General features: G+C 42.3%; 1 protein-coding gene across 1 annotated transcript; it reads left to right on the top strand.

Annotated features, from left to right (window-relative positions):
- Positions 1 to 33,904: 33,904 nt before the first annotated feature.
- On the top strand, positions 33,905 to 69,163 carry LOC137915050 (plectin-like). The gene is made up of 34 exons (XM_068758533.1): positions 33,905 to 34,276; positions 36,262 to 36,323; positions 39,630 to 39,719; positions 40,945 to 41,022; positions 41,121 to 41,213; positions 41,843 to 42,009; positions 42,232 to 42,347; positions 42,487 to 42,590; positions 42,932 to 43,051; positions 43,388 to 43,483; positions 43,583 to 43,710; positions 44,596 to 44,689; positions 45,251 to 45,405; positions 45,499 to 45,820; positions 45,918 to 45,995; positions 46,128 to 46,289; positions 46,431 to 46,535; positions 46,633 to 46,728; positions 46,837 to 46,962; positions 47,206 to 47,358; positions 47,453 to 47,607; positions 47,864 to 47,990; positions 48,623 to 48,806; positions 49,418 to 49,575; positions 50,152 to 50,330; positions 50,419 to 50,557; positions 51,240 to 51,596; positions 51,678 to 51,761; positions 51,885 to 51,989; positions 52,135 to 52,233; positions 53,947 to 57,300; positions 60,992 to 68,065; positions 68,220 to 68,336; positions 68,505 to 69,163. The coding sequence occupies exons 1-32, from the start codon at positions 34,159 to 34,161 to the stop codon at positions 67,190 to 67,192; spliced, it is 13,605 nt and encodes a 4,534-aa protein (XP_068614634.1). The 5' UTR covers positions 33,905 to 34,158; the 3' UTR covers positions 67,193 to 68,065; positions 68,220 to 68,336; positions 68,505 to 69,163.
- Positions 69,164 to 72,089: the final 2,926 nt, after the last annotated feature.

Genomic DNA, 72,089 nt, shown 5'->3' with positions numbered 1-72,089 from the left:
ATGAGCTACGTTGCAACTGCAGTCAGGTGGCTTCACATACACACTGGATTAACAGAAGCTTTGCAGGAAATTAGTCCATTGATTACCTCCGCCAAGGAGGTTATGTTTTTAATGGCATTTGTCTGTTTCTTATCAAGATTACAAATAAAAAAAACTGCTACATATATGGATCTTGATGGGGAAAAAATGAATAAATCTGATGGTGGGTCTTGGTCTAACTTAGATCCCATTAAAATTTGAGAGCGATCCTGATTCATGGTTGGTGTAAAAAGATGCCAAGAACAATTTAGAACATTTTGATGATCCAGATCACCATGTGGACGGTGTAAATCTAATTATGAGGGTGAATGAACTGCTTGGCGGAGGTCAGCGCTCTGAGTGGCTTTCTAGTTGATGATTGGAAATAAGAAAAAGGAAGTGAAGAATCCTGTGCAGGCAGGCTGGAACGGGTGGAGGAAAGTATCAGGTGTGCTCTGTGATAGAGTGTCAGCGAGGATGGAAGGAAAAGTCGGTGGTGAGGCCAGCCATGATGAACGGCTTAGAGACGGTGGCTCTGAGGAGTAGACAGGGGGTGGAGCTAGAAGTGGAGGAGATGAAGATGCTGAGGTTCTCCTTGGGAGTGACCAGGTTGGATAGGATTAGAAATGAGACAATAAGAGGGACAGTGAAGGTTAGACGTTTCAGAGATAAGGTCAGAGACCAGACTTTGATGGTTTGGACATGTCCAGAGGAGAGACGGGGACTATATCGGTAGAAGGATGCTGAGGATGGAACATCAAGGGAACAGGGCTAGAGGACGATCTAGGATAAGATACATGGACGTAGTGAGGGAGGACATGAGAGTGGCTGGACGATGCAAAGGACAGGGTGAAGCAGAGAAAGTTGATTTGCTGTTGCGACTTCTGATGGGACAAGCTGATTTGAGTATTTTTTGTGTTAACTACAAAGTGAATTTAGGCTTTAACCTCTGAGTGTGAGTTTTGTACCAATTTAAGTTTTGTGGTTCAAATCAAATTCAGTTTCATATTTATTCACAACTAAATGAGCACACGTCGCTACTAGCTTGCTAATTTGGAGCATTTTGACTGAGTTTTTGTTAAGGTATGCAGTCGAGAGGGAGAACTAAAATGAGTCCTTTTTGTCTTTCTGAGATAAATTGAACCTGTTTTAAGATCCATCCTTGGTCGTGTTCTTCTTAAAGGTCTTTGTAGGATTAAAAACACTACGCTTATCACTTATCAGGGACTAGAGGTGCCTATTTATTAGCTTTTTGGTTGTGGATGTGCAGCTAGTGACGGTTGGCTGGATGTGAGGTTATGTAAAAAACGTTGCTGAAAACTGTATCAGGGTCTTTATCGCAGTCTTCCAATCATTGCGTGTCATCAATGTACAAATAGCTGCAGGTCTGTGTGTCTGTTTGGTTGATGGTGGGGTTGCACTAATGTGCATAAGCTATATTCCTGTCAGCTTTTTTTTTTTTTGCGAGAGTGATTCGGCAGGGACAAAAAAAATAGAATTTCACTTATTCACTGTTGTGTTCTTGCTCAATCTGTGGAGGAGGGGCCAATAATACAAACCGCAAACAACCAATAGTACAAAATGGTACAAATTACACATTTCCTGGAATTTAAAATATCCTGCCTTTGGTCAATATCACGCCCTAAATTTAAATCCAAGTCGTTGCATACAGTCATAACATTATCATAGTTTGGTATGGGGATTCATATCATTGAGAATATGATGCACATTGTTGCAACACATGTAATAGAATAAGGTGGCATTCCATATAAGGCCACTGGTCAGGACAGCTGAAGCTTTTTTTTTACATTATGCATCTATGCCAAACATAATGCGTTATAATGCAGCTTAGTGCAATGATTTGTTGCTCCCCATGTTCATGCAGATTAGAGATGAACTACTGCAGTGCTTGACAGGTTATGAACAAACGATGTCTCGGCTTGCAATCAAAATACTATTGATTAAACCAAAGAAAAGTCATTTTGAACCACGGTATCTTTTTCCATTGCTTGTGAGGAACAGTTTCTTCTGTTTGTGTCGCTGGATGACTCTCATCTGTATTTTGCAGCCTGTTTGCCTCTTCTTGTCCTGACTTGCAGGCAACACAAGACAACATGCATTTAAATCTATTAATGATTGTTTGCCTTGGTGCAAGGAGCTCCAGTTTTATTATCCTCATAGCATACCAATCCTCAAAGCATGTTATATCCCAGGGATTGAGTCATTCTCCTGGATCTCACGATGCAGCAGATTGCAGACCTTTTCAGGTGCAACTCAATAAATGGACGCCGATAGCGGCTGTATGGTTTCTCCAGAAATGTACTGTCCTCTCTTTCAGCAGCCTGAGCTGTACATTACCCTCCATGTACGTTGCTGACAGTACGGAATTCACTTCAGAGTCCACAAAGAGGACGTGTTTCTCTTCTTCAATGGCTGCTTTGCTGTCACACTCAAAGTGAAAGATCACGCTGAGCAGCAGCACGATTCAAAGACCTCCCACAAAGTGGGAAGAAGCGGTTCACTGTGGGTTTGAGTGTTTGTCTGTCTGGCAGTGACCAGTGTTTCCATCACGGCAGCAGAGCAGTGAGGAAAGCCGAGAGGCAACATTCCGAGACTTACCGGTGGGAATCTTGTTGACGGTCAGAGGTAGACTGTAGTCTCCACCCCCCAGTGGGGCAACCAGTAAGTCTGCAGGACTGGCAACCTAATCGATTTCTCTCTCTGTGTAATATCAGTGCAAGCCCAAGATTTGTTTTTGTATGGCACTTCCCATTAACTAGAGGTAAATAAAAAATACGAGATAATTATGTCTCAGGACTGCCTGCTTCTTCTTTAAGATGCCATCAGAGTTTATTTTAATTAGACTTGAAACCTTTTCTGAAAACCTGTTACAAAATCTGGGTTGTTGTTGTTGTTGTTGGCAAGGATAAAAATGTGACTGACTTGCATCTTGGGAATCATGGGATTCAACCTTTCTGTATGGCTAATAAATAAATGATTGTCCTTCAACCTCTTATTTATTGCGTGTCACTCTGTGGCAGCAGATTGTCCATCCAGGATATGAACTCTGCGATGTTCCAGAGCAGAGTCGGACGTGCTCATCCAGGCTGCTTCCTCTCACATCCGGCTGTTCTTTGCTTGAAATGTATGACGAGCTGAAAACATGAAATGTTATTCGACCACCATCCGTTAATAAATGTCAGTTTCCTTGAGATAACATAATTTAATCTGTAGTTTGCGGCTTTGCGATGGAGATTTTCACCATCTTGTGATGTAGTTCAGCTCAAGTTAATGGATAGATTTAAGATGGTAATTGTCTGTTTAGTGGATAATCAAAGTAATTATTTTGACTTTCATCCTCTGCTGAATGATGTGAAGTTTCCTCATCATAAATATATCTTGTCGGTTTTCACCAAAGATTAATTTACTTCGCATAACATAGTCAGTCATTTTATGGAAAACATTCTCCAATAACTTTCATCCTAAATACTGGCAGCTGCTGACGACCATGCCACATGTTAGATGGGTCCTTTTTTTAGAGCGAGGTATTTCCACTGATCAGAGATGTCATAAAGTGATGATTTAACACAGTGCAGGCTACACACAAGGAACACCAGCAGGACCAGTATGTCCTGCACAGCAGTGAGCCGACGTGGGTGGCGAGGGTTCAGGGCAGAGGGAGGGGGACATCCATGGTTCAAATGACAGCTGTAACGTTTGAACCTTTCAGCTGAAATAGTCCCATCCTTCAAAGAAGTTTGGAAAGACTTGCTGACCTTGCTCTTTCTTGTTGTGGCCGTATTTAGCATTGCGGTAATACAAATATGTAACTTTTCAATGACAAAATAATAAGTAGAAAGATAGCCTGTAGTTTATTTAGATGCAAATGGACCATATGGCCATGAATTATCAGGACCCGTCTCCTTGCTGTGTTTGTGTAGTCAAAGGACTTTCAACCTTGAATGTGAATTACTATTATAAAAAGAGCAAGGCCAGATTTTATCCCTTGTGTCCAGCAGATGGCGGTATAACCCAGCTACACAGAGCTCACCTCAGGGACAGATGATTCCCCGTGGAAGGATTTTTCCATGTTTATTTGGAAAATCTAAATTTTCTTTTGCTCATAATTCCCTCTGGCTGATGAAAGTTTAAAGCCTCTTTCAGTCCAAATCCTTTAATTTCTCCTCCAGCAGTAGAATGTCTGATCTTCACTGCGTGGTTTAATAACACATGTCTGATGATCAGAATTAAAGATGAACTCACACTCATCTTTCAAATGTGGACATTTTGTCTGTGGGCATACAGCAATCAGTTGCGACATCACAAATGAGCTGGGAACCAATCCTGGTTCAAAATTCAGCCGTCAAAAGTCTGATGGTAGAAAGTTGAATCATCCACTGCACATGCAGGGAGAAAGGAGAGTCTGTTATCGCACGTGGGATCTTTAATCTGGAGGATCAATCATCATCTTTAATTGAACTATTTTCCAGTTGCTTGTTTAAACCAGAGGATAAATTCATCTATTTGAGCTCCACTTTTGCATCAGAGGTCGCCGTGCTCTGCTTCTCATGCAAAACACCTGAAGGAACAGTTTCTCCTATTCCTACGCATTTCTCTCTGTGCTGAACTGTGCTGTTGACGGTTTCACTGTGTTTATGAGAAATGTAACAGAATATAAATGTTCCTGCGGTTATTACGAGTGTTGAATTATGCTAATGACCTGTCTTTCTGTTTTGCAGGTGAGTTCCTCTTCTGTTGTTTTGCTGCCGTTGAGGATCCAGAACATCTGAAACAATAAGTACTTTGATATTGCTAACTTTTTTTTTTCTCACTTGGCTGACTGCCGTTCACTACTTGTTTTCCTCATGCATGGCTGAATGAACAAATTACAAAGCAAAAAAGGTAACACTGAGACGTTTCACTTGTCTAGGAGTTGATACCCTTTGTGCAAGTTCTGCATATCATTACTTTGAATGCATGATTGCAGTAATCGTTCACTGATAGACGGAATTATTTTGAGGCAGTTTGGAATGAGTCACAGTTCTTCGGAATCAGAAGGGTGAGGTGGAGCCCTTCCCTTGCAGGTTATAGTTTTCCTAGGAGGGGCAGATGGAATGTTGACATCCCAGTGTAATAGACCACTGGAGGGGCTGGAACAGCTGGAACTCTTCAATGTAAGCTTTACTTAAGTTGCATGGAAATAACAACCATTTTCTAATTTGGTGAACAAGTGAAGAGCTCACACTCTTTTCTGACCTCTGTCGTCAATGAGACATTTTGGTGTGCTTCTTGGGTTGATAGCTGCTGGGATGAATCCGTGGGTGTTGGAGGCAAACAATGAACTTCAGTTACTGTGAACTTTAATCATAAAGAAAATATGCCAAGAACGTGTGTGTGTGCCCTCCAATTTCAATACAGTAGCAAACTTGTGATTCCACACAGCGACTTCGCACTGGATTGTCTGAACAATGAAGTCACGTGATTCGTTCAGACAGATCTGTCCCTGTCTGCATGAGCCTTGATGCAAACTGGTTCCACCACCTTTGGCGGGGAGGAGTCGCTGAGACCGCCTCACGCTGGTGCTCCGGCAGCTTTGCAAAGGGAGGTCCTTGAGGGGCGATCCAGCTGGCATGGGTTTCCCTTCAGAGGACATCCTGCCGTTAAATCCATTTGATACTCTTGTGTCCGATCCCCTTGCCGTGCAAGGTATTGTTCAATGGCCACAATAGTGCACTGTTAACGCAGTTTCATGCCATGCAATGTTATCAGTTCATTCGCACGTAAATGATGTAAAATCAGATTAATTTTGCATGTTGAGGAGTGAAAACCCAAAGTGATCCTCCGTTAACAAGGCAGATCGGTAGCCCTGCTTTTTTGTCCTGACAGAACCACCGAGCCTTCCAGGCAAACTAGGAACAAACTCAAATGACTGCTTCTGTGGGCTCTTATATAAGAGTTGCTTTTGGTGTTTTTGTGTGTTCAGCTGTTTTTCTGCCAACAGAAGTAAAGGACTCCACTGTATTGTTCAGGACTGGAGGAGCTCCAGAACACCGTTTTTTTCCAGGAATGGAAAGCTGCCCATTGTTCAGACTCTTATGTCATCTTTATGGCAGGAGTTTTAGCTATAGGTGTGAGAGCCGAAAACAGGATGTGAAGCCAATCCTGGCATGGCGATGAGAAAGAGCCAACGAGAAAGTGAAATGCAGTCAACACCAGTACAGGGGCATGAAGACCCCCCCCCCCCCACACACACACACACACACACAATGAAGCTGCCCCATTTCAGAAGCTCTTTCAACTGACGCTTGAACATTTAGCCTACTTGGGCCCATCCCATCCAAAGATTTAGTGTGTGCTGGGATGTATAGAGCTTTATTTCCAAAATTTCCAAAATTCGGACACTCTTTCAGCAGCTGAAGCCCAATTTCAAATATTTGCCTCCTTTTCTGTTACCGGTGTATCCTGTTTCTTGTTGTATTAGTTACATGCACAGACTTGGAGCAGGCCGCATGAATTATTCTTCTCACATTGGGGCCAGTTTGTTGCAAGACGGGACATGTTGGGCAGATTATTTTTGCATTCTCCTTAATTATAGGGCCTGTGACTCATACAACCAGTGCATTCCTGAAGTTCTTGAAGAAAACAACTGAAAGAGCAAAGAAGGGATAGTAATTGAGGACATGCTCTTCTCACCCATTACATTCTGTTCAGGTCCCATTCATTTCTCTTTTCCCTTTCTTGACGGCGCCTGTGGTTCACATGCGTACCTGCCAGCCATGCTGCCGGGATGGAGCGCTGGTTTATGCTGAAGCTCTGGAATGACAAGTATTTTCTGCATCAGATAAAACCCTTCAGACTGCACAAGGGCACATTGAGGCTTGTTCATTTTCTCACATAAACACATTCAAAAGAGCGTCATTAGGAATATAAAATGCTGTGTTTTTCCTTTTGTTTTCGTCCCCCCAGATTTTTTTTTTCTTGAAGTGATGGCGCTTACAAGGGTTCTGTTTCACCTCAGTGAAAACCACTTCATGGATGTGACATAGATAATTATGAGGGTGAGTCACTGCTGTCTGTGACTCTGTTGCAGCTGTGGAAGAATCTGCCTTTTCTCTCCTGGGACACTCAGTCTTATTGTGAGAGGAGTGACTTCTGCAGTCATTTTTACTATTTCTTTACAATGAAAAACAGAATACATCTGATTCATTCCTTTCAGGTGGAGGGCTTTAATGGGAGGGGGGGGGGGGGGTAATAAATCACCTGCATGTGTGCCTGTGATCATTCACAGCACATACTGTATGTGTTGAGGAGCAGCCTGGCCAGTCTTCAGGATGCCTGTCCAAAAATAAAGCTCGGCCTCTTCAGGTTACAATGCAAATCCATAAATTGTGGCAGCAAATCAGGAAGAGTCGGTATCCTGTGTCCTGTGTTTGTTAGTCTGTTGCCCCTGGCAGCGGCGAGCCAGCCCACGTTCCACGGGTCCTTGACCGTGGACAGCACATGGTATTTGCTTAACTCGTGGGCTGTTTCCACGGCAACATAGCCCAGAATTACCACACCCATGTGTGGTTTGCTGAGTCATCCTGTAAATATTCACATTTCTTTTTTCTTTATTCCTCAGAACGTGACTTTGGTAAATTGTTTTTCAATACACACTCACAAAAAAAAAAAAATACATTCAAACACAGCATAACACGGGAGTGCATAAGCTTAGACACACATAACATTGGTGCGTGTGTGTGTGTGTGTGTGTTTCTCTGTGGCACCGACAGGCTGGTCTCTCTTGGCATCGCTTGACCTTGAGCTATAGAGCCATTTTATAACTTCCTCACCGATCATTCTGCAGCTCCATTTTGTGAGAGCCTGCTTCTGTTATCTCACCAGTTTTTAAAAATACAATTGGAATTGAAACATTGTGTTATGGATAATCCTTTTATCCCCAGTTATATTATTATCCTGTCTTCTTTAATGACTTACAGAAAACGTAATTGCTCCCGTAAGATGGAAAAGTATGCAAGCAAACAAGCCAAAGTTTCTGTTGGGTTGCGCTTTCCAAACCTCCCTGCTCTTTCTTTTTTTGTCTTTCCTAGTTTCCATCTCTCTTGATCTATTGGGCTGTAATTTGTGAGGTTCTGTGAACAAGGCAACCAGTGTTAATCGGCCAGTTAGCTCTTGCTGGAATAAAGCGTGGGGTGCCTTCGGATAAATGCGACGTGGTGCAGGGTATCCGGGGCAGCAGAGAGGAAGTGTTAGGCCCTCTGCATTTATGGGACAGAGATAAAAAAGATTCCCTTGTTCCTTTCACACTAACACCCTCCCTACCCAGAATGTAGCCCCTGCACTTCCCGTCCGTCTCTTTTTTAGACACATTGTGCGTGCCCATGTTGGTCCGGGCATTGGGTGAAGGAGTAGCACTCTTTGTTTTTTACTGCGTGGTAAAATCAGTAAGAAACTGCATGCTATGTCAAATCAAAGCAGCATGGATGGAGATCTTCTTGGCGATCGGTTCTGGCTGAGCCCAAAGAAAGGTAAGTGCAAAACTTGATTCATCGCGGCGTGCTTGACAAGGAGGCAGGACGCATTGAGAGCGGGTGTCAGCATTGGTTGGGTGAAAGTTTGTCATGAAGAGGTGTGGCCACATAAAGACAACAACTCTGGATCATCTGGATTTTATGGAATCTAGAGGATTAAATTCCAAGCTGAAGACATCATCGGTTTTATGCAACAATGGTGCAGCCCTTTCTTGCTCTTGCATGCTGACTCTGATCCCTGGCTGTCGTTGAGCTCTGCTAGCATGAACAAGTTCTGTCTGGAGAAAGAACAACAGAATCGAGGGCTGTTGCAAATTTACTGTCCACATCTCGCTGCTTGAACTTGTTGACATTGTAGGGAATTCCCGTATTAGATGGGATTCCATGACGTGATTCCACGCCGACATCACAACAGTATTATTATCACTGATAACACTTGAACGTCTCATTGGTGACGACACATAATGACGCTGAATAACAGGGGGTAAGATTGGCTGGGGCGGGCCCCACCCGCTCAGGGGTTGGGCCCATGGATATGTACACACGGAAACAGAGGGCGGCCCTTTGTTCGGACTTAAGACGCACACAAGGAACATGATCGAACCTCAGCGCTGATAATCTAAACCAATCTGTACTGATCTGTTTGTTATATAAATATTTTAATCTTTACCTACGTCCTCCTCATTTACTACGTGCCCACGAAGGAGAACAAAGAACCGGAAGAGGGTTTGGGAAAACCCTACAACATGAAGCATTTTCTTTTTTTTTTTTATCATCACTGGGTGCAGAACTTTCCCCCAAGAGCCAATTTCTTATTGATCAAATTGAACAGGATATGATGAAGGTACCAAGCTTTATATAACACCTCAAAGCACTTTACTAAATGAATCAGCATTCACTCATTCACACCCATTTGGTAAAGGGCCCTCATTCACAATGGCAATAAGATGATTCTGATTCTGAAAGGTGCCATCTGTTCATTTGAGCATTGGAATTGAATGAGCATTGAGTTTGGGTGCTTGGCAGACGTTTGTCAAACATAATTCGTTCTGTGATAGTGTTCGAAAATCAATACGTTCGAAAACCGAAACTCCACTGCTTGTCAATTACAATGAAAGGAACTTGACTTTTCGGGTGCTCTCACTTCTTTTCGCTCATTAGGGAGGGTGGAGGTGGAGGTGGAGGGTGGAGTCGCATTATAATTTGTGACTTCATTTCTTTCCACTCTGGAAAAGCAGAAGTCTGTGACTCGTGGAGTTGAGCACATAAGCAAACCCAGTTATTTTTTACCTCAAGCAGCACACATGAGGTTAAAGACTTTCCATGTGTAGTTTTGTGTATAATAGCACAACAAAAGCCAAGATTTTTTTTTCTCCTGCTCACACAGTAGGCTATTCTTTGTGACTTCAGCATGGCTGCTGACCTAAAAAGAAACACTCTTTACTCACACTTTCTTTCACTTTAACACATTTGCAAACGCCCGACACAACACTTTCTTTGTTTGTTTTAACAAGTTATTCCGAAGATATTTACAAGGCAGGCACATTTCAATTTGGTTAAAGCAACATGATCCTGATCAGATCAGATCCTGCAGTGTCTTGATTGTTTCAGAAATCAGGTTGTCTCTTGTTATTCACCCGCTGAAAAGAGAAAAGAAAGTTATCCAAGAGCAAAGGAATATTTTTTCATGCACTTATGTGAGAAATGCCAAATACACCATTAACTAGAAAACGACAATCAGAGATTGCAGACCCTCGCCTCCAAAAGACTATTCGATCTTGTGAGATAGTAAACAGGGCTTCCGGATCAGAGGAGCCAAACCTGCTCTAGCTTGCTGCTCCGGAACGTACTACAAGACTCCTTCTGGACTCTTTTTCCCATCATGCCATTCGTGTCCCTCCCTCTTAAAGTGGCAGTTTACAGCACAGGCACGATTCCAGATGTAAAACTAATTCTAGAATCTGGATCCAGATCCGAATCAACGCCATTCTCGGGGAGGAGAGCTATGCGCTCGGACAGACAGACAGACAGACAGACAAACGCACCCAATTGCAATACCCTCACCTCCGCTTCGACGAGGGTAATTAACCTTCCACACAAGGGATCCTCTGTTTAAAGCTAATCTGTCATTTAACAGTGCTGTGGGGTTTTGTCTTTGGCAGTACAGTTTGGAAACCATTTTACTAGTCGCAATATCATCCAAGGTACACTCAGGGTGACCCTGGACCAGTTAGCACTGGTCTCAAGTCAGTCTGCATTCTCTGCTTGGGCATGCACTAATTGATACACGTGCTCATGCGCCCATATATCACATATCAGTCAAGGTTTTCTTTGATGATATATGAGTGCAGACCTAAGGCTTCTCATTCAGTCAGTCATGATGCTACAATAAGTCCAGTTTATATAGAGCACAAAGTCACGAACTTGTCCCAGAGAGCTTTACTTTAAAGAGGAAGAATTTTACAATTTATATGTACTGAAAATGTACTTTGCCAGCTGTTTAATGAGGAAAGAAATTAAATGTGTATACATTTCTGAATACATACTGCCGGCCCACAGAAACATTTTGTACGTGCATGCATTATATTTTATTTACCTGCAGTCCATTTCAGTATACTTTTCTATTCAGTAGCCAGCATTTCATATGCTACTTGGAATCTGCATCAAACCTCATATTCAAACAGGCATAATTCAGGTCTGCTGATATGTTGTGGCAATCGTGGCGCTTGTCTTCAATTCTAGTTCTGATAGCAAAAGTTGCAGCTGCAATGCATGTCTCAGCAGTCTCAGTCTCAGAGGCCATTCAAAAATCTCACCAGAGATAGACTAAACTGAAATAAATTCATCTTGCGTCATTCTTGTCTTTATTCCCCAGCTAACCTAACGGTGGTGCTCGAGGAATCACCAGTCCCAAGTCTGAAGAGAATATTACATTTCCACTTGATAAAAACTCAAAGCCAACGTATTGTTGCCATATTTTTTTAATGTCAGTTAAATATAAGTAATTGCTTCATAATTTGTTGTGGCTTCAACTCCATAAATTAAAACTGCCTTCATACAAAGCCTATAATTACTGTGCTGACAACCCCTCCCTCCATGCAGAGCTGCTTTGACAAATCTCTAACAATAGCAGGTTCCTAGGTTGGAGGTGTAACATGCAGCAGCTCTGTCTGAGGGCCCCCAGCTGTCCCACGGGGAGGAGGAGGGGGGGGGGGGGGTCATTCCTTTAACTATACTCTGCCATTAAATATAAACTCCTCAAATGAAAATAGCCCGGTCGTCCAGCTCAAGCTCTCAGGCATTGCCGAATGATTCATCATAGCTATAAAACTGCAAGTCATGATTTTATGTAGCCTGAGGCGCACAAATCTGTGATTAATCTATCACATTTTCTTTCACAATCGCCACCTTATTTTTCAAAATCTAATTTCAAGGGTGCACCATCACATTTAATAGTTCAACATGTGATGCAGGACTAAATTCCAGCTAGATGGTGGATGATTATTCCAACTGTGTCTTAATCCTACCAGTTTATTAAAATTACGTTCCATTCATTGACCTCATTTTAATGTGATAAGAAATGTATTCTCGTTTCCGCTGCATAACTTCCTGTAATGAAACCACACGTGCACCAGTGTGAATGGGTTGTTCTGCTGACCTTTCTCTGGAAGTGCTTGAAGTGGCTTGGATCTGATATCAAAATGGGAGGGTGCATGTGCAGGACCCAACTGCACAGCAGTCAGAGGCATTGAAAAGAGAAGTTGGATTCCACAAAGTCTTAGTGCTTCCTTTTCTGCCGTAATCGCTCACCTGATGCATCCATTCGTGGCTATATACTGCAAAGTTTGTTAATAAAATGGATAAGGTGAGGTGATATTGGTGCCACAGCGAATCACCCTTCAGAGAGTCTAGTTCTGATCATTCATAAAGTTGATAAGACCAAACCTGCACACAGTCCCTGCATGTGGAAAGCAGCTGCAGCGCACCTTGTTCATTGCCACGGTTTGTCCAGCTGGGTGATGCAGTATTTCTCTTGGGCAGATTTGAGTTTTCGATGGCTAAAATGGACTGGGCCTCAACCGAGAATAAGGATCACTGTTAGAAATTTGAAGTTCACTGCACACTTTGTGCATAAACCGTGCATGTAATCACACTGATGTGGCTTGGAGAGAAGGCCGCCATGGATTTTGAAGCACATCACCTCAAATGAGATTCAGTTTAGCACACAACTGCTTGTTCTCCTTTGAATGGTGTGTATTTATTTCAGCGCCTTTTAACTACCTTTCATGTAAGGGAATACTCCAACTTGAGTTTCAGCTTGCACATTCATGCATGTGCAGTATGCATTCACGGGCGGTGTCTCCCATCCTTCTTGTCCACTGCAAACAGCGGCAGATCAATGATCCAACATTTGTTCCGTAATATAGGGGAATGCCTTTCCTTCACGTTGCGCTGTACGATGAACCTGAGAAAACTCCTCCCAGCTTCGGGCGAGAACAAATTAAACTCATCTGCACCACCAAAGAAAAGAAAACACTTGATAAGTTAGAGCTTATTTCCTTTAGGTGGGGCAAATGGCTTAAAGCATCACCACATAGTTTCAGTAGAGTTATGTGCAATAATATTTACATACTATACCTGTGCATGACAGTTTGTCATGACCAGGTATTGTTTTCTTGTCAGTGCTGTCTTTGCTGAATTCCACGGTGATCTTTAGCTCGATTGAAGCTTGCCATTGTGATTGTAGTTTGATTGACATCCTTCTGGTGTCTTTGTGCTTCGTGTTATGGTATGTGATATGATTTAAGAACAGCTCTACTGTTTAGAAAAGCAGCTTTTTCACACCAGTGCAGTCCTGAGATTAGAGCTGCAGCATGCTGCCTCTCTTCAATATACTGCTGGCACGGTAAATAACATGGAAACGCTTCTTCCTGCCAGCATTTGGATGTGCAAGAGCATGTGTGGTTTCAAACGGGAGGATACTTAACATTTCGTTGCCACCATTAAGTCACAACTGGGGAGCACTGTGTTCTAGACCAGTTCGGCCCTCTCAACTCTGCGCGTCACAATAGCACTTTTCTGTTCAAAGGTACGAGTGCATAGTGCATATACAGACCCCCCCCCCGCGCCCCATCAATGATCGGCTTTCCTTCCACTCTCGTTTTCACGAAGCTCGTCACGAGTGGACTCTCTCTCTCTCGATGACACGGAGAGACGAGCCGGAGACAGATGTACAGACGGGAGAAATGATCCAGAGGAAGAAATTTGATATCTTGTTCCAGGGAGCTCTGAAAAGGTTAGCTATAATGCACAGCTCTTTATTTAGTTGTGAAAGGCAGACCCTGGGCTCCCATCTAAATTAAGGCACGTAGCCCTAATCTTAGCTGCCTGAAGCAGCAGCACAATTTTAGTGTGCTTTTACACCCTGTTGCATCATTTTTAAGAGCTACTGTGCCAAATAGTGTTTAGTTTAATGCCGTTTGCTTCATCTGGTGACTTGGAAACCCTCGAAACAAACAAATACGAAGACTATTCAACTTAAAATTCGTTTTATAACCACCAGTCTAAGAAATGTATTTAAATGTCATCAGTCTTCATGTTAGACATGAAAAGACTGCAACGTGATATCCGAAAAATATCCACACCTTCTTGTATAGCAGAAGTCTCTCTGGATTATAGGATGATCAGGAATTGTGCAAGATGAGACGGTGTCTACAAACTAACCTGCTCAGAAAATGTAACTTTAGGGCAGCATAAATGCACACCAACTGGTTAACTCGGTCTTCTAATCTCTGTTTCGAACAGCCCATTTATTGGGATGGTGTTGGTGAAATGCCAAGAGGTGTGTTTCAGCCAGTTGTAGAGTGTATTGTACGTGTCTGTGTAAAACCCACAGAGCTACAAGCACACGTCATCGGTGTCTGGCTCCATTCATGCTCCTTTAATTCTCTTTTATTTATTTCTAGTGAGTTTATCGAATACATTCTTTGTGAATTACTTTCTACTTCCTCCTGGGCTGTTTACTTTAGTTTTCCATGCAGTTTTTTTCTTTCCTAAGAAATAAAGAGAAGGTAGGAGGAGCTGCACAGAAAAGTGTCTCACTCTCTCGCTCTCTCACTCTCACACACGCTGCCGCTCTTCATTCTGTCATTGCCATCTCGGCAAGACGGAGACTGCTCATTCCCAGCCACGCTGGACATAAGGAGACGGCACGATTTTCATATAAAGTCGAATTTCAGAGGAGTATTCTTTTTTTCTTCACAATATCCAAAGGATCAGCAAGAACAAGAAGGAAAGAACGTAAGAAACTGATTCATGGATTCCTTCTTTAATTTTTTTTCTGCTTGAACTTAGATGCTTGTGAAAGTTGGTTTTGATGCTGGATACTTTCACACATCATGTGACAATAACCTAGTTAACCTCCTTCAATGCTTTCTTTTCAGTTTTATTTAAAGTGTGTATTGACATAAAGCACAATGGTTGCTGGAATGCTGATGCCCCTTCGGGATCTGAGGGCCATCTATGAGGTCCTGTTTCGTGATGGTGTCATGGTGGCCAAGAAGGACAAGAGGCCTCAGGCCAAGCATCCTGAGGTACAGGGTGTGAGCAACCTGCAAGTAATCCGTGCCATGGGTTCTCTTAAATCCAAAGGCTATGTGAAGGAGACATTTGCCTGGATACATTTCTACTGGTACTTGACCAATGAGGGCATTGTTTACCTACGTGACTACCTCCACCTACCCCCTGAAATTATTCCTGCTTCCCTGCAGAGGGTTAGGAAGCAAGCTGCCACCCTGGCCATTGCTCACCGGGCTTCACGGGTCCAGTCTGTGGAAGGTCCAACATCTTATGTTCCAAAGCCAGGAAGCAGGGGTGAAGCAGAGAGTCAAGAGGCCCAAGTTGAGCGCCAAGGCTACCGTCATAAGATGATGGTTCCCAGAGAAAGAGACATCTACTCTGATAGGACCCCAAGGTTTAGAGGTCGTCCACTAGCTGCAGAGCCAATCAAGCCAAAAGCATCATGGGGGGTGGAGGGCCAGCCACAGCCTCCGCTTATGAAGGGAGATGGCTTCAGACGTGATGCAGCTGTAATAGAGGAGAATAGGATCAAGAGAGTCTCTCGTCAGCAGCATGATGTGAGAAATGAAAAGCAAGTAACAGCAGTACAGGAGGAAAAATCATCTGAAGTCCAGAAGGCAAAGGTTCCCGTTTCTGGCCAGGTTCAGAAATCTGCCTTCAAACAGGATGTTTCACAGACCTCTTTTACATCAGTATCCTGCAAAACAGGTCTGCCATTAACGGCAGCTGAGACTGCAGGTGTTGCCGCATCAAAGATCCCAGCTGAATCCTCCACTCCCAAAAACAAGATTAAGATGACTGAAGGAATAACTTCTATAAAGTCTATGCAATTACCAGCAAGCAGTTCAGGCATCACAACACTTCCTGATGCAGCTGCCAGAGAGGAGAAGACCAAAAAGGCAATCATAGATCTAGTTAAATCGGCAGAGGCCATGGCTGCCACCGACATGACATTTGATAAAGTAAGATCCCAGGAAGTGATTAACATGGCTGTTGGTCAGGAGACCTCCAAACCTATGGAACCCAAGCAAATGGTTGAAGGAAGTGCTAAATCAAAAAGGAAGAAAAAGAAATCTCCAGGCATCAAAGCTGAGGAACTACCTGATTCAAAGTTGGAGAAGGAACAATGTTCCATAGACGAGCCTCTTTCAGAGCTGGGTGATATTGCTCACCATCCCACACCAGTGCTCATTACAGAACCATTGAAAGTGTGCACTGGCATAAAGATTGAGGAGACATCATCTGCACTGCTAAACAAGACTCAGATAGATACTACTCATGGAGATGGTGGGGAAAAAAAAGAAATGGCTCTTGAAATTAATGAGAAATTAATCATGAAAGTCCCTGAAAAAACCAAGCACGGGAAGATTTCTGAAGTGTCGCAACTGCCATCAGATCAGATTCCCCCACTACCCTCAGCGGAGCATGTCGGTGAGGCTGAAGCAAAAGAGATGATTGAGGGAAGCGGTGATGGTGAAAAAACACAGGGGCCATTATGCTCCAAGGAAAAATGTGTTGCTGAATCACTCACTCACATGGAACCAGTGAATCCTGAGAAAACTGCTGCCATCAAAGTGGAAACAGTAATAGCGGAGAAACCCACTCATATGGAGCTCGCTCAAGCACAGCCTCATCCTGAAGAGAAAAGCCTCAAGCCACTTTCAGAATCCGAGCAAGTCACAGCTAAAGCATCCAAAAGCGCAGATAAAGCTGCAGAGGTGCACTCAAAGGGTAAGAAGAAAGGTAAAGGGAAAAAGCAGGCGCCGTCAGCAGTATCAGGCTCTCTAAACACAAATCCTGCCCTATTGCCTGAAGCAGAAGCAGCGGCGTCTACTAACATTGCATCACCACCAAAGGTCACAGTTAAAGACGGCCCTCTCGTGGCCTCTGCACGGCCAGAAGTGAGCGTTTCTCCAAAGACGACTCCCAAAAGAATGTGGAGTGAGGAAACCGGCCAGGCAGCAGCTGTGCTCTCTGAAGCCCAGGCAGACAAAGGGGAGGAGGAGCCAGCGCTGCTCGCTGCTGAAAAAGTCAAGCGGGAGGCTCCCGAATCAAAAACATCCTCTGCTTCGAAGGAAGCGCACACAGCCAGAGGATTAGCGTCAGCAGCACCAGCGGTAACGGCCGAGGCGGCTGCGGCTCGTGCACAGGACAGCCCCCTCGCCAAGCAAGAGGAGCCTCCCCAAGTTGTACAACATTCCGCCAGTCAGGCAGCAGAGTGCTCCGCAGAGAAAAGGCTCTCTGTTTCTCAGGCCTCAAAGCGCGAGGAAGAGAAGAAGAGGGACTCCTCGGAAGACACGCCCTCTGCAACTGGCACACCTGCAGTTACGCGACACAACCGGCCTCGCCAGGGAGACGCCTGTGAGCCTGAAAGCGCTGACATAGACGAGGCCGCCATGAAGAGGAAAATTGTGGTGGTTGAAGAAACTGTTGAGGTCAAGCAGGTCCTCAGTCCTCAGTCAGATGGGGAGCAGCCTCCGCCTCCCGTGCAACCTGATCTGGAGGACGACGAGTTGGACCTGGATGTTCTGGAAGAAATTGCCATAGAGAGGGCACTTTTTTCAGGGGCGGCGGGCCCCACCTTGCTAGAAGCTGCACCTGATGAAGGCTGGGACCATTCATTAGTGGAACCTGAGGAGAAGACGTGGCCAAACTTCATTGAGGGTTTGTCAATTAACCTAATTCCTCGTCTCTCTCTGTTTGCATGTGATGTGATGACTCTTGAATGCAAGCTGTCCTCTGTACGTTGATGCGTGGGAGGTCTTAGGCAAAGTATTTGATGACTCTGCTGTTGTTCCACCACGTTGTCGTGTACCTAAAGTATGCCATGGTCTGAAATGCATCAACATCACCCTGTCATTGTCTGTAATTGGGATTTTAATCCAACGTATTATTTGGAGTGATGTAATTACAGTCGGTTTAATGTGAGACGTTGCAGAGCACAGCATTTACTTCTGGGTGCAGACTGGAGGCAGCCTCTTTTTTAGGAGTAGCTTTAGTGGGTTAGTGAGACGGGGCCCACGGAGACGTAGCTGTGACTTTGTGTGGAAATGTTGTAGGACACGCTCTAGCATTTTGAAGACATTGTCAGATTCCACACAGGCATCATGACATTTATTGCTTCTCCTCAGATAAGCGCACGTCAGCATTATGCATAGACACGCCACAGCATTCACTGCCGGCCTGCCTTTAAACCACGCTGCTAAACCCAAAGGCTGCATTGATCTGGGTGGGGAATTCCAATGTTATTTGGTGATGCATTGAATTTTGCACATGCTTTTTTGTCTCGAGTGTCTGCCAGAAGTAGATTATGCAAACCTGTAGTCACTCCAACAAGGTGGGGCTGTTTGGTGAGATTCTGCCTCGCCTAGTCCCTGCAGAGACAGTTGTGCGTGAGTTCAGGCTAAGCTGACCAGAGAGGGGGGTGTGGCGCTTTTGGGAGTATTTCTCCCCTTTGCTTCAGACAGCCAGTTCTTGGCACTGGTTTATATTATGTGGTTGTTTTCCAGGTTCAGCCTGTCTTGAGTATGATATAAACATGCTGTTGTGTGATGGTATGCGTAGGATATGGGAGGCATTTGGCTATGTGATATCTGTACTTTATCCAGTAAGTGGTGCCATGCTGTGGCTGGTTCAGGTTAAGAGGAACTTGGCCTGTCCATCTTAAATGATGACGCAACTAACAAGGGAGTAAATGTGTTAAATTAAATGGGTTTTGCTTGTTATTGCTGATGCGTGGAAAGGACTTGCACATGGGTGTTGTCTGCTGTGGGTGTGACCCAAAAAAAAGTCAGTCAGGAGGATGCTTGCTCAAAGCTCTGTGGGTGTGTTTGTTTGTTTCCACGTGTGACAGTAGATCTGGATTCAGTTAACCGCCGAGTTCCCTTTTTTTCCTTCAAACTCTAATTAAAACATGAATTTGTTGTTTAAACTGTTTGACATAGGCCTATGCAATAAATGCGGAATGCGACACATGGAACTGAATTGATTTAATTCAAGATTCAAGATACTTTATTGTCATTATGCGAACATAATAAAATCGTGAGAAGGCCCACGGCTTAAGGCACACATCATAACATAGTCAAATCAGAAACTAAATTCTCTCTCTTAAAGAAACAATATATATATACACAGAGAGAGTGAGAATCACAGGCAATGTGCAAAATAGCAACTGCAGCAACAGGGTCCCAGATCGCACTTGAATATCTAAAAAATAAAAAATAAAAAGCTCAACCTGTGTTGAGCCCTGGTGTCTCGAGTTGTGAACATTTACCAAGCTTGAAACCTTTACTTTAAAGTTCTAATCTCATGTGTCCCATAATCAGATGAGGTCACAGCAGTGCTATCAGACAGCGTTTGGTGACCCACTGCTGACATCTGCTGTCCATTAACAACTACTGACATTCTGTCACACCAATCAAATGCATCAACTCCATTTGAGTTGAGTTGTTTCCATAAATTACCAACTTGAATATTGTGCCTCAACCATTTTGTGGCACAATATTAACATTTTCTTAGCAGCATTGGGAAATTCTTATCCAAATAGTTTCCTTCTAATTTTGCCTCAACGTTATGATGAATAGCGTTAGATATGTCTTCTGTGGTTTACAGAGACAGATGTTTTAGTGCTTCTTAGCATGCTGGTTAATGAAATAACTGTCAGCAGCGGAACGTTGTATCACTCTGCAGTTGCTTCGGTCTACATTTGTCCTGCTTCTCTTTCTTTGAAGGAGAAAATATACAGTGTATATGTATATATATATATATATATATATTTTAAATCACATGTGCCACAAAAAGTTTACCTTCAAATTGTTCCTTATAAAATGGGTTAGAAGTCTGTGGTTACAGAGTGTGTTTGATTTATGCTCAATGCTAGGAGCTGCATGTGCTTCAATGGGAACTGCGCTGTGGGCTTTTTAGTATGGAATAAAAGTACATGAGAAGCGGCCTAAAGTCCACCCACTCATGACAAAAGCGGTAATTATGGTAAATCATATCCTTGACATTTTGACTATATTCTCAATGCATACTTGTGTGATCTTCAGTTAGCTACAACTCTGTGCCTTTCATTACATTGGCACACCATTGTGAAGTTATGACTCACTCAGACTCGTCGCGTCTAATCTGAGAGTCTTATTTATTATCCTTAATTTTTGAGTATGAAAAAAAAAAAGGGGTGGGGCAGGGGATTAATGGACATTTAAGATCACGCAAACTATCAATAGCATGTGTTGAACTGGTCACTCAAGTAGAATCTGCAGTTTCGTTCACCACTGTTGGTCACTGGGAATGTTTTGCTGCAGGCCAAGTCAATCACCGCCGTGCCCTATCTTTTACTGACAAAATACTGAAATGCAGTGCTGTTTCCATTGGACCATCATGAGCATCAGAATTACTCAGCCTAACATTTAGAAATGTGTATAAAAGCACCCCATTTGTACTTTCTAATGAATAGTAAATGCGTTAAAACTTTAATGATCAGTGCTATGTACAAAAAAAAATCTGAATCTGTTGAAGCAATTTAAGTTACTGGAGGCCAAGCCAGGAAACGGATCGATTGATAACATGTGGAATGTATTGAGGGTTTGGCCCGGACTGGAATGACGTTAGCCACTTCCCAGGGAACATGCTGGCCCTTATTTCATGGCCTACTAACATATCTTCACTTTTGTCACTCTCCTCTATACATTTGTATCAGTTCAAATTTCACAAGTGTTTGACCTGTTTGACCTTGACCCTGCTTTAGGAAACGTTTTCTCAAGAGAGACCCCACGTCTGCTTTAATCCAAGCTGAGCAGATGAGACTATTGTTCATAAAACCGAGCTCCTGCACTGTTCGGTATGAACTGAGACGGGGCTTAGAATATGATTCAGCTGTGTGTCCCAATATGAATGTCACGTGAATGGGGGGTTTAGTCATAAAGGTATAAGAGGAAGTTCATGGAGGAATTCCCTGTGATCTTCTGTAAAGCCCCGACATGACTTCTCAGTATAGCTGCCTTCATTTCCACATGGGGGGGGGGCATCCATCTATGGTGTCAATGAGAGAAGACAATCCCAGCTCTGCTCTCCAGGTACTGGGCTAGGATTGCTTTTAGCGCTGCAGAGAAATGGAACAAGTTGTCTGCCCTCCAATCGACAAAGCCATGTGCATGGATTTGAGCATACTATATTTAGAAAATGTTATGCATTCCCATGATCCCAAAGGCAGTATAGGATGGCCATCGAGTGTTCTGGTTATTGTTAACCCCATAACGATCTTTTCATCGCTAAAGTTTGATATTGTTTTTACCAGCAATCTTAGGTCTCAGTTTTCTTAACTACCGGTAATAGTGTCATTACTATCTCTGTGCTCTAAATGTTACTGCTAGGGCCATTCTAATAATACCCCTGAACATTACAGCGAGCTTAGGTCATGTCGTTTGCAGTACAAATTTCAGACATTGAGTAAACACTGTTATTGTGAATGTTATATCAGATGGGGAAACGCAAAAGTAGAACATCAACATGAAAGCTATATATTCTATAACTGCATGTGTTGTGTTTGAACACCAAGTTATTATTACTATCATTGCTATTATTATTATGGTTTATTATTCTCTGTTCTCTGTACTTGTTACCTTTATATTAATCCACGACAGCGCGAAATAATATTGAAACGTCTCCCAACAACTCTTATCATTTGTCTTTTCACATAACAATTCACTGCTACCATGTTTCGATGTGACGGATTCTGTTATGGCTCGTGAACACAGCAGATACAACCCCGTGTACTGTCGGTTGTAGTGAAGTTAAGCGCATCTTATTTGAGATAATTAGCACTTCAGTTGCTGCATTTTTCACTGTTCAATGCATCGATATTTGTCTCGCATGCCCCTTTTGTCCATGTCACTTGTCCACATTAATGTTTGACTCAGAGAATAACTGGTCACTTGGAATATGATCCTCTTACTTAATACCAGGATAGGTTGAAATTGAATCTGATCCATCAACATTTAGTGGTATCTTGGCAACAAGGGAAGTAGAGGTCACAGGGTGTACTTATCATTTGATTCCGTCTGTGTCACGGAGCCGTCCTGCCTTCCCCTCATCTGTCTGGTATATGGAATGAAATGGCTAAACCAAGCTGTGGCGTCAAGCAAACTGGGAAGATCAAATTCAAAACCTATGATCTTGCCTGTTTAGTAACAAGTGTGCATCATTTCATTAGCCTGGAAAGTCAACACAGCCGACAGCAAGTGATGAAGTGTGGAACATCAAAGACTTGCCACTGCTACTGTTTGTGCTAATGAGGAGCTGTGGATCAGAACACTTGGTTCTGCCTCTTACCCAACCCGGCCAGAATAGCAGCTGTCTGCATCCGAACGGCTCAGGTTTCCCACTGATAATACGTCCCATTTGCTTCCTGTCTCTCAGTAAACATTTATTGAGCATTATTGTGTGTGTGTGTGTGTGTGTGTGTTGGCCATCAGTAGGATCCAGTGAATACATTTTCAAATACCGGTACATGTTAGACTGCGGCGACTCCAAATTTTTCGTACTTTGAAACGGTGCTGTCACTGAAAGCCGAATTAGATACTTTGTTATAATTCTCAAGTTGTTAATCTTGATCTAATCTTCTTGACTCCATCCTCATGATCAAAGAGAGAAGAAGATAGAAGGCAGGGGGGGGTAGTGAGAATGTCTCTGGGGGCGTGCCCTAGTGTCCAGCCAGAGTTCTTCCATTAGTTTCTAACTATGAACTTTTGATCATCTGGCTCTGGTGGATATTTATAACCCTCAGTCTGCTCCAGTCCTCACACCCGACCCACCTATACCCCCCCCCCCCCCCCAGCCCGCTGAGCCCCTCACCCCGTCCCTCCTCCCCTGGTTATCTGAGGGCAGGGTGACAAATCTAAGCAGCAGGCACAGCCTGTCAGATTTCAACACAAGCGAGAAGCGAGCCAGTTCAGAGCAAAGAGACGGGAGCCTGTCTTGTCCTCTTTGTTCCCCTTCTGTCCAGCATTCGTTTTCTTCACCCTCTACTTCCTCTTCCTCTCTTTGCTGCCTCTTAGATGAAGATCATACCTGGTAGGTTGGGGTTGTCTGTGTCTGTCTGTTTCTAACTGCGTGTCTGGCTGCAGGCTGTCAGTGTTGTTGGCACAGTCTAGTCTTATTGTTCCGTCGGTGTCTATAACTGGCATGAACACATCAGCCACGCACGCACATACACATACACACGCACACAAACACACAATAATTCACATTTAACAAAGGGCATTCTTCAGGCACAGACAGAGAGTGTTTCCCAAATTCAAATCTGTCCACAATGTAACAAACGTAATTTATGACCAGAATTGGAAGCCGTCTGTTCTCATCTCTTTGACGTTATCCAGATCGAGGAGGATAATATCATCCCCACCTTTCACCCCCGTAACTTTAGGCGGTGTTCCTCATTTCGACCCAGCACCTGGAGAATGCCAACAAACATCAGTGATTTTTAGAATAACATTTATTCTAGAAAAAATATTTTTGTGTGTGTGTCAGAGACAGTGTGTGTGTCTGTCCCAGTTATTTCAAGATTGTCGTAAACTTACAATCGCCTCATGTCTTACTGGACAATCCCAATCCATCTGCTCTTCTCATTTTTTTGCTTTTTATTACCTTTTTTTATTGATAAAGATATAAAGATAAACAAGTTGGACTTGCGTCAGGATTTTATTGCTTCATTGGAGTCCCCTTGCCTGTTCCCCAGAAAAGAGTTATCGGCCAGCAAGGCACACGGAGGGCCCATCCTACATCATAATATGGAGCGGCTGCCACAATAAAATGGAATGAGACACAAAGCTGTATTGGCTACTGAGCAAAAGCACAGTCTTGTTGTTTTTCATCCAGCAGCAGTAGCAGTAGTGATACAGAAAGAACAGATTTCAAAATGCTAGAATCAGCTCAATTCTCTTTCTAGTTTGGAATTTAGGTGTTTTTTTGACAGCAGCCGATTACCAAGGAGAGACGGCACAGAGGAAGGGACTGACTCATAACTTCACGGTGATAAAAGCAGCAAGAATGTTTGCTCTAGGGCTACTTTTATAAATGTCTGACGCACCCACGCTGCCCCCTCCCCCAACCAATGAAGGCCCACCTGTCACAGCAGCCAGGGCTCATCCCCTCCATCCCCTCCACCGAATCTCTAGCCCAACTATTGTCTGCGATACCCCCAGGACCAAACTCACCCCACCCTGGTGGTGTTTGGGGCACTTAGTGACCCTGATTATATTCCGGTCCTTGAGAAAACAGGACAGGTAAGGTAGGAGCTTGATGCTGCAGGGTATTGTTTCAGCGGGTTTTTGTAAGTGTCGAAGCAATGTCATCAAAGTCTTCGAGTGGCCGGGTCTCTGAGGAGCGTTTACTTTGCCTCTTCGTCTTCTCTAAATGCTCCTGGTCCTAGAATTGTGTGGGCAGCTTTAATTTTTTGCATGTGCATCACTTTTCTTATGCTTTATTTATGATTTGGGTGCCTTTATTTCTAATTCTTGACACTTTGACCTATAAATGTCACACTGCTAACACCATGAGCTCACAAAGGTGCATCACACATGCACTATGTTTACCCCGTGCATTACTCGCATTCACGTGTGACCTTGGATCCCGTCAGCGGTTGTCGATCGACCGAAAGATTCCGCAAGGCCTTTCCACGGCAGGTCCACAAAGTGTCTGTTCTTTCTTGTGGCAGTAAAAAGGGATTAGCCCCATTTCACTCAGACAGTGTGAGAGGCCTTGTATTTAGCTCATGTTGCAGCGGCTCCAAAACAAGTCTGACATGCCACTGTGTAAGGATACAATTTGGGGCAGGTTCTCTTGCCATGATCTTAGTTTATTCGTCCATATGCTGTCAATAACTGCCAGCAGCTTTTGTAATTATTCTAATTAAGTCCTTCTCAATCCTGTCCTGAAGCCAAACTGAATAAAGAATGTCTTGTTTCTGCTATGGTCTATAGCCATGGGGGTGACATGGTATCGTCTTTGTCTGCTGTTCAACCCATTGACTTTTTCTCCAGTCAGGACACTGGGAATACACTGTAGGTTCCCAGATGACTAAAACAACCGACTTGGGTCATCGATGGTCACAATTGTCCAAACCTTTTCAGCAACTTTTTCTTCAACCATAGCTTTTTGATTGGCACATAATTGCAAATATATTCGTGCTTGTTATCGGTATTTGGGCACTTTTACAGTTGGGTGTTTGGTATTTTCACTGTGGGCTTGTAAGGATGAGATTAACGTGTATTTAAGAACTGCTGAATAAGCCTTCCAAATCAACAGATTATGCATGAAACAGGGCATCTTGGCGCATCTATGGCTGTGGTGATTAGGCATTTGAGGAAACTGTGGCAGATATAGTGTATGTGCAGCTTAGATTCAATTATATATTGGAATATATTGCTGTTAAATACAAACAGATTTATGATGATCAATGGTTTGATCAGCACTGGTGGGATGCTGCTATCCCCTTTTTCTCAAAGGTGAAATGGAACCAAACTTGTACAATCAAGGACGCTTTAGCCCATTTCAAGACATTCTTTTTTGAACAGGTCTTTAAGGGCTGTACACTTTGATTTGATGAATTTCACTGTAATTGTTTTTTTGGTTCCTTTCATGGTTCCTGTGAAACACTTTGTGACTCCTGCCTGTGAAAAGTGCTATATAAATAAAGATTTACTTTTACTTTTAACTCCCCAGGAGCCCAGGGTGATTTACCTATTTCAACTCAAACTCACAATGGCTTTAGCAATTATGACAGACTGAGATCTTAATATTCATACTGAAAGAGCGGCGCTTCCAAAATCTGGGATTTTCCCAGGTTGTAAAATAGGCCATTTAAGTGCTTCTTTAAGAAGGAGATGAAGCGGATGAATTCCCATCGGCTGTACTCCCTGATGAACAGTTGGCACTTTGACCCAAAGTAAGCTCACAGTCCATCTTTATCATACGGGAGCGGAGAATGTAGCATGTCATTTTTATAGCGCAAGTCGAGTATAATATCCTGTTTGACATTCTAAGAGCCTGAATGCCATTCAAAGGGATGAATGTTAGCACGACAGAGAGTTATGTTGACCGCCGTGGTTTAGTTATAGCTTTGGCTTTGGCCTGATTTGTGGATAAACTAGAATTCTCAGGGACTCCCAGAAACGCAAAGGGGGTTTGGGAGCAGTTCTCATGTCCGTGGGGAATAGTCAGTGAACTGCGATTGGAAAGACACATGGAGGACATGTGTCCGGGAGTGTTCTTTGACAGTTGACTTTATTTACGAGCAGCATCGGCACCATGGAAACACAGCCGGTCCTCTGATTATACTTGTGACCTATAACAGGGATCGTTTTCCACCTTGGTATATTGTATCGGCCAGTGGCATCGTTAGGCCTATTTTAGGGGGGCTTCAGCCCCCCTAAAATATTCTTAAGCCCCCCTAAATAATTTTGGGTTGTTTAAAAAAAAAAAAAAAAAAATTGTTTTTGTTTTTTTTGTTCAGTGACCAAAATTCTCTATTCTATTAAAGCCGCCAGAATATATGTTTAAAAACATATAACCTGTCATTATTTACTTAAAACTGATCATGAATCTGTTTCCCCTCACTTCATGACGTAAGGTAGAGAACCCGTTCCACCTGTTCCTATAGAGAATGCCCACATCACTGAAACTCCAGTCCACGTTTTCCCTTTGACCGCGCTAATTGTCGGTCCCTGCAGCATGTTTGAAGCACACAGAGCAGAATAGAAGAGCTTTAGGAGAAGAACGTGAATGGATGGATGAAGAATGGATATAAGAAAGTTTATAAAGAAAGTAAGTTTATCACTGCTGGTGGTAACATTTAAGCCCTGTGCCACGCCCACAGTCTCCCTGAATCAGAGACAGAGACCTGCAGAACCTGCAGAACCTGGAGGAACCTGCAGGTTCACGCACTGAATAGAGCTCAGACACAGTGAAAAGAGAGTTACTTTTCCCTTGCGTGGATCGGATGGCTGGCGAGCTTGAGTTTAGATTCTGCAGTAGATGCAGAGCTACTAAAAGGCATCCAGCATGCAGGCCTAAATGTGAGAACTTCTTGAGTAGTAGTTTCCCTCTCTGAAGGTTCTACCCAAGTCGCCCTAACGGTGCCCGTAAGCAGCTGCTCATGTGAAAGGTCCTTTAGTGCACAGCGTCGGTTGCACTGCGTTGGTTGCATTCCTGGCTGCGTCAAACAAGCCAGAAAAGACTTCACAGTCTTGCAGTCATTGAAAAAGACGAGCTTCAGAATCACAACAGAGCGATCGACTCTTAGACACAAACGGCGTTCTTTGATGCTTCCATCCACCGAGTAACTTGTAATTTTAGCCATTTTGTTTCTTGTTAATGCTGTAAACATCATGTTACTGTCTAAAACTGTTTGTTGTTGTGCTGTATTAAAAAACAGACAGAAATAATCATAATGTATAATTTATCAGCCCTTGTTAGCCATTTGAGGTTTTGTGCTCGTACGCTACATTTGCTCACATCCTGTAGATGTCCTGGGGGCTAAGCCCCCCCTGTCCTGAAAACCTAGTGACGCCCCTGGTATCGGCATAACGTAAACAGTGACATCATCAGTTTGCCTGAATGGTAGATCCACTTACAGCACTTTTTACACCTTCTCAGGGCCCAAAGCACTTTTCAAATCCTCACATTCACGCACACACATTCACACTCGTTGACAACTGCTCCCATGCACGCCGCTGCCTGTCCCACTGGGAACAATTTGGGGTTCAGTGCCTTGCCGAGAGATATTCGGGGACTCGAACCACTAACCGATCGGACACCTATCAGACCTATCAGATAGGTCAGCTCTACCAACTGAGCCACAGCTGCCATATCCCGATATTTCCTATGTAAGCCATCCATCTTTGCTTAGCTTAGCAGAAAGTCTGGAAACGGGGTTGAACGGAATGCCTGGCTCTGTCTAATGAAAACACAGGTTTGGATTGGCACAATTAATAAATACATGTTCAGTAACCATGAGGTTGCATGCAGCAGAAAGTGTCTTTCCTCAGCCAAGCAGTCATCGTTCACATGCTCCTATATGTTAAAATGAAAGATTGTCAAACACCATTGCTGAAGTCAAAGTCACAGTGAAGTCAAGTGAAGTCACAGCTCAGCTGTGCCCGACCATAAATTATCACATTCTATAGTAGGAGGCAGGTCATCCCCCCCAACCCAACTTTCCTACACTGATTGTTCTGAGGGTTTGTCATGCTTGTAGATTTTCAGGGTAGATCCTAGAAAGCCCAGAGGAGGTTAAACATAGTATTTATATTATTAAATATTGGTACTTCAGGGCTGTGAAACATGACACAGTTTTTTGGAAACAACTCAAGTAAAATACTTTAGCATAACCAAATACAATTACAATAAAAACTGACAAGTTCATGCTGATTGTGATTATAGAGAAACACTGAAATAAGATTATATGAGTGAATAAATGAATTTTGGTTGATTTTAGAGTGCAAAAATATATTGTTTAGAATGTATGACTGTATTTGATTTTTAAAGTTAAACAAGACTGTGGAATAAAAAAATAAAAACAATTCTTTGAAGTCTCAAAATATATGAACAAAAAGTAATAAAAAATAATACAATATTTTAGTTACTCTGTTTTGGTTACCTATAAATGATGGGGCTGGGCCAACTGTCCAGCCTTTCAGCTCTTGGAAGTGGATTCTTTTTTTAAGTTACTTCCCAGCAGCTGACACTGTGACACAGTGTGTGTGCTGCACAGGGCGTTACCCTGGATCTCACACCAGGTCCACCATGGCAACATTATGGAACCTCCATGAAGGGACCTATCTGAATATGAAGGCTTCATACGAAGCAAGGGTCAGATGTTTGCACAGTGACCGATGAGCAGGGTGGGGTGGAGTTAATCTGCTGTTCCAAAGCCATTCACTGAGACATGTGGGTCAAATATGCATTAGTATACCAGTTCCTTCACTGAAAATAAAGTAGTATGAAGTAGTACAGCTGATTTGTTGTGGAATACTTTAGATTAACATTCATATGTACATTTGTATTGTAACATGATGACAGTAATTTTAGACACTCTTCTGCTGAACCACATCACATAAAGACAGCCATGAAAATTTGCTTCTGACTGCAGCTGCAACCCTAACCCAAAAGAATCTAGCAGGAAAGTCAAATCTGAGGCATTTCAGAGCCGTGAACCTGTGCGGTGAGCCGACATTTGACTAAAGATAAAAATTAAAATATATATATCTGTAGTGTCTCCAAGACTGTGTTTCCAAGACTTTATGTTTTAAAGTCAAAGCTGTAATGTTGTTGTAAATGAATAACTTATATATATGGAATAGTCATAATGGTCTGCATTAGGCACCTTTATCTATATCAGCTAGTTTAAAAGCTACATGTCTCCCTGATAGTGTCAAGTTTTATCTAACAAAAGATAGACGTAAACTCGGGGTGGGATATGGACACATGAGAACCAAGTTCACAATCAAGTATGAGTTGTTTTTTATTGCCTGTGCATCATGCAGTCTCTTCCATCCATTTTATAAGTTACTGGAAAGAATGTCAAGACAAGTTTTTATTTCAGTCAGTAGTTGCATCACTATTGCAACTTAGTTTCAGAATCCCATTGCACATGCTTAAACCTTATGTGTTTATTTAAATACTCTGTGTTGTTTTTTTGCTCATCTGAAAAAGGATTTTTATCATATGTAAAAAAGGTTTTATTATTTGAGCGCTTCATAGTTGCCGAATGAACTGGAGAGGAAGTTGGGTGCAGTTGAATCTGGCGCCATCTAGTGTTAAGAACAAACAGTCGAGTTATCAGGAATATCTTTCCTTTTCCATGCCAAATCAATCACTGAGTAAAGACTGTCCGTGTATAAAAATGCAGCTGAAGTATGGTGTGTGTCATTCACTACCACCACTGCACGTGATGCTGTGTTTGTATCTGCTGTCATAGCAACGCCACTCAACTTCCCTTTCTTCCACATTTGTTTAAGTCTTTGAAAACTGCCATGCTTAAGAAAGTAGGTCTATATGAAAAGAACGACATACTTATATAAAACTGTTCTCCACACGGATTACATTACTAATATATTCACTCCATTCAAGCCGAAATGTGGTGATAATGTGAAATAATATTACAGAAAATGAATTTGCAGCTCCTATTCTCTGGTAATTAAACTAGCCATCATTTTTCAATCAAACATTAGTCCCCTAAAAATCGTAAAACCAGACACAGATTTAAATTCTAAGGGTGAGAATATATGAAAGGGAATTTGAAAGTGCTGACCAGACCAGCACAGACATATTTCTAAAAAATAAACAAAATCATCATTTCATGATTATGTTCATCTTATTTAGTGTTGAGAAGTCTTAAAGTAACACAATAAAATATGTTTAAATTGGTCATTCAGTAATGAATTGTTTTTACAAATTTACAATTGTCACATATCCATTGCCAATATTTAAACACCTTATGGATTAGACATATCATCGTAGTCACCTGCAGATGGAGGCACGTGCTTTAAAAAAAAAAATTGTCAATCAAAAGGCAGCTGTCTCAGTGGTCTCTCCGTGCACCTCGTCACGTTTGAATACACCAATTTTGAAATATTAACGTTTGACACAATCCCAGACATGGGGCTTTCCACACATGGTTCTCGAGCGCAACAATGAGCTATGTTAATATTCAGCTGCCATGGGTTTTCGAGGGGGTAGCTTAGACTGACTTAAAATGGGTTTGCAGCTTCATCATCAGATCTTAATCTGACAGCATTATCTACAGACAGGTGTGACAATAAATCCATGCACCATGTTTCTCGACTTTTCCTGAGCCACCCAGCTTGATCGGCCTGTATAGTTAAGTTATATTTAATAGCAGAATGTCACACAGGACAGGACACATTTAAAGCTGTATCCACTCCTTACTTTTCCTCCTCATGACAGAAACACAGCCAGGCAATCATTCGCGGCGTGTTTAGGCTGCTCCCAGTTGTATCAACATTCTTATCTGGGGTGTGACAGTCAGATCATTGCTGTAAATTCTTCCACTTTTACCCGGACTGGCTAATGTGTAAACGAGGGGGGTGAAAGGGAGGGATGAGGACAAAAGAGCAGGAGTAACCTGGTAGAGTCGGTCCTCCGGCGACTTTTCTATCCTCTGCAATTAAACGTATTGTTCAGGGTATATTCACATAAACCTTTGAATTTGCTTTACTATTCAGCTCATTCTAAAGCCATAATGACAGTCCGGGATTCTTTTGTCCCCTTTGATGCGTGTGTGTGTGTGTGTGAAGCACATATGTTTCTACAATCATTTAAACATGTGAAAGATTATTAATTATTATTAAAATTATGAGATAATTTGATTGTGATCTCTACATTCATTTTATGTAGCACGAAGTAAAAAGGGTGGTCCGTCTCGAATAGAATCAATTGTATGGTATTTCGTTTGGCAGCAAAGCAAAGAGTTCCCCGAATAGTTCTGCCTCTGATTACCTCTAATAAGCTAATAAAAACAAAGCTTGCATGCTGATGGTCAGCAGGTATAATGCTTACCACACTTATTGTATTTTACAGTGTAAACTTTAATTCATTTCCCAGTAAACACCAAGCAGCCATGGGTGACGGCGTGTCTTTTTTTTGCAGGTAATAAATGAAAATAGCTGCCAAATCCAAGTTGCGATAGCTTAGCATGGCTCATTGTAGCACCATCACACTGTTGCAGGGATCAGTAACGACAGAGGACAATTTAGCTGTCGCTTCTATCAAAAACCGCCAACCTTCAAAGGTGGAATTTGAAAAAGCAAAAATGCCTCCTTCTGATTCCACAAAAGTTCTTTTCCTGAGCGTTCCATCTGGTTTAGATGGAGCAGGCAGAGGGAGCGGCGTAATAAGCATGCTGAGACTTTAATGACAGGCCTCCTTTTGGGTGGAAAGTAGAAACATCTCATGACTAAGATGTTCCACTCCTCTGCCTCCTGGCCTGCTCCCATCTGGGTCTCCTTCTAGGGTTTCTCTTGTGTGGTAGAATCCAGCCACAGTAGCTCTTGGTGCGTATTTCAATTTACAGCATGTCACAGATCAGTTTCCATTTGCTACTGCTGCTACATCCTTTATTTTGTTAATGGAAAATGGAAAAACTGGAGTTGACCATTTTTTTTGGTCTCTTTCATTCAAATCTTGATCTGTTGCAGCGGTTTGAATGAATGTAATAATTCAAATGTTCAGGCTGTATGCATGATAACGCTTCATGGAGTCCTGCTTGTAATCTCTACACTGTTGAAGATATGGTTCTGCTTCTCTTTCTTTTAATTGCCCGGCCAGGCACCACTCCTGAATTCCTCGGCTTGCCTAGACATTGTGAGGAACTGCAAAGGTGTGGCTGCAAACGTGGCTCAAAACATGTCAAAGCGCAAACCCATGCTGACACATTAACGCTGACAAATCAAGCGGCGATCATGTTCATACAGGTGATATTCAATATGCAGCACTGTAGAAGGAAAAAAAAAAGAATTCTTTGCCTGATAAGATCTGATCATATCAGTCAAATTATCTGGGTGGGAAGAATGGGATCATTCCGAGCATCAGTCAAGAAGATGGAAAAACTGAATAAATGTAGGATTAAAGCACCAATATTTCACTTTTTAAAATAAATGTATTTCATAAGCATACCATGTACTTATGCTCAGTGTATTTTCCCAGCTAGTCTCACTTATTCCAGCACCTAGTATCTAATTTGAGCTAATATTAGGTCATTCCTTTTTCAACATTGAGTTATGTTTGAGTCCATTTCCCTCTTACTGCTGTTTCATTGTAGAATTAGTCGGTTTTCATCCTTTGAACTTGCTGACACTGATGTCACCATCAAGATCAATGTGAACAGGATCGCTGTTGTGGATATTTGGCTCATGAAACTGCCAGAAATTCCAGTCTGTGCAATTTGGATTTAATGAAATGTCCACAAAGAACACCCAGACTATTAATCCTTTTAACTATTTGCATGCCTGCAGCTATCTGAAAACATCCGTCGGTGAACAGGAGAGGATAGATTTGGTGCGCTCCAGTTTGTCTGGTCGTAATTCCACACAGCAGGAAATTGCTGACACATACTTGGGCTGGAACTTAATGAGGACTATGGATGAAGAGCCAAAGAAAGGTGCTCCAGCTGCATTAAAGCAAGCATCAAGTGAAAAGCCTAAGATTTTACAGAATCAGATGCAGAAGCTGATCTAGGGGCTTCTCTCTCATATATATATATATATCAGGGTGTGGTCATTCATCATTACTTCCTGGAATCTGTAGCAGTCCTCGTTCCCGTCTCTTCTGGGAAACTCTGACTCAATGATTAACCATGGGAGGTGTGTTTGTGGGAACCTGTACCTGGGTGTGTTACTGGGACAACTGAACCTTGTTTCTTTTATATGTATAAATCTCTGTTAATCCTGGTTATCATTTCTTACAGTATAAAATATCAGCACAGGCATTTTTTTTGTTATACCCACTGTTTCGTCTTGCGTAAATGAAGTGATTTAGTGATAGTGTGTGCAGGTTGCCACACCCCGGCTTTAATCACTCCGTCTCCCCCGCCTCATTGAAATACGGCACCCTGCGAGAGGAAGGGGTGTGTTCAGAGAACCTTCCCATCATGCCCTGCACACACTAGTGCCACAGAATACACATTTGTGCATCGCACGTGAGGACAGGCCCAGACTTTGTAGCCCACAGGCACTATTTGCTATGAAAGGAATATAGTGAGCGGGAGAAAAGGGGTAAAGGGAGAAGAAAAAAATAACAGAAGGGTAGAGCAGAGGGAGGGAGGAGGTTGAGAGTCGAGGCGAGGGAGAGGATTTGTATAGGTTTGTCAAGCGCCAAGTGGATTCTGTCTGAGGGACTGTAATCTGGAGGGACAGATAAAAATCAAGAGACGAAGAAGTCGCCATCAAGGGGGAACCCGACAATGACATTTCGTCATTAGGATTATTATTCTGTGTTCTTACACACGGTTACCATGACTTCTCAGCAGCAGAGATACAGGAATTTCTCCTCTGACGGCATGGGCAGAGAGAGGATGTCCTCAGAAGAAGGCTATTACCAAGGGAGGCTGAAGGCCACGGATGGCAGGAAAGGTACATGCATGACAGGAGATAATGGAAAATAGCTCAATTGCAATCTGAATTCTTAGGTGGCTTTCATGTCTGTAAGAGCTAGAAGATTACGAAAGAAGGTGGCATCATATTCAGTGTTTTCATAGCTACATACAAATTTACCTATGTTTTAAAAAGACAAAAAAAAGCATTCAGTAATTCTGATTGGACCATGATGGCCAGTGTTTCTCCACTTGTGACTAAAGGGTGCATCCTCCCCTCTTTAAATGCATCATCTGATTCCTTCATATCGGTCAGCCAAGCCCATTCACAGTGTTTGTTGTGCAGCATGCATGCATTTGGGGGCTTGTTCCTCAGATATATGGGTTCTACTATGGGTTCTACGGGCCTTTAAGTGAAATCTTTCACATTGTCATTCCATAGATGAATTGAGAAAATAACTAGCCATTGTAAAAACATTCTGTAGATCGGCTGGACCGGTTTAATTATCTGATTAAGGTGTTATCAGGCGATTATGTTTTTCTTGTCTTTATCCACAAAGTGCTATTGCTGTTGTATACATTTCGTGTAGTACAGATGATAACACAATTAAAAATGATATCAACTGAATACCTTCGATCTGCACTTGATGATCGGACGTAATGTAGTTACGATACGTGCAGATACTGACTTTGTATCGTTGCTCTGAACTCTTCCTTGAAACCTGTATTTAGTCTGTTGACAGTTGATGCATTACGTTCACTTAGCCCTTATACACTCGCGTAATGAAACCTGTACGATGAGTTCACACAGCAGGTTAAAAGAGAATGCACTAATGAGGTAAAAAGATGCAATAATGAGGTAACAAAATGCAGCCCGTGTGTGTGTGTGTGTGTGTGTATGTCTTCATTCACATCACCACTTTGGGTACAGATATGTTTGCCCTGTTTACAGGAGGAAAAAACACTGAGGCCAAATGGTAAAACTCAGCAATCCATTGGCTCAAATGATAACTAAGGAGCTTAAAGGCTTCTAAATGAAGTTTTCAAGAAAATGGAGCTGCAGAACATTTTCAGAGCGTGCTGCCGACTCTCTTCCAAGAAGACAAACGTGTCCTCTGGGCAACTATTTTTTTGTTTTGACACTAGATCTCAGGCCTCTGCTTTTCATTGCTGGGTGTGTGTCGCTACACACTAGAAAGATAGTCGATTCCCTGAGAGCTGGTAACACTGACGGCCCTATGATGCTGTCTGAAGTTCAACCTGGTCTAAGGTGAATCGGAATAATTGCCGTGTCAGTCACCAAAGGTGAGATCCGCAGTGAAGGCATGAAGTGGCGCAGATAAAAGAAATGGCTGACTTCAGTTTTCAATTTACCAACTGACAGTCTGTCATATTTAAACTGTTCAGTGAATGGCAGCCTTTAAATCAAAAATGGTCTTACATCAGAGAACTGGGATTCTCTGATGTGTCCATAATAAACAGTACAGCGACACACCTTGTTTTTTTTTTGTTTTTTTTATCTGAACTTCAATGGATGCACATCATTGAGTAGCTATGTGTGGGGGGGGTTGTTGGCTTAGAGGGTGTGTTCCTAACCAAGGTCTTGTTCGTTCTTGTTGGACGTTTGCAATCCCTGCTATAGTTTTGTCATGTCTTCCATTAAGCTTGCAGAGTATCTTCACACTGCAAGAAGAAAATAATCCCTTTTTACGCGCACAGCTGGCAGTGTTGTCATGGAGACGCATGCAACCTTGCAATAACAAGGCTTCTCCTGCAGCGGTGGAGCAGCTGGCTTAGCGCTGTCTGATTCCGATTTTCAGTTTGTCCACCCACCGATAAATCTCTTGGTCTTTTAAATGAAACGAGTCTGGTATCTGCGATTTCCTCTTTTGTTTCCTCTTGTGTACGTCAAGCTTTGCTGTTGATTGGGAATGTTTTCAAGACTTTGTATTGATAGAGTTGTGATTTCCTTTTACTTACTGTGTGTGTTTGGCACTTACCTGTCATTGGCTTTACTTTTTGCAGATGAACGAGATCGAGTACAGAAAAAGACCTTCACAAAATGGGTGAACAAGCACTTGATAAAGGTAAGGATGTGTTCTCTGTCATGCTCTAAACACACAACCCAGTTCATTTGTGCATGCCTACGCCGTTTTCACAGACAGTGAATGCACTCGTTAACAAATGTCTCTGTGAACTTTCTTGCATAACAACATTGTCTGGATTTCAGAGGATAGAATCCCTTGTTTGTGGTCCAGATATCAAAATCAGTTGGGAATCACACTGATTGGCCACAGGGAGCTTTTTGAAGTGTTTGATAGTTGTAAAAAAATAAAAAACAAAAAGCAGCGGTTGAGAGTTTATTGTTATCAACCATATTAGAACTGTAGAATCTACAGTGTAGATGCTAACAGTTTGACTGGGCATGACTATTTTTGTGAGATTAACGTAATTCTCCGTGATGACCGATTACCAAAATAAAAGTAATGGCTTTAATGTCTTTACAATGACAAAAATGTCAGCATAAACATTACACTTCCTCTTTTCTTATTGATTTTATTGCGGTAGGAATCAAATATCATCATCATCTTCATCATTAGCCTACGTTTAGTGGCAGGCGATCATTGTGTGAAATGTGATCCTTTTCTTTTAAATAAGCATTGTTGGCATCCGACCCCCTGCTCATTTGAAGACACATTAGCTGGTCAATATTGTCTCACGTCCGGTCTCTGACAGGTCCATCCTGTCATCAGCTCAACGCCTGTGTAAACCGTCCTTCAGCACCCGTCGCCATTCTCGGCCGCCTCACTTTCTATTCTCAAACTGCAGCCTAAAAAACCATCAATGCATCATCACATGTTCATTGAGATAAACAAGGTCAGGGTTGAGATGGAGCTGCCCGGACCCCCCCCCCCCCTATAACTCAACACTCCACCTAAAGGGTGGTAAAAACATTTCTGCCTGTGCCACTTTTTCCAGGTCACTCCCATCAGTAGCGCTGCATTTACGGCCTTATAATATTAAGTGCTTCCACATTATTCACTCCACACAGGGGCATTCGCTTTTTGTTTTTTTAAAACCAATGGAACAAGAAGGGGAAAAAAATCTGCACCAAGAGTGTGTTTTCCTTTCCCTAAATACGCAATGCCAATATATTCTATGCCATGGTTCAGTCACTCCCTCCTGTTTCGCTTGAGTGCACGCCGTAAATGTTGGAAGGTGAGTCACAGACATCTGGACTCACTTAGCTCCTTCTGAAAAGGCAAGTTCTCATCTCGGCATGGAGCCACGGCGGTTCAAGCCCCACGGGAACCCGTGTCACACAGACTAAGTACGTTCATCCCAAGCAAACGCTGAAAGGCTTTCATTGATTCATACAAAGTGCATTCACCTCGATGCTGTTGCCATGGTACTTGCACAAGAATGCCCCTGTTGGAAAATATTGTTTATTATCCAAAACTGCATAATGTGAATGAGTTTCTCATTGAGAAGTTCTCTGTCAAAGCCTTAGCATTAACAGGATTGTTGCATAGGGAGAACGTTCAATCAGTGACCATAAAACCAACCATAGACCTAAATACAATTTAAAGAGGACTCCTCTTCTGGATGACAATTAATATGTAACCAGATGTTCAAAAAGACAAACTAAGATATTGACATCATCTGCTTCGCTCATGTTAAATTGATTTAATGGTTCACTTGACAAGGGAAAACTATAGGTTAGGTGCCGCCCTGAAAAGCTCCAAATGACCGGAGAGCAGCTTCCTGTGTTCACTAAATCTTTTCACATTGAGTCAGAGTGGAATGTTGGGCCAGCTGCTGGTCTAAAATCAGTTTCCTAGTTCGGTCCGACAAACTACACTTGATTAGATTAAAAAGTATAATAACTGCAGTTTGTAGTCAGATTATCTATCGGCTCAGGAGACGGTAACCTTGGAAAGAATTGCACAAGATGACCTAAACTTTACGTGCAAACCAAGGTATGTTAAGTGTTCAGTTTCCAGACAGTGTTGCGGTCATGAGAGCGAACCAGGAAGAGGATATGCAAGCCATGTGTGCTAATGCTTTTCATCTTGAAAAGGTTACACAGCAACTGTCTGCTTCGGAGAGGCCAATCTGTCATGTGTGGCACCCACCTGTCAGCATGGCTGAGCAGGGCCTCAGAGCCCAAAGCCTCCTCTTCACGATGTAAATGAGGAGTGGCGATGGATGCCTATTGAAATTGACTACTAGATGATGACGAGCCTCATTGTTTGAATGAAGGACATGATACCAGGGATGTAGATGATTGTTCATGGTCCATCATGCAAGTTTATCTCTCTTAAAACGAATAGACTGTAAACCCCAGTGGTAGCGGTGTGTTACTACACTCAGATCTATACTGTGCGTGAGTCATGACTGTGCAGGCAAGCGGCATCAGCCACTGTCTTAACTTGCAAGGATAATAATCGTTCATTCCGTTTCAGGGCTGAGGCGCCTTCCACCCAGCCAAGCTCACTCTGATAATGGATGCTCACATTACATTTTGTTATACAGCTGAATAAATTAATGGACCGCTTCTCGTTTCATCTTTCTGTCTCTCATGCTCCATATTCATTATTAAAAATAAATGAAATCCTTTCCATCTCCATAATGAATGTTAATTGATTTCTGCTCTTATCTTTGTCTCTGTTCTTTGTTTCAATTTGCTCCATGTCTCCATCGCTTGTCTTTCATCCGTCTTCACCCAGCATCGGAGGGGGGAGGTAGGTACGAGCATGTTGGAGCAGCGTGGCAGGGAATGAGTGTCTACTTGGCATGGAGACGGACCTCTTCCTCATATTTGCTGTTTTGATCCATAACATCTTCCCTCACTCACTTGATTCTCTGTCTTTCACATCAATTGTATGGACAACGAATGGAGTTTAAACTTTTCTATTTTATTCTATTGACTGCGGTTCCCAACCTCATGATTCCGCATTGATTCTCTCCAGACCCCCCCGGGGGCCCCTAGAGCAGACTTTGATAAGTGAATTAATGCACCCTGTCACCAGTGCACCCAGTTTCTTTTCTCAAACTGATATATTTTGATATGTAATCCCATCTATCACTTGTCAAAGGAACATCTGTGGCTGGTATTTTCAGGAGTCAGGCTGGGCTGCTCGTGGCTACACATTCCTGGCGTGTGTAGATTTGCACTAGTGAAGAAAATGTTCTGACTGCTCAAGAAATCTAATACACAGTTGGCTGAAAGTTTTTAGTGTTGTTATGTGTGCTTTGTGAAAAAGAAATTCAGTCAGCAACAGCTTTTCTTTCCAGCGACAGAAACAGCTTCGTTAATTCAGGCTTCTGCTTCACTTGTGTCAGGATTGGTTATTAGTGTTGTGACATGCGCCTTTCCTTTGTGTCTGCAGTCGCAGCATCATGTGACAGACCTGTATGAAGACCTTCGAGATGGACACAACCTGATCTCTCTGTTGGAGGTCCTCTCTGGGGACACACTGGTGAGTACGACCATGGTGTAAATATTGCATGTCGTAAATCAACATGGAATGTCATCCCTGATGCAACAAATTCCAACCAAACAATAGAACCTAAGTTGAAGTTGAACTAGTTGGCAATCTAATTTTTTCATGTGTTATACTTTATTGGAATTGAGCATCTCGAGTCCCTTTATTCCCTGTGTATCATAGATTGTCGGGTTGAATACACCAGAATCACTCTAAAGGGTTAGGGGTTAGGTTGCAGCAGTGTTGTTTCTTCACATCTTGTAGTCCAGAGCCTTAGAGAAGCTTTTTTGCTGCTGAATGCCTCCATAGTCTTTAAACATTAACCTTGGCCTTTCTTTGTGAGTGTGTGTGTGTGTGCATGTGTGTGTGTGCACGTTGATCCTATCTGATCTATGGTTCTTCTGCTTTTCCTGCTACTCTTTCCCATCTTCTTCACCTCCTCTTTGGCTTCCTCTAACCTTCCTCTGTGTGTTCTGATCTTTGGCATCTGACTTCCGCCTCCTCTCTTTGCACTGCTCTTGTTGGGCCTAGCCAAGGGAGAGAGACATGGTCAGGAGCGTTCGGTTGGTGAGTGGGCTGGTAACTTACCTATCTTACTTTCTACACATTCCCAGTGATGTGGCTGTGCGTGTGGATTAACTGTTGTTGTGGTTGTTGTAACGTTAATTTTCACTCGTTGGCGGCTTGCTTAGTTTAAATACTGCAGAAACTAAGCCAAAAATATATTCATGTACCAGCAGGCGCTGCTGAATGGCTGCGGGACCCAATTATTAGTGTTGCAGCTTTGTACCACTGGCATTACTTTGTTTTGCAGAGCACCAAAATGCTTTAGAAAAATATGTTTCAGGATGTCTAATCCACTCCATCGTCTTATTTTTTCCTGATTTGTCTTTTGAATTCCAAATTTCAATCTAATGCTATCGCAACACAAGTTTATCTGAGCATGAAGCAACAAAACCAAGTTGTCTCATCGGTACTCTGAAGAATGGTTTATAGACAGATTATTTTGTCCCATGTCTGGGACAGAGATAAATTACAATATAAAAAATATACAGTTTAAATCTCGCAAGACAGAAATGTATTCAAAAAATGCATTTATTAATTTTGATGAATGTCTTTCTTCCCCTTTACATTAATTTCTTCATCATGCCCGACTGAATCCTTTACCGGGAGTATGATTACAATCTCTGAGTGCAAATTTGTTTTGCCCCCTCCTCAGCCCAGAGAGAAAGGCCGCATGCGATTCCATAAGCTGCAAAACGTACAAATTGCGCTGGACTTCCTCAGACACAGACAGGTATGACATAAGCATTTTACTTTGAAAGTTTACATCCTGAAAAGATTGATCAAACCAGGTCTTGAGATAACCTTGGTGTGTCCGTTTGGTTGTCTCAGGTCAAGCTGGTCAACATAAGAAATGATGACATAGCAGATGGGAACCCCAAGCTGACCCTGGGGTTAATATGGACCATTATCCTCCACTTCCAGGTCTCCTCCTCAGTCAGTGTTGTGTTTCATTATTATTATCGCTCCATACTTCATCTCTGGGATCTGCTGGCTGGTGTTTCCCTTCTCCCTGGAATCAATCACAATGGATTCAGCTCTTGCAAAACACCTTACTATCTAATCGAAATATGATTAATGATTGTATGATAGTTAACATAATTAAACTCTGAAGTTCAGGTAAGATAATATAAAAATAATCATACGTGTATGAATAAAGTGGAAATACACGTTGTGACTCATCCTGAAAGTCCCCAAATGAAACGTTATCTGGATTCTGTGGTGCCATTTCCTCTGACTAGGGCAGGCAGAAACGCTCCTGCTTCCTGTCAGCCAAGTTAGAAACAATTCCACTTCACGCGGCGGATAATGGAAATATAAAACATCAAAACAAAGTAGCTCATCTGTTGCATATTAATATTAAGTAAAAAAAAAACATGTTATCTGATCTTGGATATGATATTAACACTTCCTTAAAATCGGTTTCCAGCATTTCTATTCAAATTTGATCTTTTGGTTTCCACTATTGATCATTTCCTACGGATATCTAATTATTGACACATTCTAACCAAGATCATCTTCCCTAATGTTCCATTTTCATTGCATTGCCTCAGATCTCAGATATCCAGGTCAACGGCCAGTCGGAGGACATGACCGCCAAGGAGAAGCTGCTTCTCTGGTCACAGAGGATGACGGATGGCTACCAGAACATCCGCTGCGATAACTTCTCCACGAGCTGGAGAGACGGCAAGCTATTCAACGCCGTCATACACAAGCACTAGTGAGTAGATGACTTCTTATTAAGTCTTATGATTGTAGACTCCAAACAGTTACTGCACATGAAACTCATCTCAAGGAACGTTACAGATTAAATAAACAAAATTACCAGTTATGTTTTATTATGCTGAACATGCTTTATAACTGTATAGTGGCAGTTAAATATTGTAATTCTTTTTTAAGCTTTGCTGATGCAATCTTTCCTACCTTTTATTATGTCCCCCAGTCCCAGACTCATTGACATGGGTAGAGTGTACCACCAGACCAACCAGGAGAACCTGGAGCAGGCCTTTGGGGTGGCAGAGAAAGACCTGGGAGTGACACGCCTACTGGACCCCGAAGGTACAACGGGGAGCATTTAATCCGTTGTAGTCAGACATTAATATCGATCGACTTTATTGAATGTTTTTCGATGCAGTATTTCCATGTTCTTCTTCTCGCGCTTGGCTAATAACCTTTTTTTTTTTTTGTCTGCTTTCAGATGTTGATGTCCCACACCCTGATGAGAAGTCCATCATCACTTATGTCTCATCTTTGTATGATGCAATGCCACGCACCGATGCACATGATGGCTTGAGAGCTAACGTGAGTGGAGACACACAGGTGGTGAAGACTAACTGCATTGTCACACAGCATAAGCGTTAGAGCCAGGCCATTTTCATGATGAGACTGTAACTAGACTCATAGGTGAATTCTACTCTGGCAGTAAATGGGAACTCTACCCACCACTGTCTCCCTTCTCCCATTACATCCATCTGCAATCTCAAGCCTACCCTTTCACCTTGTTCGCTCACACAAGACCTGGATTGTTGAGTTTAATTGAGTTTCGTGTTTTGTGTGAGTGATCGAACGCGGCAACGCTGACGAAGAAGCGTCCACTTGTTTTTCAAACTCACAACTCCGTTTTCCTGCCGTGTTGGCTGCAGGACCTGGAGCTGCGCTGGCAGGAGTACTACGAGCGGGTGACTCTCCTGCTCCAGTGGATCCGCCACCATGTCACGATCTTCGAGGAGAGGAAGTTCCCCGCCAGCTACGAGGAGGTCGAGGTGAGAGGAGTTCTGCTATTAGATTATTATGCGTCCATCCGAGAGTCTTTGTCTTTGTTTAGGTGTGTTTGCAGTGGCTGTACTGCAAACACCCCTTAGGTATTAGAAATACATAATTAACTCATCGTATGCCAATGTTGTCTAAAGACGGGTTTTTTTATAACCCAAATGTTTACTGCCAACCCTGACATTAAAATCTGTCTCTCTTTCTTCGACGCATTCCTACACGTCCGGTTGACTTTGTTTGTGTTCCGTATGTTTCCACTAGATTTCAATATTTGAGATGTCTAACAACAAAATGACGACTATGCATGTTTGTGTATTTATTCGATATAGCTTCTTTGGCGCCAGTTCCTAAAGTTCAAAGAAACGGAGCTTCCAGTGAAAGAATCTGAGAAGAACCGGACCGAGCACATCTACCAGTCATTTGAGGCAAGCCTGCCCCCAACGTTTCACTCTTTTGTTTCCATTATACTCTGTTTTACTGACGGATGATGATGACGGATGCATTCTTCTCCCACCTGCTCACAGAGCGCTGTGCATGCTGGTCAGGTGAAGGTCCCTCCAGGCTACCATCCCATTGATGTGGAGAAAGAATGGGGTCGACTCCATGTGGCCATCCTGGAAAGGGAACGGCTGCTGAGGATAGAGTTTGAGAGGTTAGGAATATTGATAAATATTCAACAATATATTTATTATATATTTATGATTCAAATTACCTATTCACTGTGGACCTATGTAATCACATCCTGCTTCTATGAAAAACTTGCAGCACGAGCTTGTTTCAACAAGAAGCAAATGGAGACTGTCCTAAAAGTTTGGCATAGCATATTGACAATGAAGTTATTTTCTTCTTAAATGAACAAGAAAGGGCATCAAATGATGCTGAACCACAGAATCACAGATTTGAACTGCAAACTTGATGCATATTTTTCCAGCATTCCATAAAACGTGACCATTTATCGTATGTTGGTGAATCTCTATTTTCCGTTTTTAGTACTTTTTATTAGCTTTTGTCACAATGTATTTTGAAAAATTATGCAATGGAAATGCACTATGTATTTAGAGGAGTGTTTCGTCCTGCCCGAAAAAATGGGTGGCTTTATGTCACAAGATGGCTCAGCCACGTTGGCACTGACGGCCTCGCTAATAGTTCTGAGATGTGAACGACTGAATGAGCAGACAAGGAGGCCTTTGTCAGAAAATATTTGTGATTTGCACCTCGTTCCTCACTGCTATGCGGCAGCGGTTTCCTAGGATGCATTGTGAGGGTGAGACAAACACCCCGTCTCGTAGCTGCCACTGAGGAATAGCATTTGTGAGTGATCCTAACAAATTGGGCGTATTTGCTGAAATGCAGTTGGTTGTAAATTATGATCTCTGGTGTTTGCTGTTCCAGATTAAATTTGGTTGTCTAACACTGGTTGTTCCAAATGTCAGGCAGGGAGTGCGAGGCTTGGAAAATGTAGAACAATCAGTACCACAGGGATGATTTTCTGTATTGTTTGCTCTTAATTCTTCTTTTATTATTTGATCTTATTCAGACTTGAGAGGCTCCAGAGGATAGTCAATAAGGTTCAGATGGAGTCTGGGACTTGTGACGACCAACTGGGCAACCTGGAGACCTTGCTTCAGACCGTGAGTCCCATTAGAAACACTGCAATCTTAATTGTATTCCGAAAGACAGAATAATGGGCATAATGCAGGAAATGGTCAAAAATCACTTGTTCGGTATTGTGGAATATTTGTTTTATTGTCAACGATTTAAAAAAATTGAGTTCATTTTCATGCATCAGTAGTCATACGATGAATGTACAAACCTCTGCTATTAAGTAAACAACTCATAAGCAGCAATCTCAAGAGTCATTAAGTAAATATTAAAAAATTATGACAAAATGTGTTTTATTAATATGAATGTTATCTACCAGATATGTTGATTAAAAGATGCAGGGAACTAAATTACTATACTATAAGAATAAAAATTGCATACAATCACTATAAGAATAAAAATTGCATAGAACTCTAACAGTGACTGACGTTATGTACGTTGTCACTGTGGAGCACGAATGCAGACAAGGTAAAAAAGAATAGAAAATATATATATATATATATATATATATATATTTTTGTCTCAAGTCTTCTGTTTTCCCCATTTGAAATGGGAAAAATGATTCCGTTTCTCGGTTTCCAACCCTTCAGGACATCCGTCTGCTGAATGCAGGGAAACCAGCGCAGCACACAGCGGAGGTGGAAAGGGAGCTCGACAAAGCTGACGGCATGATCCGCCTGCTCTTCAATGATGTGCAGATACTAAAGGATGGGCGCCACCCTCAGGCTGAGCAGATGTACCGCAGGTGGGTGCCTTTTTAAGTCGGCATAAGGCATCCCGCACTGACAAAGGTCTTCAGAGGAGTCTTAACTGTCGATTGCCGCTCTCCTGTCCTCAGGGTTTACCGTCTCCACGAGCGTCTAGTGAACTTGCGCAGCGATTACAACCTTCGTCTGAAGTCTGCTGTAAGCAGTGCCCGAGCTCCCATTACACAGACCTCCCAGCAGGCCGCCACGAAGGTGCGACCCCAGTTAGACGACGTAACCCTTCGCTATGTCCAAGACCTTTTGGCCTGGGTGGAGGAGAACCAGCATCGCATTGACGAAGGCCAGTGGGGCGCTGATCTTCCCTCTGTGGAGTCCCAGCTGGGCAGCCACAGAGGCCTGCACCAGACCGTGGAGGACTTCCGAGCCAAGATTGAACGGGCCAGGGCTGATGAGGTAGTAAACCCCTGGAAAGCATCACATACCCGCTGCTGTTGTGATGCTGTTTGTGAACGTACTGTAACTACCATCCCTTTTTTGTCATATTCTTCAGGCTCAGCTATCTCCTGTAGGCAAGGGTTCTTATCGAGAATACCTGGGCAAACTGGACCTCCAATATGGCAAACTACTGGTAAATATTTTCATGTTTCAAACATGTTTCTGTGTTGCTATTTCTTATCTGCAATTCATGTGTAGGATTTTAATTATGGGTATATTAGAGCTTATTTTTAACCAGCTTTTGGTATTTTTTTAATGTTTTTAGAACTCTTCCAAGTCCCGCCTGAGGAACTTGGAATCACTTCACGCCTTTGTCAGTGCGGCCACTAAAGAGCTAATGTGGTTGAATGACAAAGAGGAGGAGGAGGTCAACTTTGACTGGAGTGACCGAAACACCAACATGGCAGCCAAGAAAGACAACTACTCAGTGAGTCTTAGAAGTGAATCGAGACCTCATATTTGTCAAATAATCCTTCTAGGTATTGTAAAACATGCTTCGATAAAAAAAGAAAAAAAGAAATATCAATGTTTAGTTTTTTTCTCCCACTAATTATTTGGATATGTTCAGGGTCTCATGCGAGAGCTGGAGATGAGGGAGAAGAAGGTCAATGATATCCAGGCAATGGGAGACAAATTTGTCAAAGATGGACATCCTGGAAAGAAGACGGCTGAGGTGATGATTCTCATGAACAGCAAGGGCCACGTAGAGACGGAAGCTAGAGAGTAAGACATCGTCTAGTCTACTGTAATGTCTTCTTTACCTCTTGCAGTCCTTCACAGCTGCTCTGCAGACTCAGTGGAGCTGGATTCTCCAGCTTTGCTGCTGTATTGAGGCTCATCTTAAAGAAAACACAGCCTACTACCAGGTATGGAAGAGTGATTATTGGTGAAAGTCAATTTCTTGGAAGTCCTGTGAGGATATTACGAGCATCCGTCGGGCAATGAAGCAAACGCTCGCTCGTTTTTACTTGCAGTTCTTTTCTGACGTGAAAGAAGCTCAGGACAAGATGAAAAAAATGCAAGAGAGCATGAAAAAGAAATACAGCTGCGATCACACCACTACAGCCACACGCCTGGAGGATCTGCTGCAGGATGCTGTGGTGAGTCAGTCGGCTGAGATTCCCAGTCATCAAGCATCTCAGTGTTGAATAAACTGACCTTGTAGGAAAAGATTGAAGACGTTTCACAGCTCATCCAAAATGCTTCTTCAGTTCTGTGTAATAAATTGTATGAAAATTTACAATCAAAAGCAAAGCCCCCCCCCCCCCCCCCCATATCTTATATTTAATGTGTGTGGTCAATCGGGATGATCATCCTCATATTTTTTATCTGTTGGTCACCAGGAGGAGAGAGAGCAGCTGAATGAATTTAAGACTCTTGTGACGGGCCTGAACAAGAGAGCCAAGTCCATCATCCAGCTGAAGCCACGTAACCCTGCGGCCCCCCTGAAAGGCAAACTGCCCATTCAAGCTGTCTGTGATTTCAAGCAGCAGGAGGTTAGAACTATCAACGCTTTCCTGCCCAAGCTGATGTGCGGTCATTCAGCGGGAAGCCTTTTGAGCATTTGTCAATCCTGATTGGTGATTTCAGATCACAGTCCATAAAGGAGACGAGTGTGCACTCCTCAACAACGCTCAGCCTGTCAAGTGGAAGGTTCTGGACCACTCCGGACAGGAGGCGATGGTGCCCTCTGTCTGCTACTTGATACCTCCAGTCAACAAGGAGGCCATGGACAGTGTGTCCAGGTGATCATCAAACCGAGCTGATTGAGTCGCCGTATAGCATGTGAAGACCACGTCTATGAAATGTAGTCAACTACGCAGCCTCACTCTCCGTTAAAAAACCCCCCGCTGATCCTAGCAATTCTAAATGAAAGACACCAACTTGGGACCTCAGGAGTAAAACATTGCAATATCTCTGACACATTACCAAATGCACAGTCGTGTACGAGTCATAATCCACGGGGTGCAGTGTGTTTCTTAATTCCCTGTCCTATTTCAGTCTGGATGCAGGTCATCAACAGATGGTGTCTATGTGGCAGAGGCTCCATGTAGACATGAAGAGCTTGCTGTCATGGCAGTACCTGATGAAGGACCTGACACAGATACGCACTTGGAACATCACCTTGGTGAGTAACACCACTTTTAATGTACGTGTGTGGTATATATATTTTTTTTTACCTCGGCCAATGGTCCTTGCTACCTCTGCCGAGGCGCTTATCTGTTTGAGGTTTTTTATTTAGATTTCCAGACATGGGTCTTCAAACCACGGAAGAGTAGATTCGTTTTTATAGGCAGATTAAAATAGGAACATCAATTCTGGTTCACTTTTTTCATAAATATTTGATTACAAATAGCAATAAGATGCACTGAGATGAAATTGTAGAACTGTCTTGACCTTCGAAAGTTACTAATATAGACCATGATAAAACTTCCATTAATAATTATTATGATTTATTTTATTTAATGATCTATAAAGATACCGCTATGATTTAAAATTTCATAATATGGTCAAACTATTATGTCACTATTTCACGAATATCTTTACAGTTGAGAATGAAATGTGATTACTGTTAGTAAGTAAGCAAAGGAATGTTTTTGTCATGATCAATTCAATTCATGTGGGGGGTCCAAGAATTAAACCCGACTTCAAATATATCACAACATCAAAATGAAGCCTTCTGTCGCTTCAGCATAGGAAGTGGATTTCCACTGTGTTCCTGCCCCTAATCCTTTCCCACCTTCTCTCCATCCTGTGCAGTTAAAGAGCATGAAACCAGAGGAGTACAGACTGATGATGAGGAACCTGGAGCTTCACTATCAGGACTACATGCGGGACAGCCAGGACTCGCAGCTCTTTGACCCTGACGACCGTATGCAGGTTGAGGACGAGTACAAAAAGACAACGCAGCATTTTGATACCCTGCTTTGCTCAATGGAGAAAGGTATCTTCTCTTTCTGTTTTTGTTTTTAAAAGCGATAATTTCTCTTCTGATAGTTCATGGATGTTCAGAGGGGCTTATTCACAAATTATCGAGCTGCTTGGCGGCGCGTAAATGTCATTCACCTCTCAGGACTAAGGGTGGTTAAGCTCAAAGGTGTGTCAAGTCAAAGCTACAGCTCACCAAGCTGGTGTGTGTGTCTACATGCATAGAAGCCTTGGGTTAGATGTCATAACCAATCACGTGTAGCTCGAGTTCTGAATGAAAGCATGTCGTTTCGGTTCCCAAGTTGTTTTTTGGCAGCTCAAAGTAGAAGCCCGTATTTCGTAGGTTAAACAGGATGTTGCTGTGTTTCGTATCGTCGGTTCTCCTAATAGCTTGGTAACTACTACTAGGAAGGAACACGTGCTGCAGTATGCGGCGTGCGCTGCGGCTGCAGTGTGTGTTGAGCTGTGTGTGTATTAGTGGCTCAGCAAATACATGGACGATTTTACAAAACAGTATTCAGAAGGTGTGAAAAGGCTTTGTGGACATTGCTGTAGTTACACATTCACGGTTCAACCTTTCTGCACGTCTCCGTTTTTGTCTGACAAAATGATGCGTTCTTCCGACAGGTCAGCAGGATGAGACTCTGTGTAAGAATTACATCTCTGAGCTCAAAGACCTCCGTCTGCGTATCGAGGACTGTGAAGCTGGAACTGTGGCTCGCATACGCAAACCTGTGCAGAAAGAGCCTCTGAGAGAATGTGTTCAGAAGGCGGCGGAGCAGAAGGTATCGTATTTAGATTAAGTCAGTCACGTTGAAACAGAAAGGATATAAAAATAAAAAATCCTCTACCATATAAACATTAACACACCAATAAGGGACTGCAACCTTTTGTGTTGTGTTTCTCCACATGTGAATTAGCTGAAATACACTTTATATAAATTTTCTTCTCATCCGTTCGGCTTGCAAAAAAGAAGCTCTCATGTTGCCGGTGTAAGTTTAAGGGGCTTCATGGTGACTCGTGCGTATTGTGCCCTTGACTGGTCTTTGGGTAAGACTCAAGAACCGAACATCTTAAGAAAGGCAAAACATGCATAACATCACTCTTTGCAGCCATCAAAACCCGAGAGGCCAGATATGAATAAAAAAAATTAATAATGACATATTTGTGGACTGGAGAAAGAAACAAAAAAGTTTGATACTGTGATTGGTGGAGAGAAGAATAGAAATATCGTTCTCTCTGTTTTCCCTTTGTTCTCCACTGGGCATAATAGAAAATCAAATTTCAACAATGTCTCTTTTCGTACTTTGCAGTCCACTTCTTACTCTTTACATGCTATTATCAATTCTTTTTCTGTACAGAAAGTCCAGGTGGCTCTTGAGGGTCTGAAGAAGGATCTTAATAAGGTGTCGGTTAAAACACAAGCGGTCTTGGCTTCCCCTCAGCCGTCGGCCTCGGCTCCCGTCCTGAACTCAGAGCTTGATCTCACTGTTCAGAAGATGGACCACACCCACACGCTTTCATCCATTTACCTTGAAAAGTGAGTCCGTATCCGCTTAAGCTTGGGATCAATTTGAGTATAAGCTGTTTCCTCATACCCCGCCATGCCTTGCTGCTGTTTGATACAGGCTGAAGACTGTGGAGATGGTCATCCGTAACACACAAGGAGCCGAGGGAGTTCTCAAGCGGTACGAGGACTGCCTGCGGGAGGATTATACTGTGCCCAGTGATGTCAGGGAAGTAGAGGCTTACAGAAACAAACTCAAGGTAAATGCCACTAACCCACATTCATTTTCTTTCTTCATGTCCATTCTCAGTCATCTTCAAACATCAGACGTTCTCCAGTTCTCCGCCATAACCTTTATTGAAACTGCATATAGAGTATAAATACAGCATGAAAGACGTCTCTGTCCCCTGTTCCGACTACGGTACTGTTTGAAGCACCAAATTGGTAGATTGTTTCCTTAATACTCGGAACTTGCATGTTCCAAACAGTTCCAAACTCTTAAAAAAAAAAAAAAAAGCTGATTGTGACAGGACTCCAAGCCGGACAGAATAACTTTGTTCTTTGTTTCACAGAGTTGTAAGCTAAATTTGGACCGCTGATCGACGGACCAAATAGGAAGATTCTCGTAAATAGTATTAGCTTGAATTGTTATAAAAAATAACAAATATGTCAGATCTGATGCCTTACAGGTTTATAAACTTAAAAATGAGCAGCACATTTGCATCCTTTGGTGGCAGGGTTTGAAGGTTGGCATGGTTACCTGAGTTATGGATGGAACAACCAAGCGACCAAGGATGGAATCTCGAGGCGCAAATACATATAAACAAATGCACCAACTTAATTGCCAAACAAGAAATGCTGCCTTTCAGTATTTCAGGCTCGTCTAAGTATGACTTTATTTATTTAAGCCTTGTTTCCTCGCTGCTTGCATGAACTCTGCAGAAAATGCGAGCCGAGGCTGAAGGGGAACAGCCTGTGTTTGACTCGTTGGAAGAAGAGCTGAAGAAGGCCACGACAGTCAGTGACAGGATGTCGCGTGTGCACAGCGAGCGGGATGCGGAGCTGGACCACTACCGGCAGCTCCTGTCGGGTCTCCAGGATCGCTGGAGGGCTGTGTTCACGCAGATCGACCTTCGTCAGAGGGAGCTGGAGCAGCTCGGCCGCCACCAGGGCTATTATCGCGAGAGCTACGACTGGCTGATCCGCTGGATTGCCGATGCCAAAGAGAGGCAGGAGAAGATCCAGGCTGTGCACATCGCTGACAGCAAAACTCTGAAAGAGCAACTGGCAAAGGAAAAGGTATATTTACTCTTCTCAGTACTCAACAACGTTCTCTGAATTAAACTTGTGAGCTCATCTCGTTTCCCCATTTCAAAATAGGACCTGCTGGAGGAGATTGAGAATAATAAAGACAACATTGATGAGTGCCAAAAGTATGCAAAAGCATACATTGATACTATCAAGGTGAGCATTTATACACAAGTATACAATGAGGATAACAATCTGTTATTTTTCGCAGTGTAGGCAAAGATCCTGCTGCCAAAATAAAACATGGAGCTTGGTTTTTCTTTTTTCTCCTTCAATTAGGACTATGAGCTCCAGTTGGTGGCCTACAGAGCTCAAGTGGAGCCTCTTGCTTCTCCCTTGAAGAAAACCAAACTCGACTCGGCTTCTGACAACATCATTCAGGAGGTGCGTTCCTTATAAATCATATCGATTAAAGTTTTCTAGCAAAGAATGAATGTTTGGATAAATATTACGCAACTTCACCCGACGCTCATTCCACTTTGATCACGTTTGCTCACGTTTGCTCACTGATTGTCTCTCCCTGCTTCAGTACGTCACGCTGAGGACCCGATACAGCGAGCTGATGACTCTTACCAGTCAGTACATTAAGTTCATCACTGACTCGCAGCGCCGGCTGGAGGAGGAGGAGGTGCGTGAGAACTGGCTAAGAATCCCAAAACAAAACTATACTCTAACATTAAGCTAACCAACCCAAGATAATCAACCAATCAGCAAACAAAATAACCCACACATGGTGCCATACACACACATTACAGTAGGTTGATTGGTTACACATTGAAACATTGCCATTCTGTAGCTGTTGGCTTGAGAAGTAACAATGGATAAGTAAAACAAGGAACAGAGTTAATCAATGCCATGATTAGGAATGACTATCGCATGGGTTTTGAGTGTCTTTACATTCAAATGAATGAATAACGTTTGCCAATGTCAGTCTGAAACCAAATTGTTTAAGCTACTCATCTATTGTTTGTGCCATCATGCATTCACAATGAGGGGTTCTTTCTTTCACTACAATTTTGTTTCTTCCTTTCTTGTTCCCATGGAGCTTTGTTTTCTGGGGCTAAAATCATTGTCGGAGGCTCTCAGGTTCGGGTTCAGTTTCAAGTTTGGTTATTTTCTGACCCTGATGTTTTGTCTCTTTGCCTTTCTTAACTGCTTGCCGGTGCTTTACCACGATCAATGTTTGAGCATTAAAGAGGTAAATCTTTCAGTGTTTGGAGCAGTTGTGTACGGCAGATGCTCCATTTCCTAAAATGTGTCTGTCTCTCTCTCTCAAACTCGGTTTCCGTGGCATATAATATTTTCTTGGCTTCATTATGTTCTTTTTATAGCATTATAGTAACTATCCATACGAGGTGTTGTTTTTTAGGCTTACTCTATGGTGTTTCTTACACTTCTGGAGTCAATGTTGGTGACATTATCTGTTATCTTCAACTTTTCATTCCCTTCTGTGGAATTAGTGATTTGAAGAACCCCTGTGCATGGGAATAAATAGAACCTAGTTGGATGGTGTGAACAACACTCTAACACAAAACATTTCGTTTTCAGGAAGCAATTAATTGCAACTGTTTTTGGTCATTTGCAAACATTGCCATAAAAACAGATGTAACATTTTCTATCAGCAACCATTCAACGGACTCCTACCTTAAACAGTTGCCTGTTGGACACATTTTATTACATTTATCAATATTTTTTTTAAATAATTTCAGTTTGTATTGAATACATTCTATTACATACATGAAAATAATAACATTCATGTGTGATTAATTTTAAAATAAGATATATAACATATTGTTAGTCATTTCAAACTGGGAAATTAGTATAATTAACATAACAACATAAGCATTGCAAGTAATATTGGTTAAGTGTTAAAGCCAAAGTAATAAATTGGAGTCTAGGAGACCACAGTATATTAGAATCACAAGTACAATGCAGTTTATGCAAGTCACAGCTAAAGCTAGAGTTGCATGCCATTTGATTTTCTTGCTGTGTTTGTAGTGATTTTTGTTTCCATGCATCAATCAGTGCATCTGCATCCTCAATTTGTCCTTAATTGTCTTGTCATTAATTATTAGACTTGCATTGTGAAAATAACATCACTTTGAATGTGCATCTAATTTGCATCTTGTGATTGATCTTTGATTTTGCCTTTGAGCTAACATTAACATTGGGTAATACAGTGCATTATGTTGCTCTTATTCCAGTGTGATAAGGCTGTGATTACTATAGTAATTACAATTTTAATCCACACTGTTGGGAGCTAGCTGATGTAAAGTGTTACCTTTTAACATGTCATGCTTGATTATAATTCTTTCTTTACCATTTGCTTCCACTAATGCAGAAAGCTGCACAGAAACTCAAAGCAGAGGAACAGAAAAAAATGGCCAAGATGCAGGCTGAGTTAGACAAACAGAAGCAGTTAGCTGAAGCGCATGCAAAGGCCATTGCCAAAGCAGAGAAAGAGGCTGAAGAACTGAAGCTCAGAATGCAGGAAGAAGTTAGCAAGAGAGAAGTTGCTGCTGTCAATGCAGAAAAGCAAAAACATAATGTCCAGCTGGAGCTGAGTGAGCTCAAAAAGCTTTCCGAGCAGCAAATCAAAGACAAAGGTAAACAGGTGGATGATGCACTTCAAAGTAGGACCAAGATTGAGGAAGAAATTCATATCATCAGGATCCAACTTGAGACAACTGTAAGACAAAAGTCTATCGCAGAGTCTGAGCTCAGACAACTTCGTGACAGAGCAGACGAAGCTGAGAAACTCAGAAAAGCTGCCCAGGAAGAAGCTGAGAAGCTCCGCAAACAAGTCACTGAAGAGACACAGAAAAAGCGCGTGGCAGAGGACGAACTCGACCGCAAAGCTGAGGCAGAGAGGGAAGCTTCAAGGCAGAAGCAAAAAGCTCTGGAAGACCTAGAAAACCTCAAGATGCAAGCAGAGGAGGCTGAGAGGCAAGTGAAGCATGCAGAGTTTGAGAAGGAAAGACAAATCAAGGTTGCTCAAGTGGCAGCGCAGAAGTCTGCTGCGGCTGACCTCCAAAGCAAACATATGTCCTTTGTGGAAAAGACCTCAAAGCTGGAAGAGTCTCTCAAACAAGAGCACGGTGCTGTCCTTCAGCTGCAGCAAGAAGCAGAATATCTTAAGAAACAGCAAGAAGATGCTGAAAACGGCAGAGAAGATGCGGAAAAAGAGCTTGAAAAATGGAGGCAAAAAGCGAATGAGGCTCTTCGTCTAAGACTCCAAGCTGAGGAAGAAGCTCACGAAAAGAGCCTGGCTCAACAAGATGCTGAGAAACAAAAGGAGGAAGCTGAGCGGGAGGCGAAAAAGAGGGCCAAAGCTGAGGAATCGGCTCTGAAGCAGAAGGATATGGCAGAGAAAGAACTTGATCGGCAGAGAAAGATAGCGGAGAGTACAGCTCAGCAAAAACTCACTGCAGAACAGGAGTTGATTCGACTGAGGGCAGACTTTGACAATGCAGAGCAACAGAGATCCCTCCTTGAAGATGAACTTTATCGCCTAAAGAATGAAGTCATTGCAGCTCAACAGCAAAGGAAGCAGCTGGAGGATGAACTGGCCAAAGTAAGGAGTGAAATGGACGTTCTCCTTCAACTGAAGTCTAAGGCAGAAAAAGAGACCATGTCCAACACAGAGAAGAGCAAACAACTGCTTGAGGCCGAAGCCACGAAAATGAGAGACCTGGCTGATGAAGCAAGCAAGCTGAGAGCCATTGCAGAAGAGGCGAAGCATCAGAGGCAAGTCGCTGAGGAAGAAGCAGCTCATCAGAGAGCAGAGGCCGAACGGATTCTCAAAGAGAAGCTGGCTGCCATCAGTGACGCAATTCGTTTAAAAACAGAGGCTGAAATTGCCTTGAAAGAGAAGGAAGCAGAAAATGAGAGACTCAGAAGGCAAGCTGAGGATGAGTCCTACCAGAGGAAAGCGCTTGAAGACCAGGCGAACCAGCACAAGCACGACATTGAAGAAAAGATAGTGCAACTCAAAAAATCATCTGAAGCTGAGATGGAAAGGCAAAGGGCAATAGTGGATGACACTCTGAAACAAAGGCGAATTGTAGAGGAAGAAATCAGAATTATTAAGATTAACTTTGAGAAAGCTTCATCTGGGAAACTTGATCTGGAGCTAGAACTGAACAAACTGAAAAACATTGCTGAGGAAACTCAACAGAGCAAACTAAGAGCAGAAGAGGATGCCGAGAACCTGAGGAAACTTGCCCTCGAGGAGGAGAAGAGGAGGAGGGAAGCAGAGGAGAAGGTTAAGAAGATTGCTGCTGCAGAGGAGGAGGCAGCGAGACAATGCAGGGCAGCTCAAGAAGAGCTTGACCGTCTGAAAAAGAAAGCAGAAGAGGCCAGAAATCAGAAAGATGACGCCGACAAAGAAGCGGATAAGCAGATTACTTTAGCCCATCAAGCTGCCCTGAAATGCAGCGCTGCTGAACAGCAAGTCCAAAGCGTTCTCGCTCAGCAGAAAGAAGACACCATGACGCAGAAGAAGCTTAAGGAAGAGTATGAGAAAGCCAAGAAGCTTGCCAAAGAGGCAGAAGCTGCTAAGGAGAAGGCCGAAAGGGAGGCAGCTCAACTTCGTCAACAGGCAGAGGAAGCAGAAAGACAAAAGGCTCTTGCTGAGGAAGAAGCGACAAACCAGGCTAAAGCGCAGGAAGATGCTGAGAGGTTGAGGAAGGAGGCTGAATTTGAAGCGGCTAAACGAGCACAAGCAGAAGCAGCGGCGCTCAAGCAGAAGCAAATGGCTGACACTGAGATGGCGAAGCACAAAAAACTGGCAGAGCAAACATTAAAGCAGAAGTTCCAGGTGGAGCAAGAGCTCACAAAGGTCAAACTTCAGCTTGATGAAACGGACAATCAGAAAACTGTGCTGGATGAAGAGCTGCAGCGCTTGAAGGATGAGGTTGATGACGCTGTCAAACAAAAGTCCCAGGTGGAGGAGGAGCTGTTCAAAGTCAAAGTCCAGATGGAAGAGCTGCTGAAACTGAAACTTAGAATTGAGGAGGAAAATCAGCGCTTAATCAAGAAAGACAAAGACAGCACTCAGAAATTCCTCGCAAAAGAGGCTGACAATATGAAACAACTTGCAGAGGATGCTGCCAGGCTTAGTGTTGAGGCCCAAGAGGCTGCACGCTTGAGACAGACGGCAGAAGAAGACCTCAATCAACAGCGTGCTCTTGCTGAGAAAATGCTGAAGGAAAAAATGCAGGCAATACAAGAGGCCTCCAGACTGAGAGCTGAAGCAGAGTTGCTCCAAAGGCAGAAGGAGCTGGCTCAGCAGCAGGCCCAAAAGCTGCTGGAGGATAAACGGCAAATGCAGCAGCGTCTAGAGGAGGAAACGGAGGAATACCAGAAGTCCCTTGAAGCAGAGAGGAAACGGCAATTGGAAATCATAGCTGAAGCAGAGAAACTCAAACTTCAGGTTTCTCAACTCAGTGAATCTCAAGCCAAAGCTGAAGAGGAGGCCAAAAAATTCAAGAAGCAAGCTAATATGATTGCATCCCGCCTTCACGAGACTGAAATGGCCACTAAGGATAAAACAACAGAAGTGGAAAAGCTGGAAATTGTGCGATTAAGTACCAACAAAGAGGCTGACGATTTACGCAAAGCTATCGCAGACCTAGAGGAGGAGAAGGCTAGACTCAAAATGGAGGCTGAAGACCTTGAAAATAAATCTAAAGAGGTATTGTGTCAAAAATGGCATAACAAAGCAGCTTATGTCATTGTTTACTTTCTGAAAACTAACACACTTCTTTCCTAAATTTCCTCTGTCCCTTTGTTTTATTTACACTAATCATGGAGCCATGTCTATGATTTTGACTAGGATTTTCAGTTTCTTTTTTTTACAGTGCACTGTGCTCATGCAGATCTCGTCCTGAATGTCACCTAAAATCCTGGAATGTTTCTCTTTTTTGAGACGTGCTTTATATTTCTTTCAGCTTCAAATATCATTGCAACGCAACTTGAATAAGTTGAAGTTGAAATAAAAAAGGTTTAGAATATTGGCATTATCCTATCAAACCAGTAAACTACAAAAAAAAAAGGAAAATCATGTGCTCACTTCAGAAACGCTAGATATTGAACAAGGATGCTTAGTTTGGACATTAACTGCATCATTGTCCTCACTTACACAATTCAATGAATTGAGAGCATTGTTGGTATAATTATTCTGACTGAAATTCAGTCGACATTAGCGAAAAAGTGTAGTGTTTCTTTCATTTCTATTCAAAAGGCTATCTGCCCAGGCTTTTAATACAGTGTATACCAGGAGGAAGGGGGGGGACGTTGTGACTCGCGGGCCGCAATGGGTTCTAAAATTTGGAGGAGGGCCCGGGCCAGGAACAGATGGATGGAGTGTTTGAGTGAACTAATATAAATGACATGTAAAAACCATTATATCAAAGGATTTGGCCTTTTACTAGCCAGACAGGAAAAAATGTAAAATGAATTAGGTTTATTAATAATAAAAATGTATTTAATTATATAATTTGGACAAGCTCGGAGGGGGCCGGATTAAAAAGCCCAATGGGTCGTATATAGCCGGGGTTTGCCCATGTCTGGTGTATACTCTATCTGCGGGTATCGTCGCTGTTAAGTGGGTGTCATTCAGTGGGTTTTCTTAAATTCCATCCTTCTATTTTCAATAAGGAATATACTACATGTACCTGTTGGAAAAACCTTGGAGTAAAACCAACACCTGACATAGAATGATTGGTATCCAACAGTTAGTGTGGAACTGGGATATAAAAAGCTATGATGCTGAACAGATGAGGGACAGCATCTGTTGCAGCAATGAAGGATGACTTTGTAAAATCTACTGCATTATAATCTAGATTATCATGTACTAGTCATGTTTCCGGCTTCAGTGCACAGCAGCATACAGTAACAAAGCAGTTGAGTTCGTTGGTGTAGTTCTGATGGAAAGCCTCGGAATGGGTAATAGAAGCACTCCAGCAGTCAAAAAAAATACGCTATGAGGGCTCTTTACTCGGGATCACGTCTCTTACCTGTGTAAGAGGAGTTACCTGCATGTACAACATGAGTAAAACAATGCTTAATTATAAAGAGCATATTTAATAGAAAATGGCTTTCGAAAAACAACAAGGGGACATCTATAAGATTGCCACATCATCTCAGTCTAGGAGGAAGCAGAGATCATGCCTATTAGTATATGATGCAACAAAGCTGTATGGAAAGCAGAAGTTTGAATATCAAGGACAATATCAAAGAAAAGCACTCAGATGAACATTATCTTAAAAAGAGGGATTACTGAGGGACATAAGTGAAAAATAGCGCACCAAAGTTTATTCCAGGGTTGTGTTAGCATCCCTTATTCAGTCATAAATGTGTGCATTATAGTCTAATGCACAGATATCTATAGTCTTGAACACCATTAGATTCATCCCACATATAGGGATTTTTATTTTTGACTGAATTTCTGAAAGAACTTCAGCATTACACACAGGAAACACGGAATATGATAAAAGAACAGTATGAATGAATGAATGAATGTTCTCCTCACCTAGAGGCCGGAGCCTCACAAATCTCTCCCTTAGGGTGATTTTTTTTTTTTGGATACATTAATAAAACTAGAAAAGTATTCGGAGAGCGTAGACCAGATTTGTTTTGTATCCGGATTGCTCTCAAAATTTATTGGGATCTAAGTTAGACAAAGGCCCATCTTAACATTTCTTTTTCATTGCATTCCATCCAGCAGATTATCCATAATCCTGCTAACAAACAGACAAACAAACGCCATCAATATCCATTCCGGGTGAAATTTGGTGGTAAAATAGAGGTCCCTACGCTACACGATTTTGTCATACCCCATTAGCATCGGTCAATAATCAATCGCGATATAGAAGAACACGTTTTGAAGCGCAATTGACTGTAATGTTAACGACAATTAAGTGATCTGGAATCCAGGATCTCTCCTGGTTCATCAACAAAATGTAATCATTTGTTCCTGGAAACAGTCCAAACATTTCCTGAACATTTTATCAAGATCAGTCTGTATATTTTTGAATTATATTGCAAACAGACAGACGGACAGACAGAGAGACACAAGCAGAGAGATAAATGCCAGAAAAAACACAACCTCCTTGGCGGAGGTAATAAAAGAAAGCCAAGTGGTCTCAATGACAATTTTTCTCATAGATTTTTCTTATAAAAGGGTAGGCTTATCTTATATGCCTGTTGAACACTGCATTTAGGATTTATTTCCTTTTTATATTGTTTTATAAGTACTGAAAAGAGTATTTATACAGTCTGATTCTTATCTCGTTCAAGATTACCTTTTAAGAGTTTGTAATTTCTACTCAACAATGATAGTGGATATTCTTTGTTATTTTGATATAATTATTTTCCTCTTTATCCTTGAACTAGAATTCACACATGATTTATGCTTCCTCCTCTACTGGGATGATACAGTAATCTTTTCTACAAGTTTTACTATTTTTTATGAAATTAGCAAAACAATAATTGTGAAACATGAAATTTAGGTGAATTGATCACTCCAAATTGTCCATAGCTCTGAGTCTATGTGGGCCCCTGTGATGTGCTGGTAACACGTCCAGGGTGTACCCCCCTGCTTCTAGCCAGCTGGGATATGCTTCAGCAACACCCGTGGCCTGCAAGACGGATAAAATGGCTGTAGATGAGACGATCAAGGGCTCATCTCATTTTTCAATTTTTATTGTAGTGTTCTTGTCAGTACCTCCCTTATGCAGGTGGATATATTTTATCATTGCATTTAATTTGTTTTTCTACAAAATTGAGACAAACTCTAAAGTGTCTGCGTAATTTTGTTTCATCGGAGAGGTTGATTCATCAATCATGTTGGTTGTTGATTATGCGCTGATAAAATTGCCGAAAGAGCCTCGATAAATAAATGTAGAGCTAAACAAAGATTGTTGGAGTGCCACTATTCCTATGTTTACTTGGATATATATATCTGACGCACAGTGTATGATGGGTATGAGTTAATGGTGATGGTACGTTGTGGGAAATGCAGATATACAATGCAAATTGGCTCATGCAGGATCCTATTCACATTAACAAAATGTATGTTGAATTCTGGATGAAAGTAAGACAATTTATTGTCTTATTTGTTGCTTAACATCTTTCTCATGGCAGTTTTGTGAGTCTTAAGAAAATAAGAATTGAAAAGATCACATTTATTTCATAAGTATACTGTAAAACAAATACCAACACTTGGATGTTTAGCATAGTGCGCTATTTCTAGCTTTGAAATCTACAGTTTGGTACAGCAGAGTGCATTGTAAAAAAACACAAGTATTTTTTGACAATATTAAGCATATGATCTCCAAATACAAACCTATTGTATCTAATATTTTTTTCTTTTTCCTAATCAGATTGTTGATGCACATCAGAAACAAATCGAACATGAGAAGTTCATGCTTCAGCAGACATTCCTGACAGAAAAGGAGATGCTGCTGAAGAAGGAGAAGCTTATCGAAGAGGAGAAAAGGAGGCTGGAGAGCCAGTTTGAAGAGGAAGCCAAGAAGGCCAAGGCGCTCAAAGACGAACAGGAACATCAGAGGCAACAGATGGATGATGAGAAGAAGAGACTTCAGGCTACCATGGATGCAGCCCTCAACAAGCAAAAAGTTGCTGAGGAAGAGATGCAAAGCAAGCAAAAAGCAATGAATGAACTGGAGAAGAAGAGAATAGAGCAGGAAGCCATTCTTGCAGAAGAGAACCAGAAATTGCGCGAGAAGCTTCAACAGCTTGAAGAAGCGCAGAAAGATCAGCCAGCAAGAGAACCCAACGTTCAGACTGATAAAGTGCCAGTTGAAGAGAGCATCCACGTAACAATGGCTGAGACAACGAAGGCTGTTTTCAATGGCCAAAATGCTGGGGATGTGGTAGACAGTACAGCAAAGATGCCAGATCTGCTGATGTTTGAAGGCATCCGTGATAAGGTACCTGCAAGCAGACTTCATGACATTGGTCTTTTACCCGAGAAGGATTTTGAAAACTTGAAAAGTGGGGAAACCACTGTGCAAGAACTGGGTGACACTGACCGTCTGAAAGGCATTCTTAAAGGAAGTAACGGCATAGCTGGAGTTTTGACCCCCTCTAATGAGAAGATGTCAATCTATCAAGCATCTAAACAGAAAAAGGTTACACCAGGCACAGCATTGATACTTCTTGAAGCCCAGGCAGCCACAGGCTGCATTTTAGACCCTATTAAAAATCAGAAACTTAACGTTAATGAGGCTGTCAGGGAAGGTCTGATTGGCCCTGAATTACATAACAAGCTGCTTTCAGCGGAGCGAGCCGTTAGTGGGTACAAAGATCCATACACTGGTGGGAAGATCTCTGTCTTTGAGGCTATGAAAAAGGGTCTGATAGAACCCGATCATGCCATCAGAGTCCTTGAGGCTCAGCAGGCAACTGGTGGCATCATTGACCCAATCAATAGTCACCGTATCCCCAATGAAATAGCATGTAAACAGGGACAATATAATGCTGAAATGAACAAGATTATGGAAAGCACCTCAGATGACACAAAGGGATACTTCGATCCCAGCACTCAAGAACCATTGACGTATTCTGAACTAATGCAAAGATGCAAGACTGACCTTGACACCAACATGCTGCTCCTGCCAATCACAGAAAAAGCTGCTCAGTGCTCAAGTATATTCACAGAGGAAGAGACGAAGGATATGTTCGACAAAACAACTGTGTCTGTTCCATTTGGAAGATTCAAGGGGAAAACTGTCACCATTTGGGAAATAATTAACTCTGAATACTTCTCCGAAGATCAGAAGAAAGATCTTCTCCGCCAATATAAGACGGGCAAAATCACAATTGAAAAGATTATTAAGATTGTGATTACCGTGGCAGAGGAGAAGGAGAAGAAAAATGAAATCACTTTTGAAGGTCTGAGAGCACCTGTTCCAGCCACTGAGCTCTTGGAATCTAAAATCATTGACAAAGGCCTGTATAATAAATTGCACAAGGGCAATAAGACGGTCAAAGAGGTGTCTGAAATGGAACCTGTCCGCAAAGCACTGAAGGGTACAAGCTGTATTGCAGGTGCATTTATTGATTCATCTAAAGAGACCATGTCCTTTTATCAAGCTATGAAGAAAGACGTGATGATGGCAGGGCCTTGTTTCAATATGCTTGAAGCCCAAGCAGGAACAGGCTATGTCATTGACCCCATTCATAATGAGAAGTACACTGTGGATGAAGCCGTCAAATCAGGTGTCATTGGTCCTGAGCTGCATGAGAAACTTCTGTCTGCAGAGCGTGCTGTTACGGGTTACAAAGATCCTTACACTGGAAAGACTGTATCTTTGTTCCAGGCAATGAAAAAAGATCTCATACCTAAAGAGCAAGGCATCAGACTGCTTGACGCCCAAATGGCTACGGGCGGCATCATTGATCCCGTTAACAGCCATCGCATTCCTCACGATGTGGCCTGCAAGAGAAACTACTTTGATGATGAAATGCAACAAGTTCTCAGCAGCCCCGCTGATGAAGATAAATGCTTCTTTGACCCCAACACAAGGGAAAATGTCACATACTTGGAGCTCTTCAATAGATGTGTGACTGACAAGAACACTGGTCTCCCTCTTCTGCCACTTTCTGATGAAGCGATCAATGAAAAAGAGAAGCAAACAATTACTGAAGTCCAGACAAAAGAGGCGATGTCTCATGCAACTGTGGACATGGATTCTGGACCATTCAAGGGCCGGAAGATGACCATCTGGGAGATCATCAACTCTGACTATCTTACAGAGGAACAAAGGCTTGACCTGCTCAGACAGTTTAGGTCAGGAAAGGTTACAATTGAGAAGATAATCAAGGTTGTTATCACAATTGTAAATGAGAAAGAGACCAAGAAACGAGAGCAGTCGTGCTTCAAGGGACTCAGAGCTCCTGTCCCAGCAAGTTCTCTGTACGAGTCCAACATTATTGATGAACCAACCTTTCACCTCCTTCAACAAGGGAAAACCACGCCTAAAAATGTCAGTGAGAATCCCGATGTTAATAAGTACCTTCAGGGCTCCGATTGCATTGCCGGCATCTACTTGGTACCAACAAAAGAGAAAATGGGAATTTATCAGGCAATGAAGAAAAAGCTCCTCAGACATAACACAGGTCTTTCACTCCTTGAGGCACAAGCTGCCACTGGGTTCATCGTTGACCCAGTGAGGAATCAGTGTTCGACAGTGGATGAGGCAGTGAAGTCGGGACTTGTTGGTCCGGAACTACATGAAAAGCTTCTGTCTGCGGAAAAAGCTGTCACTGGCTATAAAGATCCATTCACGGGTAACAAGGTCTCCCTCTTCGAAGCAATGCAAAAAGATCTAATATTGGCAGAGCATGCAATGCCGCTGCTAGAAGCACAGATGGTTAGCGGAGGAATCATTGACCCTGTGAACAGCCACCGTGTCCCGACAGATGTGGCTTGTCAGAAGAACATTTTTAGCAAGGAAATTGCCAAAACTCTGTTTGAGCCGTCTAATGAAAATAAGGCTTTCTCAGATCCAGAAACTGACGAGAATGTTACCTACAGGCAGCTTAAAGGCAAGTGTCAAACGGATCCAGAAACGGGCCTTCACGTCCTCCCGCTCTCCAAGCCTCAGTCTCCAATTGTCGTGGAGAAGACGTACCTCTATACTGAGGAACAAACCCAGAGTGACCTCACCAATACCCAGATCAACATTCCAATTGAAGGTCTTGCTGATCAACCAGTGAATCTCTGGGATATTGTGAATTCTAATCTACTCCCTGAACAGGAAAGGCAAAAGCTCATTGATGAGTATCGCGCCGGTACAATCACTAAAGAGCGGATGATCATCATTATTATTGAGATAATGGAGCAGAGAGAAGTCATCAGAAATGAGAGTCCCCTGTCATATAAGACTATAAGAAGGACGATAACCATTGAGGAGCTCTACAATGCCCGCATCATAGACTTAGAAACATACAATCTTCTCAAAGAAGGCAAGAGGGATATCCGTGACGTTATGGAAATTACCAGTGTCAAGCAGTATCTTTACGGCACAGGCTGTGTTGCTGGAGTCACAACTGATTCGAGCTCTAAGTTGAGCATATATCAAGGAATGAAGAGAGGTTTTCTTACACCAGAGGTAGCACTCACCCTCCTTGAGGTCCAAGCTGCTACAGGATTCATTGTTGATCCAATTCACAATGAAACACTCACGGTTGACGAGGCTGTTCGTAAGGGAGTCGTCGGCCCTGAGATTCATGACAAACTTCTTTCAGCTGAGAGAGCGGTCACGGGATACAAAGATCCATATAGTGGGAAAATAATATCTCTTTTCCAGGCCATGAAAAAGGACCTTGTTCCCGAGGATTATGCTCTGAAAATGCTAGAAGCACAAACTGCCACCGGTGGTATTATTGATCCTGAGTTCCAATTCCACCTGCCAGCTGATATTGCCATGCAGAGAGGCTATATTAACAAGGAAACCAACGAAAAACTGACAGACAGGGTTACAGGTTTCGTTGACCCTGTCACTGAAGAGAACCTGTCATACGCACAGCTGCTGAAGAGATGCAAAGTAGATGGTGGATTACGCCTGCTCGCCCTTGGAGACAAGAGGCTGATGTTTAAGGGTCTGAGGAAGCGGATCACAATGGAGGAGCTGCTCCGCTCACAAATTATTGACCAGCAGACGGTCACCGAACTGAATGAAGGTGTCGTTTCAGTGGAAGAGGTGAGCAATAGACTATCAAGGTATCTTGAGGGAACAAGCTGTATTGCTGGTGTGTTCTTAGAATATACAAAAGAGCGTCTATCAATTTACCAAGCCATGAAGAAAGCCATGATAAGACCAGGCACTGCATTTGAACTCCTTGAGGCCCAAGCAGCCACAGGGTACGTCATTGATCCAATCAAAAACCTCAAACTAACAGTGAATGAATCAGTGAAAATGGGAATTGTTGGACATGAATTCAAAGACAAGCTCCTCTCTGCTGAGCGTGCAGTAACAGGCTATAGAGATCCTTACTCAGGCAAAACGATCTCCCTTTTCCAGGCCATGAAAAAAGGGCTAATCCTGAAAGATCATGGTATCCGTCTACTGGAAGCCCAAATTGCCACTGGTGGAATTATAGACCCTGAGGAAAGTCATCGTCTGCCAGTAGAGGTGGCCTACAAACGAGGATTCTTTGACGAGGAAATGAATGAAATCCTGACCGATCCATCTGATGATACCAAAGGGTTCTTTGATCCCAATACTGAGGAAAACTTGACCTACCTCCAGCTTATGGAGCGATGCATCACTGACCCAGACACTGGCCTGGTTCTCCTGCTGCTGAAAGACAAGAAGCAAGAAAGGAAGACCTCCTCGAAATCCTCAGTTCGTAAACGCAGAGTTGTCATTGTAGACCCAGAGACGGGCAAAGAAATGAGCGTGTATGAAGCGTACAGGAAGGGGCTCATCGACCAACAAACCTACCTGGAGCTTGCTGATCAGGAGTGTGAATGGGAAGAGATCACAATGACCTCCTCTGATGGCGGTGTCAAATCTGTTATCATTGACAGGAGGTCAGGGAGACAGTATGATGTTGATGATGCTCTTTCGCGTGGTTTCATTGACCAGAAGGCTCTTGATACATACCGATCTGGAAACTTGTCCATCACAGAATTTGCTGACATGCTGTCTGGAAATGTGGGAGGCGGTCGCTCTCGCTCATCCTCCTTTGGTTCCTCCACTGGCTCCACTTACTCCTCTCCTATGAGCCCCATACCCTCAATTAAGGCACCAGCAGTAATATGGAACGACCCCACAGAGGAGACAGTTCCCATAGCTGGAATCCTGGACACAGACACACTAGAGAAGGTGTCCATCACAGAGGCCATACACAGAAGCCTTGTGGACAACATCACAGGCCAGAGATTACTGGAGGCCCAAGCCTGCACAGGAGGAATCATTGACCCCTCGACTGGGGAAAGATTTTCAGTCAGTGATGCGACCGAAAAAGGCCTGGTGGATAAAATTATGGTTGATCGCCTCAGCCTGGCTCAGAAAGCATTCAAAGGATTTGAAGACCCCAGAACTAAAGAAAAGATGTCTGCTTCCCAGGCTCTGAAGAAGGGCTGGTTGTATTATGAGGCTGGGCAGCGTTTCCTCGAGGTCCAGTATTTGACAGGTGGGCTTATTGAGCCTGATGTTGAGGGCAGAGTGCCTCTAGATGAATCCATCGGGAAAGGCACAATCGACGCAAGAACAGCCCAGAAACTACGGGACACTGGTTCTTATTCTAAATATCTAACTTGTCCCAAAACCAAACTTAAAATCTCCTTCAAAAATGCCATGGATAAAAGCATGGTCGAGGAGGAATCTGGCCTCAGGCTGCTGGAGGCCTCCTCACAATCCACCAAAGGCCTCTACAGTCCCTACAATGTCAGTGGACCTGGATCAGCCTATGGCTCCCGCTCCGGGTCAAGGACCGGCTCCCGAACAGGCTCCAGGAGAGGCAGCATCGATGCTGGTTCTGGCTTCAGCACAAATGTCTCATCCTCCTCCTTCACATCTTCGTCAACTAGCTATGTCCGCAGATTCTAATTGCTTAGTTCTGTTCCTCACAACGTGTTCCTCAGAACCAGTACTACTAACGGGTTTCTCACAGGAATAAGAAGAGTTGTATTAACAAGCAAAATGTAATTTATTTATTCTGCCATGCATGTAGTCACATCGATAAATCTCATTTCTGTTTTGTAGCCACAAATATCTACACATGTGGCTCATTTTTTGGAGACATAACCAACCATTGCTAGATTAGACATGAATTTTCTTTCTAAAGTCACTTTATATTTTTCAAAGCAAAAAGCAATTGAATTTATGCTATTTTCAAGTGACTTTATATTTGTCAATTTTATCTGTTTAAAACTGTGCTTTCTGAAACTAATATATGCTACGTGTATGTCAAACAAAATTATTTTTTCCAGTATTCCTTTTTGAAAGTCAAGAATATCTGTCTATTTTTTATTGTTTCCAACAGTGGCTTTATGTCAACTTGATTGTTTTTCCACAAATTGTAATACATAGATGCCTTCAAATCTCTGATTGTTCGTAGAGAGAATGGACTGATTTCATGTTAAGATTTTCACCACGGTTGTTGCCTGACTAAATGATGTAGCCAGTAAAGATACTGTACTAAACACTCCAGAATAAAGCACAAGAGAAAAAAGTTCCAGAGCTAAAACGATGCAAATATTTTTGGAAACCAGTTTCATATATTGCCCAACAATGTACGTATGCCTTTATCTATTCAGTGGACTTTTGCATATTTTGCCCTAATTACACCAAGTTTTACATACTCCAAGTTCTGGATTACTGATATGCACCATCAGACAAGTGTTCCTGGTAAATCCCAAGATGATGTCAGACATGCTCCCGCTGTTCCATACAGACCTGCCGCCTCTTATTTTGCTTCTTGTAAGTTGAAATATTTTTTCCCTCCCTTTTTGTTCCTTTTGTTTGTTTTACATGTTGATTTTGATCTTGTCTGACAGCCTAGATTGTTCCATTTATTTTCTCTATCACACACTAACATCTTTATGCAATCTTTCATCCTTTTTGTTTTTAACAGCTGTCTCAGTCCATCAGATTCCAATGTATGGCCGCCGATGTGCAGATGGGCAATGTCGACAAACCCTTCAGTTTGGTTGGATCTGTCAGTCCTTTTTCACTTCACGCTGATGCTCAGGTATGGTACTGATGTCTTTTTGGAAATATGTTGTTGTTTTTTGCAATAGATAAAAGCAAGGCTTACCATTATTTTTTTGCAATTTTATTTAAATTACTTTTTTTTTTCTTTGCACCATGTTCTGGTTTATTTTAATTTCCATTCATCTTCATTTTCTTTTGCTTCTAGATCTGCCATTGAGTCTGTCATTTCCTCCATTGTGAATTACATTTGAAGAAAACTGTGGCTGAGTTAGCTTGACATCATCTCAGGATGCCTTTCTATGAACACTCTTCATTGATGACCCCTTTTCATCTCCTTATAATTTGAATTATAAACAGCATACCTTGAATTAGATATTCTTAAGTCCACTGAGTCAATCTTTGCATCTCTGTAAATGTAGGCTGACCAAAGATACGTCTGGAGAAATGTCATATTTGATATGGCACCACATTGCATGAATGTATGTATTATGTCAAATTAAAATGTTTCAGTTGACAGTTTGTCACAGATTTCTTTTGCAAATTCAAAGATAGCTTCACTCTTTATTTTTGCTTGTACTGTACTTTTGTTTCCACATCAAGCATTTCTATTACATATCATCAAAGTGTGTTTGCATCATGTTCTTGATATATTTTGAATATTCCTTGCATGTTTTAATAGCTTTGCAAAGATGTTTTGAAAAAAACAAAACAACCGCAGATGTAACTGCTGATTTTAATTTTGGCATTATAGAAATGTACTGCTTTGTCTTGCTTATGGGGCAGATTTGGCTTTGAATGGAATGGTGAGTGGAATCTGTAAATTCAAAAATAACACTAATGTAAATAAATATGCTTTAAAGAGACCTTATGTTGTCCTTTGTATATCATAATGCTTCTGCAACTTTGTTTTTCAATGCTGCCTGTATTAAACTATGGCACATCCAAAGACCAATGTGATTGGGGAAAAAGTCAGAAATGAAGAAATGCACAAGCCTATATCTCTTTCACAGCCCTTGTTGTTAAAGTACAACAGTTTTGGGCACACAAGATGTATAATGGCAATGGTAATATTATAATTATGGAAATATCAATAGTTTCTGGAAATTGCAGTTGACCACATGAGGGCAGTATTGGATGAATGTACATCGCCAGCAATCGAGTGGATCAGGGAAACAGGCCAACGCTCCCTCTACAAGTGATCCTCTTTTAATTAACTGCTGAGGTCTATGTTTAATTTAATGATTGCAAAGGAGATCATTAAACGATAACCCCAACTCATATCAGTGTAAGTTCCCAAGAAAGGGTGGGTGAAAGACCCCAAACCATAATTTAAATGACGAACCCGTACATAACCTGGACAATGAATCCCTTCATACCAGATGTACATATTTTTGCTAATGTGTGCCAACATTAGCCACTGGGTTTGATTGTGGAGCCAGCCAAGAGAAAGAATGGGGCCTTCATCTCCCAGAATTCTTCCCTCCACTCCCTAGACTACTCTGATCCGACCCTTTCCCTCTCAGGTCTCACTTTATCCGAAGGTGGAGGCAGGGAGGTAAGAACAAAGGGAGTAGTGGGTGGTGGTGGGGGGGTACTCTTAATATCCCACATAGGTTAAGGATTACTGAAATGAAGACAGTCAGCTCAAATAGCTGGTATGCTATAAAGGTCAACCACAGATTAGGTGCAGGGTTCATTTTGTATTTTTTTTTCCACATGGTCTCTTGCAGGATGCAGGAAGTGCTTTGCTTGGATCACCGCCAGCCATGTTCAAGGAGCAGAGATATCGGTATGTGTTGACAAGTCCTTCATTGTCAACACAGACAATACATCAGACATAGATGACTTCTGTCCTGGATTAGCTGATCATAAAGCATGTAGCCCTGCAAGTTACCTGCAACACAAAATATTGATAAAAGGTTATGAGGGCTCAGTTTTTTGAGCAAATGTTCAAATTCTAGTGGAATTTGTTTGACCAAAATAAGCTAAAAAAGGCTCAAGCCCAGAAGAGATCCTAGATCATGGATCCGTTTGAAATTTTCAGCAACATTGTAGTCAATGGAGCGTCAAAATGTTTTCTGCAATATCTCTGTTGATTATTGACCAATGTTTATGGAATTTGACACCGTCATGTAGGGTGGAGATCTCTATCTCACCATCCAATTACATCTGGATTGGATCCAGAATGACGTCAGGAAAAAATATTTAATTTTTACATTGAAAACCTCATTTAAGGATTAAAAAATCCGTTAAAAATACACATAAACTCTGATTCACTTTTACTTTTTATGGATGGTGTATAAAGATACCAAGAACAATTTAGAACCTTTTGATTGATGATCTAGAATCACCTTGGGGAAGATGCTAATCTAATTATTAGGGGAATGAGCTGCTTGGCGGAGGTCTGCGCTCTCTGAGTGCTTTTCTAGTTTCACATTGCATTGCATCAGCCTGAATACAAATAACAGCAGTTTATTCTTATGATATGAAACAAACAACATCTAGAAGATGTGCAAAACAATTTCAGTAACAAACAAATTAATAAGATGGATTGCAATGATACTGGAAAACCGTAGGAGTATGGCTGATAATGTAATACATTTTATTTTGTATTATTCAATAATTGTTTAGTGGTTACTTTTTTTATTTTATTTTTATTTTCTGAAATTGTGTTCTCTCAGAAATGAGACAAGTAAAACATGATGAAGATAAACAAGCAAACAAATGATTTCAAAGTCAGTATAACTTCTTAGACTTCGCATTGTGCCTGCTATCTGTTTTAGGAGGGACGCGGAGGACCTGAGTCAGTGGCAGTGTGAGTTTAGGGGTCACATCCGAGCTTTGGGACAATGGCTGAAGATCATGGAAATGAGGCTGCCCCCTCTGGACCCCAGGGTTAGTTGGATTTGCTGTCTGTCTTCCTTCTGTGGTCGCTCTTCCTTTCCTTTGCCATGTCTCATCTAACTGATGTGATGCCAGGATGTTTTTCTCCATTCTTAAATTGATATAATCAGGCTTAGATCTGTTGTCATTATATATTCTATATCTCATATTTATTACTCGGAGTCCTGGTCTTGGATTAAGCACTCTTGCTGTGTGAAGGGCGCATTCTGCTTCTCTCACATTAGTTTGTGTCATTGAATGAATACTACAAAAGTACTACAAAATTAAAAGCCAAGAAAAAAAATCACAAGGAAGTGGTTGATTGTTATTATCGTTTGAAACGAAATGGTGAACTTGTGAAGAGTCACTCCTATGCAACCATCATATGACCATTGTCTGGCTAAATAAAATCCCATGAAGACCTCAGTAGCTCCTGATGAGGTGATGTGGAAAAAGTTGCCCTTGAGAAAGGCACCGACTCCCCCTCATCGACTCCAGGCATGCTGACCATGGCGGCACCCCTCATCCACGCCCTCTCTGCATGCCACAAGGCCCCTATATATATTAATGTGTGTTAGTTGATTGTCAGAGGGTCCCAAAGTCGGGTGAAAAATAACATTTAATTGTGTGCGACATATATATATGATGAATAAAGAGTTCTTTCTTCCTTTTCTTTCTTCGAAAATGCTTCTTGCCTTGGCTGGTATGTGCATATGCTCTGCCAATGCCAAGTTTTGGTCAAATTGACTGAAGACAATGAGTTGTGTTCTACCTCATCCACGCATGCATTTTTATGTTTAACCTTGTTGAGCAGGGCAAGCTGAAAACATGTTTTTCTTTTTCTTTCACTTTTCATTTTACTTGGAACTGTTTTTATTCTTTAGCACAATATTGTTTTTCCAAATTC

This window comes from Brachionichthys hirsutus, unplaced genomic scaffold (assembly GCF_040956055.1).
Source record: "Brachionichthys hirsutus isolate HB-005 unplaced genomic scaffold, CSIRO-AGI_Bhir_v1 contig_1061, whole genome shotgun sequence".
Lineage (NCBI taxonomy): Eukaryota > Metazoa > Chordata > Actinopteri > Lophiiformes > Brachionichthyidae > Brachionichthys > Brachionichthys hirsutus.
The sequence above is the reverse complement of the archived record's forward strand: the minus strand, read 5'-3'. Positions and strand labels throughout refer to the sequence as shown.

Bases quoted from the DNA above. Each gene is read 5' to 3' on its own strand.
- LOC137915050 (XM_068758533.1), top strand. From the start codon at position 34,159: ATGACTTCTCAGCAGCAGAGATACAGGAATTTCTCCTCTGACGGCATG. The intron at 46,536-46,632 runs GTGATGATTCTC...TACCTCTTGCAG, and splicing joins CTGGAAAGAAGACGGCTGAG to TCCTTCACAGCTGCTCTGCA. The intron at 50,558-51,239 runs GTAAATGCCACT...TGAACTCTGCAG, and splicing joins CTTACAGAAACAAACTCAAG to AAAATGCGAGCCGAGGCTGA.